The following is a 72,089-nucleotide window of genomic DNA, read 5'->3' on the forward strand; positions in this document are numbered from 1 at the left end:
ATTCGCCAATATTAAAGAATATTCTCCAATATTGAATATTAATATTGGAGAATATTCTCCAATATTGAAGAATATTCTTCAATATTGAAGAATAATATTGAAGAATATTCTTCAATATTGAAGAATATTCTTCAATATTGAAGAATAATATTGAAGAATATTCTCCAATATTGAAGAATAATATTGAAGAATAATATTGAAGAATATTCTTCAATATTGAAGAATATTCTTCAATATTAATCTTCAATATTGAAGAATATTCTTCAATATTGAAGAATATTCTTCAATATTGAAGAATAATATTCTTCAATATTGAAGAATAATATTCTTCAATATTATTATTATTGAAGAATAATATTGAAGAATATTCTTCAATATTATTCTTCAATATAATATTGAAGAATATTCTTCAATATTGAAGAATATTCTTCAATAGTATTCTTCAATATTGAAGAATATTCTTCAATATTATTCTTCAATATAATATTGAAGAATATTCTTCAATATTGAAGAATATTCTCCAATATTGAAGAATAATATTGAAGAATATTCTCAATATTGAAGAATAATATTGAAGAATAATATTGAAGAATATTCTTCAATATTGAAGAATATTCTTCAATATTAAAGAATATTCTTCAATATTGAAGAATAATATTGAAGAATAATATTGAAGAATATTCTTCAATATTGAAGAATAATATTTAAGAATATTCTTCAATATTATTCTTCAATAATAATATTGAAGAATATTATTCTTCAATATTGAAGAATATTATTCTTCAATATTGAAGAATATTCTTCAATATTCTTCAATATTGAAGAATATTCTTCAATATTGAAGAATATTCTTCAATATTGAAGAATATTCTTCAATATTGAAGAATAATATTGAAGAATATTCTCCAATATTGAAGAATAATATTTAAGAATATTCTCCAATATTGAAGAATATTCTTCAATATTAAAGAATATTCTTCAATATTGAATAATATTGAAGAATAATATTGAAGAATATTCTTCAATATTGAAGATTAATATTTAAGAATATTCTTCAATATTATTATTATTGAAGAATAATATTGAAGAATATTCTTCAATATTGAAGAATATTATTCTTCAATATTGAAGAATATTCTTCAATATTGAAGAATATTCTTCAATATTGAAGAATATTCTTCTTCAATATTGAAGATTATTAATCTTCAATATTGAAGAATATTCTTCAATATTATTCTTCAATAATAATATTGAAGAATATTATTCTTCAATATTGAAGAATATTATTCTTCAATATTGAAGAATATTCTTCAATATTGAAGAATATTCTTCAATATTGAAGAATATTCTTCAATATTGAAGAATATTCTTCAATATTGGAGAATATTCTTCAATATTGAAGAATATTCGCCAATATTAAAGAATATTCTCCAATATTGAATATTAATATTGGAGAATATTCTCCAATATTGAAGAATATTCTTCAATATTGAAGAATAATATTGAAGAATATTCTTCAATATTGAAGAATATTCTTCAATATTGAAGAATAATATTGAAGAATATTCTTCAATATTGAAGAATAATATTGAAGAATATTCTCCAATATTGAAGAATAATATTGAAGAATATTCTCCAATATTGAAGAATAATATTGAAGAATATTCTCCAATATTGAAGAATAATATTGAAGAATATTCTTCAATATTGAAGAATATTCTTCAATATTAAAGAATATTCTTCAATATTGAAGAATAATATTGAAGAATAATATTGAAGAATAATATTGAAGAATATTCTTCAATATTGAAGAATATTATTCTTCAATATTGAAGAATATTCTTCAATATTATTCTTCAATATTGAAGAATATTCTTCAATATTGAAGAATAATATTTAAGAATATTCTCCAATATTGAAGAATAATATTGAAGAATATTCTCCAATATTGAAGAATATTCTTCAATATTAAAGAATATTCTTCAATATTGAAGAATATTATTCTTCAATATTGAAGAATATTCTTCAATATTGAAGAATATTCTTCAATATTGAAGAATATTCTTCAATATTGAAGAATATTCTTCAATATTGAAGAATATTCTTCAATATTGAAGAATATTCTTCTTCAATATTGAAGATTATTAATCTTCAATATTGAAGAAGAATATTCTTCAATATTGAAGAATATTCTTCAATATTGAAGAATATTCTTCAATATTGAAGAATATTCTTCAATATTATTCTTCAATAATAATATTGAAGAATATTATTCTTCAATATTGAAGAATATTCTTCAATATTAAAGAATATTCTTCAATATTGAAGAATAATATTGAAGAATATTCTTCAATATTGGAGAATATTCTTCAATATTGAAGAATATTCTTCAATATTGAAGAATATTATTCTTCAATATTGAAGAATATTCTTCAATATTGAAGAATATTCTTCAATATTGAAGAATATTCTTCAATATTGAAGAATAATATTCTTCAATATTGAAGATTAATATTGAAGAATATTCTTCAATATTGAAGATTAATAATCTTCAATATTGAAGAAGAATATTCTTCAATATTGAAGAATATTCTTCAATATTGAAGAATATTCTTCAATATTGAAGAATATTCTTCAATATTGAAGAATATTCTTCAATATTGAAGAATATTCTTCAATATTTAAGAATATTCTTCAATATTGAAGAATAATATTGAAGAATATTCTTTAATATTGGAGAATATTCTTCAATATTGAAGAATATTCTTCAATATTGAAGAATATTCTTCAATATTGAAGAATATTCTTCAATATTGAAGAATATTCTTCAATATTGAAGAATATTCTTCAATATTGAAGAATATTCTTCAATATTGAAGAATAATATTCTTCAATATTGAAGAATAATATTCTTCAATATTGAAGAATATTCTTCAATATTGAAGAATATTCTTCAATATTGAAGAATATTCTTCAATATTGAAGAATATTCTTCAATATTGAAGAATAATATTCTTCAATATTGAAGAATATTCTTCAATATTGAAGAATATTCTTCAATATTGAAGAATATTCTTCAATATTGAAGAATATTCTTCTTCAATATTGAAGATTATTAATCTTCAATATTGAAGAATATTCTTCAATATTATTCTTCAATAATAATATTGAAGAATATTATTCTTCAATATTGAAGAATATTATTCTTCAATATTGAAGAATATTCTTCAATATTGAAGAATATTCTTCAATATTGAAGAATAATATTGAAGAATATTCTTCAATATTGGAGAATATTCTTCAATATTTAAGAATATTCGCCAATATTAAAGAATATTCTCCAATATTGAATATTAATATTGGAGAATATTCTCCAATATTGAAGAATATTCTTCAATATTGAAGAATAATATTGAAGAATATTCTTCAATATTGAAGAATATTCTTCAATATTGAAGAATAATATTGAAGAATATTCTCCAATATTGAAGAATAATATTGAAGACTAATATTGAAGAATATTCTTCAATATTGAAGAATATTCTTCAATATTAATCTTCAATATTGAAGAATATTCTTCAATATTGAAGAATATTCTTCAATATTGAAGATTAATATTTAAGAATATTCTTCAATATTATTATTATTGAAGAATAATATTGAAGAATATTCTTCAATATTGAAGAATATTATTCTTCAATATTGAAGAATATTCTTCAATATTGAAGAATATTCTTCAATATTGAAGAATATTCTTCTTCAATATTGAAGATTATTAATCTTCAATATTGAAGAATATTCTTCAATATTATTCTTCAATAATAATATTGAAGAATATTATTCTTCAATATTGAAGAATATTATTCTTCAATATTGAAGAATATTCTTCAATATTGAAGAATATTCTTCAATATTGAAGAATATTCTTCAATATTGAAGAATATTCTTCAATATTGGAGAATATTCTTCAATATTGAAGAATATTCGCCAATATTAAAGAATATTCTCCAATATTGAATATTAATATTGGAGAATATTCTCCAATATTGAAGAATATTCTTCAATATTGAAGAATAATATTGAAGAATATTCTTCAATATTGAAGAATATTCTTCAATATTGAAGAATAATATTGAAGAATATTCTTCAATATTGAAGAATAATATTGAAGAATATTCTCCAATATTGAAGAATAATATTGAAGAATATTCTCCAATATTGAAGAATAATATTGAAGAATATTCTCCAATATTGAAGAATAATATTGAAGAATATTCTTCAATATTGAAGAATATTCTTCAATATTAAAGAATATTCTTCAATATTGAAGAATAATATTGAAGAATAATATTGAAGAATAATATTGAAGAATATTCTTCAATATTGAAGAATATTATTCTTCAATATTGAAGAATATTCTTCAATATTATTCTTCAATATTGAAGAATATTCTTCAATATTGAAGAATAATATTTAAGAATATTCTCCAATATTGAAGAATAATATTGAAGAATATTCTCCAATATTGAAGAATATTCTTCAATATTAAAGAATATTCTTCAATATTGAAGAATATTATTCTTCAATATTGAAGAATATTCTTCAATATTGAAGAATATTCTTCAATATTGAAGAATATTCTTCAATATTGAAGAATATTCTTCAATATTGAAGAATATTCTTCAATATTGAAGAATATTCTTCTTCAATATTGAAGATTATTAATCTTCAATATTGAAGAAGAATATTCTTCAATATTGAAGAATATTCTTCAATATTGAAGAATATTCTTCAATATTGAAGAATATTCTTCAATATTATTCTTCAATAATAATATTGAAGAATATTATTCTTCAATATTGAAGAATATTCTTCAATATTAAAGAATATTCTTCAATATTGAAGAATAATATTGAAGAATATTCTTCAATATTGGAGAATATTCTTCAATATTGAAGAATATTCTTCAATATTGAAGAATATTATTCTTCAATATTGAAGAATATTCTTCAATATTGAAGAATATTCTTCAATATTGAAGAATATTCTTCAATATTGAAGAATAATATTCTTCAATATTGAAGATTAATATTGAAGAATATTCTTCAATATTGAAGATTAATAATCTTCAATATTGAAGAAGAATATTCTTCAATATTGAAGAATATTCTTCAATATTGAAGAATATTCTTCAATATTGAAGAATATTCTTCAATATTGAAGAATATTCTTCAATATTGAAGAATATTCTTCAATATTTAAGAATATTCTTCAATATTGAAGAATAATATTGAAGAATATTCTTTAATATTGGAGAATATTCTTCAATATTGAAGAATATTCTTCAATATTGAAGAATATTCTTCAATATTGAAGAATATTCTTCAATATTGAAGAATATTCTTCAATATTGAAGAATATTCTTCAATATTGAAGAATATTCTTCAATATTGAAGAATAATATTCTTCAATATTGAAGAATAATATTCTTCAATATTGAAGAATATTCTTCAATATTGAAGAATATTCTTCAATATTGAAGAATATTCTTCAATATTGAAGAATATTCTTCAATATTGAAGAATAATATTCTTCAATATTGAAGAATATTCTTCAATATTGAAGAATATTCTTCAATATTGAAGAATATTCTTCAATATTGAAGAATATTCTTCTTCAATATTGAAGATTATTAATCTTCAATATTGAAGAATATTCTTCAATATTATTCTTCAATAATAATATTGAAGAATATTATTCTTCAATATTGAAGAATATTATTCTTCAATATTGAAGAATATTCTTCAATATTGAAGAATATTCTTCAATATTGAAGAATAATATTGAAGAATATTCTTCAATATTGGAGAATATTCTTCAATATTTAAGAATATTCGCCAATATTAAAGAATATTCTCCAATATTGAATATTAATATTGGAGAATATTCTCCAATATTGAAGAATATTCTTCAATATTGAAGAATAATATTGAAGAATATTCTTCAATATTGAAGAATATTCTTCAATATTGAAGAATAATATTGAAGAATATTCTCCAATATTGAAGAATAATATTGAAGACTAATATTGAAGAATATTCTTCAATATTGAAGAATATTCTTCAATATTAATCTTCAATATTGAAGAATATTCTTCAATATTGAAGAATATTCTTCAATATTGAAGAATATTCTTCAATATTGAAGAATATTCTTCAATATTGAAGAATAATATTCTTCAATATTATTATTATTGAAGAATAATATTGAAGAATATTCTTCAATATTATTCTTCAATATAATATTGAAGAATATTCTTCAATATTGAAGAATATTCTTCAATAGTATTCTTCAATATTGAAGAATATTCTTCAATATTATTCTTCAATATAATATTGAAGAATATTCTTCAATATTGAAGAATAATATTGAAGAATATTCTCCAATATTGAAGAATAATATTGAAGAATATTCTCCAATATTGAAGAATAATATTGAAGAATAATATTGAAGAATATTCTTCAATATTGAAGAATATTCTTCAATATTAAAGAATATTCTTCAATATTGAAGAATAATATTGAAGAATAATATTGAAGAATATTCTTCAATATTGAAGAATATTCTTCAATATTGAAGATTAATATTTAAGAATATTCTTCAATATTATTATTATTGAAGAATAATATTGAAGAATATTCTTCAATATTGAAGAATATTATTCTTCAATATTGAAGAATATTCTTCAATATTATTCTTCAATATTGAAGAATATTCTTCAATATTGAAGAATAATATTTAAGAATATTCTTCAATATTATTCTTCAATAATAATATTGAAGAATATTATTCTTCAATATTGAAGAATATTATTCTTCAATATTGAAGAATATTCTTCAATATTCTTCAATATTGAAGAATATTCTTCAATATTGAAGAATATTCTTCAATATTGAAGAATATTCTTCAATATTGAAGAATAATATTGAAGAATATTCTCCAATATTGAAGAATAATATTTAAGAATATTCTGCAATATTGAAGAATATTCTTCAATATTAAAGAATATTCTTCAATATTGAATAATATTGAAGAATAATATTGAAGAATATTCTTCAATATTGAAGATTAATATTTAAGAATATTCTTCAATATTATTATTATTGAAGAATAATATTGAAGAATATTCTTCAATATTGAAGAATATTATTCTTCAATATTGAAGAATATTCTTCAATATTGAAGAATATTCTTCAATATTGAAGAATATTCTTCTTCAATATTGAAGATTATTAATCTTCAATATTGAAGAATATTCTTCAATATTATTCTTCAATAATAATATTGAAGAATATTATTCTTCAATATTGAAGAATATTATTCTTCAATATTGAAGAATATTCTTCAATATTGAAGAATATTCTTCAATATTGAAGAATATTCTTCAATATTGAAGAATATTCTTCAATATTGGAGAATATTCTTCAATATTGAAGAATATTCGCCAATATTAAAGAATATTCTCCAATATTGAATATTAATATTGGAGAATATTCTCCAATATTGAAGAATATTCTTCAATATTGAAGAATAATATTGAAGAATATTCTTCAATATTGAAGAATATTCTTCAATATTGAAGAATAATATTGAAGAATATTCTTCAATATTGAAGAATAATATTGAAGAATATTCTCCAATATTGAAGAATAATATTGAAGAATATTCTCCAATATTGAAGAATAATATTGAAGAATATTCTCCAATATTGAAGAATAATATTGAAGAATATTCTTCAATATTGAAGAATATTCTTCAATATTAAAGAATATTCTTCAATATTGAAGAATAATATTGAAGAATAATATTGAAGAATAATATTGAAGAATATTCTTCAATATTGAAGAATATTATTCTTCAATATTGAAGAATATTCTTCAATATTATTCTTCAATATTGAAGAATATTCTTCAATATTGAAGAATAATATTTAAGAATATTCTCCAATATTGAAGAATAATATTGAAGAATATTCTCCAATATTGAAGAATATTCTTCAATATTAAAGAATATTCTTCAATATTGAAGAATATTATTCTTCAATATTGAAGAATATTCTTCAATATTGAAGAATATTCTTCAATATTGAAGAATATTCTTCTTCAATATTGAAGATTATTAATCTTCAATATTGAAGAAGAATATTCTTCAATATTGAAGAATATTCTTCAATATTGAAGAATATTCTTCAATATTGAAGAATATTCTTCAATATTATTCTTCAATAATAATATTGAAGAATATTATTCTTCAATATTGAAGAATATTCTTCAATATTAAAGAATATTCTTCAATATTGAAGAATATTCTTCAATATTGAAGAATAATATTGAAGAATATTCTTCAATATTGGAGAATATTCTTCAATATTGAAGAATATTCTTCAATATTGAAGAATATTATTCTTCAATATTGAAGAATATTCTTCAATATTGAAGAATATTCTTCAATATTGAAGAATATTCTTCAATATTGAAGAATAATATTCTTCAATATTGAAGAATAATATTGAAGAATATTCTTCAATATTGAAGATTAATAATCTTCAATATTGAAGAAGAATATTCTTCAATATTGAAGAATATTCTTCAATATTGAAGAATATTCTTCAATATTGAAGAATATTCTTCAATATTGAAGAATATTCTTCAATATTGAAGAATATTCTTCAATATTTAAGAATATTCTTCAATATTGAAGAATAATATTGAAGAATATTCTTTAATATTGGAGAATATTCTTCAATATTGAAGAATATTCTTCAATATTGAAGAATATTCTTCAATATTGAAGAATATTCTTCAATATTGAAGAATAATATTCTTCAATATTGAAGAATAATATTCTTCAATATTGAAGAATATTCTTCAATATTGAAGAATATTCTTCAATATTGAAGAATATTCTTCAATATTGAAGAATATTCTTCAATATTGAAGAATAATATTCTTCAATATTGAAGAATATTCTTCAATATTGAAGAATATTCTTCAATATTGAAGAATATTCTTCAATATTGAAGAATATTCTTCTTCAATATTGAAGATTATTAATCTTCAATATTGAAGAATATTCTTCAATATTATTCTTCAATAATAATATTGAAGAATATTATTCTTCAATATTGAAGAATATTATTCTTCAATATTGAAGAATATTCTTCAATATTGAAGAATATTCTTCAATATTGAAGAATAATATTGAAGAATATTCTTCAATATTGGAGAATATTCTTCAATATTTAAGAATATTCGCCAATATTAAAGAATATTCTCCAATATTGAATATTAATATTGGAGAATATTCTCCAATATTGAAGAATATTCTTCAATATTGAAGAATAATATTGAAGAATATTCTTCAATATTGAAGAATATTCTTCAATATTGAAGAATAATATTGAAGAATATTCTCCAATATTGAAGAATAATATTGAAGACTAATATTGAAGAATATTCTTCAATATTGAAGAATATTCTTCAATATTAATCTTCAATATTGAAGAATATTCTTCAATATTGAAGAATATTCTTCAATATTGAAGAATATTCTTCAATATTGAAGAATATTCTTCAATATTGAAGAATATTCTTCAATATTGAAGAATAATATTCTTCAATATTGAAGAATAATATTCTTCAATATTATTATTATTGAAGAATAATATTGAAGAATATTCTTCAATATTATTCTTCAATATAATATTGAAGAATATTCTTCAATATTGAAGAATATTCTTCAATAGTATTCTTCAATATTGAAGAATATTCTTCAATATTATTCTTCAATATAATATTGAAGAATATTCTTCAATATTGAAGAATAATATTGAAGAATATTCTCCAATATTGAAGAATAATATTGAAGAATATTCTCCAATATTGAAGAATAATATTGAAGAATAATATTGAAGAATATTCTTCAATATTGAAGAATATTCTTCAATATTAAAGAATATTCTTCAATATTGAAGAATAATATTGAAGAATAATATTGAAGAATATTCTTCAATATTGAAGAATATTCTTCAATATTGAAGATTAATATTTAAGAATATTCTTCAATATTATTATTATTGAAGAATAATATTGAAGAATATTCTTCAATATTGAAGAATATTATTCTTCAATATTGAAGAATATTCTTCAATATTATTCTTCAATATTGAAGAATATTCTTCAATATTGAAGAATAATATTTAAGAATATTCTTCAATATTATTCTTCAATAATAATATTGAAGAATATTATTCTTCAATATTGAAGAATATTCTTCAATATTGAAGAATATTCTTCAATATTGAAGAATAATATTGAAGAATATTCTCCAATATTGAAGAATAATATTTAAGAATATTCTCCAATATTGAAGAATATTCTTCAATATTAAAGAATATTCTTCAATATTGAATAATATTGAAGAATAATATTGAAGAATATTCTTCAATATTGAAGATTAATATTTAAGAATATTCTTCAATATTATTATTATTGAAGAATAATATTGAAGAATATTCTTCAATATTGAAGAATATTATTCTTCAATATTGAAGAATATTCTTCAATATTGAAGAATATTCTTCAATATTGAAGAATATTCTTCTTCAATATTGAAGATTATTAATCTTCAATATTGAAGAATATTCTTCAATATTATTCTTCAATAATAATATTGAAGAATATTATTCTTCAATATTGAAGAATATTATTCTTCAATATTGAAGAATATTCTTCAATATTGAAGAATATTCTTCAATATTGAAGAATATTCTTCAATATTGAAGAATATTCTTCAATATTGGAGAATATTCTTCAATATTGAAGAATATTCGCCAATATTAAAGAATATTCTCCAATATTGAATATTAATATTGGAGAATATTCTCCAATATTGAAGAATATTCTTCAATATTGAAGAATAATATTGAAGAATATTCTTCAATATTGAAGAATATTCTTCAATATTGAAGAATAATATTGAAGAATATTCTTCAATATTGAAGAATAATATTGAAGAATATTCTCCAATATTGAAGAATAATATTGAAGAATATTCTCCAATATTGAAGAATAATATTGAAGAATATTCTCCAATATTGAAGAATATTCTTCAATATTGAAGAATATTCTTCAATATTAAAGAATATTCTTCAATATTGAAGAATAATATTGAAGAATAATATTGAAGAATAATATTGAAGAATATTCTTCAATATTGAAGAATATTATTCTTCAATATTGAAGAATATTCTTCAATATTATTCTTCAATATTGAAGAATATTCTTCAATATTGAAGAATAATATTTAAGAATATTCTCCAATATTGAAGAATAATATTGAAGAATATTCTCCAATATTGAAGAATATTCTTCAATATTAAAGAATATTCTTCAATATTGAAGAATATTATTCTTCAATATTGAAGAATATTCTTCAATATTGAAGAATATTCTTCAATATTGAAGAATATTCTTCAATATTGAAGAATATTCTTCAATATTGAAGAATATTCTTCAATATTGAAGAATATTCTTCTTCAATATTGAAGATTATTAATCTTCAATATTGAAGAAGAATATTCTTCAATATTGAAGAATATTCTTCAATATTGAAGAATATTCTTCAATATTATTCTTCAATAATAATATTGAAGAATATTATTCTTCAATATTGAAGAATATTCTTCAATATTAAAGAATATTCTTCAATATTGAAGAATATTCTTCAATATTGAAGAATAATATTGAAGAATATTCTTCAATATTGGAGAATATTCTTCAATATTGAAGAATATTCTTCAATATTGAAGAATATTATTCTTCAATATTGAAGAATATTCTTCAATATTGAAGAATATTCTTCAATATTGAAGAATATTCTTCAATATTGAAGAATAATATTCTTCAATATTGAAGAATAATATTGAAGAATATTCTTCAATATTGAAGATTAATAATCTTCAATATTGAAGAAGAATATTCTTCAATATTGAAGAATATTCTTCAATATTGAAGAATATTCTTCAATATTGAAGAATATTCTTCAATATTGAAGAATAATATTGAAGAATATTCTTTAATATTGGAGAATATTCTTCAATATTGAAGAATATTCTTCAATATTGAAGAATATTCTTCAATATTGAAGAATATTCTTCAATATTGAAGAATATTCTTCAATATTGAAGAATATTCTTCAATATTGAAGAATATTCTTCAATATTGAAGAATAATATTCTTCAATATTGAAGAATAATATTCTTCAATATTGAAGAATATTCTTCAATATTGAAGAATATTCTTCAATATTGAAGAATAATATTCTTCAATATTGAAGAATAATATTCTTCAATATTATTATTGAAGAATAATATTGAAGAATATTCTTCAATATTGAAGATTAATAATCTTCAATATTGAAGAAGAATATTCTTCAATATTGAAGAATATTCTTCAATATTGAAGAATAATATTCTTCAATATTGAAGAATATTCTTCAATATTGAAGAATATTCTTCTTCAATATTGAAGATTATTAATCTTCAATATTGAAGAATATTCTTCAATATTATTCTTCAATAATAATATTGAAGAATATTATTCTTCAATATTGAAGAATATTATTCTTCAATATTGAAGAATATTCTTCAATATTGAAGAATATTCTTCAATATTGAAGAATAATATTGAAGAATATTCTTCAATATTGGAGAATATTCTTCAATATTTAAGAATATTCGCCAATATTAAAGAATATTCTCCAATATTGAATATTAATATTGGAGAATATTCTCCAATATTGAAGAATATTCTTCAATATTGAAGAATAATATTGAAGAATATTCTTCAATATTGAAGAATATTCTTCAATATTGAAGAATAATATTGAAGAATATTCTCCAATATTGAAGAATAATATTGAAGACTAATATTGAAGAATATTCTTCAATATTGAAGAATATTCTTCAATATTAATCTTCAATATTGAAGAATATTCTTCAATATTGAAGAATATTCTTCAATATTGAAGAATATTCTTCAATATTGAAGAATATTCTTCAATATTGAAGAATATTCTTCAATATTGAAGAATAATATTCTTCAATATTGAAGAATAATATTCTTCAATATTATTATTGAAGAATAATATTGAAGAATATTCTTCAATATTGAAGATTAATAATCTTCAATATTGAAGAAGAATATTCTTCAATATTGAAGAATATTCTTCAATATTGAAGAATATTCTTCAATATTGAAGAATATTCTTCAATATTGAAGAATATTATTCTTCAATATTGAAGAATATTCTTCAATATTGAAGAATATTCTTCAATATTGAAGAATATTCTTCAATATTGAAGAATATTCTTCAATATTGAAGAATATTATTCTTCAATATTGAAGAATATTATTCTTCAATATTGAAGAATATTCTTCAATAGTATTCTTCAATATTGAAGAATATTCTTCAATATTATTCTTCAATATAATATTGAAGAATATTCTTCAATATTGAAGAATAATATTGAAGAATATTCTCCAATATTGAAGAATAATATTGAAGAATATTCTCCAATATTGAAGAATAATATTGAAGAATAATATTGAAGAATATTCTTCAATATTGAAGAATATTCTTCAATATTAAAGAATATTCTTCAATATTGAAGAATAATATTGAAGAATAATATTGAAGAATATTCTTCAATATTGAAGAATATTCTTCAATATTGAAGATTAATATTTAAGAATATTCTTCAATATTATTATTATTGAAGAATAATATTGAAGAATATTCTTCAATATTGAAGAATATTATTCTTCAATATTGAAGAATATTCTTCAATATTATTCTTCAATATTGAAGAATATTCTTCAATATTGAAGAATAATATTTAAGAATATTCTTCAATATTATTCTTCAATAATAATATTGAAGAATATTATTCTTCAATATTGAAGAATATTATTCTTCAATATTGAAGAATATTCTTCAATATTCTTCAATATTGAAGAATATTCTTCAATATTGAAGAATATTCTTCAATATTGAAGAATATTCTTCAATATTGAAGAATAATATTGAAGAATATTCTTCAATATTGAAGAATAATATTCTTCAATATTGAAGAATAATATTGAAGAATATTCTCCAATATTGAAGAATAATATTTAAGAATATTCTCCAATATTGAAGAATATTCTTCAATATTAAAGAATATTCTTCAATATTGAATAATATTGAAGAATAATATTGAAGAATATTCTTCAATATTGAAGATTAATATTTAAGAATATTCTTCAATATTATTATTATTGAAGAATAATATTGAAGAATATTCTTCAATATTGAAGAATATTATTCTTCAATATTGAAGAATATTCTTCAATATTGAAGAATATTCTTCAATATTGAAGAATATTCTTCTTCAATATTGAAGATTATTAATCTTCAATATTGAAGAATATTCTTCAATATTATTCTTCAATAATAATATTGAAGAATATTATTCTTCAATATTGAAGAATATTATTCTTCAATATTGAAGAATATTCTTCAATATTGAAGAATATTCTTCAATATTGAAGAATATTCTTCAATATTGAAGAATATTCTTCAATATTGGAGAATATTCTTCAATATTGAAGAATATTCGCCAATATTAAAGAATATTCTCCAATATTGAATATTAATATTGGAGAATATTCTCCAATATTGAAGAATATTCTTCAATATTGAAGAATAATATTGAAGAATATTCTTCAATATTATTCTTCAATAATAATATTGAAGAATATTATTCTTCAATATTGAAGAATATTCTTCAATATTGAAGAATATTCTTCAATATTGAAGAATAATATTGAAGAATATTCTCCAATATTGAAGAATAATATTTAAGAATATTCTCCAATATTGAAGAATATTCTTCAATATTAAAGAATATTCTTCAATATTGAATAATATTGAAGAATAATATTGAAGAATATTCTTCAATATTGAAGATTAATATTTAAGAATATTTTTCAATATTATTATTATTGAAGAATAATATTGAAGAATATTCTTCAATATTGAAGAATATTATTCTTCAATATTGAAGAATATTCTTCAATATTGAAGAATATTCTTCAATATTGAAGAATATTCTTCTTCAATATTGAAGATTATTAATCTTCAATATTGAAGAATATTCTTCAATATTATTCTTCAATAATAATATTGAAGAATATTATTCTTCAATATTGAAGAATATTATTCTTCAATATTGAAGAATATTCTTCAATATTGAAGAATATTCTTCAATATTGAAGAATATTCTTCAATATTGAAGAATATTCTTCAATATTGGAGAATATTCTTCAATATTGAAGAATATTCGCCAATATTAAAGAATATTCTCCAATATTGAATATTAATATTGGAGAATATTCTCCAATATTGAAGAATATTCTTCAATATTGAAGAATAATATTGAAGAATATTCTTCAATATTGAAGAATATTCTTCAATATTGAAGAATAATATTGAAGAATATTCTTCAATATTGAAGAATAATATTGAAGAATATTCTCCAATATTGAAGAATAATATTGAAGAATATTCTCCAATATTGAAGAATAATATTGAAGAATATTCTCCAATATTGAAGAATATTCTTCAATATTGAAGAATATTCTTCAATATTAAAGAATATTCTTCAATATTGAAGAATAATATTGAAGAATAATATTGAAGAATAATATTGAAGAATATTCTTCAATATTGAAGAATATTATTCTTCAATATTGAAGAATATTCTTCAATATTATTCTTCAATATTGAAGAATATTCTTCAATATTGAAGAATAATATTTAAGAATATTCTCCAATATTGAAGAATAATATTGAAGAATATTCTCAAATATTGAAGAATATTCTTCAATATTAAAGAATATTCTTCAATATTGAAGAATATTATTCTTCAATATTGAAGAATATTCTTCAATATTGAAGAATATTCTTCAATATTGAAGAATATTCTTCAATATTGAAGAATATTCTTCAATATTGAAGAATATTCTTCAATATTGAAGAATATTCTTCTTCAATATTGAAGATTATTAATCTTCAATATTGAAGAAGAATATTCTTCAATATTGAAGAATATTCTTCAATATTATTCTTCAATAATAATATTGAAGAATATTATTCTTCAATATTGAAGAATATTCTTCAATATTAAAGAATATTCTTCAATATTGAAGAATATTCTTCAATATTGAAGAATAATATTGAAGAATATTCTTCAATATTGGAGAATATTCTTCAATATTGAAGAATATTCTTCAATATTGAAGAATATTATTCTTCAATATTGAAGAATATTCTTCAATATTGAAGAATATTCTTCAATATTGAAGAATATTCTTCAATATTGAAGAATAATATTCTTCAATATTGAAGAATAATATTGAAGAATATTCTTCAATATTGAAGATTAATAATCTTCAATATTGAAGAATATTCTTCAATATTGAAGAATATTCTTCAATATTTAAGAATATTCTTCAATATTGAAGAATAATATTGAAGAATATTCTTTAATATTGGAGAATATTCTTCAATATTGAAGAATATTCTTCAATATTGAAGAATATTCTTCAATATTGAAGAATATTCTTCAATATTGAAGAATATTCTTCAATATTGAAGAATATTCTTCAATATTGAAGAATAATATTCTTCAATATTGAAGAATATTCTTCAATATTGAAGAATATTCTTCAATATTGAAGAATATTCTTCAATATTGAAGAATATTCTTCTTCAATATTGAAGATTATTAATCTTCAATATTGAAGAATATTCTTCAATATTATTCTTCAATAATAATATTGAAGAATATTATTCTTCAATATTGAAGAATATTATTCTTCAATATTGAAGAATATTCTTCAATATTGAAGAATATTCTTCAATATTGAAGAATAATATTGAAGAATATTCTTCAATATTGGAGAATATTCTTCAATATTTAAGAATATTCGCCAATATTAAAGAATATTCTCCAATATTGAATATTAATATTGGAGAATATTCTCCAATATTGAAGAATATTCTTCAATATTGAAGAATAATATTGAAGAATATTCTTCAATATTGAAGAATATTCTTCAATATTGAAGAATAATATTGAAGAATATTCTCCAATATTGAAGAATAATATTGAAGACTAATATTGAAGAATATTCTTCAATATTGAAGAATATTCTTCAATATTAATCTTCAATATTGAAGAATATTCTTCAATATTGAAGAATATTCTTCAATATTGAAGAATATTCTTCAATATTAATCTTCAATATTGAAGAATATTCTTCAATATTGAAGAATAATATTCTTCAATATTGAAGAATAATATTCTTCAATATTATTATTGAAGAATAATATTGAAGAATATTCTTCAATATTGAAGATTAATAATCTTCAATATTGAAGAAGAATATTCTTCAATATTGAAGAATATTCTTCAATATTGAAGAATATTCTTCAATATTGAAGAATATTCTTCAATATTGAAGAATATTATTCTTCAATATTGAAGAATATTCTTCAATATTGAAGAATATTCTTCAATATTGAAGAATATTCTTCAATATTGAAGAATATTCTTCAATATTGAAGAATATTATTCTTCAATATTGAAGAATATTATTCTTCAATATTGAAGAATATTCTTCAATAGTATTCTTCAATATTGAAGAATATTCTTCAATATTATTCTTCAATATAATATTGAAGAATATTCTTCAATATTGAAGAATAATATTGAAGAATATTCTCCAATATTGAAGAATAATATTGAAGAATATTCTCCAATATTGAAGAATAATATTGAAGAATAATATTGAAGAATATTCTTCAATATTGAAGAATATTCTTCAATATTAAAGAATATTCTTCAATATTGAAGAATAATATTGAAGAATAATATTGAAGAATATTCTTCAATATTGAAGAATATTCTTCAATATTGAAGATTAATATTTAGAATATTCTTCAATATTATTATTATTGAAGAATAATATTGAAGAATATTCTTCAATATTGAAGAATATTATTCTTCAATATTGAAGAATATTCTTCAATATTATTCTTCAATATTGAAGAATATTCTTCAATATTGAAGAATAATATTTAAGAATATTCTTCAATATTATTCTTCAATAATAATATTGAAGAATATTATTCTTCAATATTGAAGAATATTATTCTTCAATATTGAAGAATATTCTTCAATATTGAAGAATATTCTTCAATATTGAAGAATATTCTTCAATATTGAAGAATATTCTTCAATATTGAAGAATATTCTTCAATATTGAAGAATAATATTGAAGAATATTCTTCAATATTGAAGAATAATATTCTTCAATATTGAAGAATAATATTGAAGAATATTCTCCAATATTGAAGAATAATATTTAAGAATATTCTCCAATATTGAAGAATATTCTTCAATATTAAAGAATATTCTTCAATATTGAATAATATTGAAGAATAATATTGAAGAATATTCTTCAATATTGAAGATTAATATTTAAGAATATTCTTCAATATTATTATTATTGAAGAATAATATTGAAGAATATTCTTCAATATTGAAGAATATTATTCTTCAATATTGAAGAATATTCTTCAATATTGAAGAATATTCTTCAATATTGAAGAATATTCTTCTTCAATATTGAAGATTATTAATCTTCAATATTGAAGAATATTCTTCAATATTATTCTTCAATAATAATATTGAAGAATATTATTCTTCAATATTGAAGAATATTATTCTTCAATATTGAAGAATATTCTTCAATATTGAAGAATATTCTTCAATATTGAAGAATATTCTTCAATATTGAAGAATATTCTTCAATATTGGAGAATATTCTTCAATATTGAAGAATATTCGCCAATATTAAAGAATATTCTCCAATATTGAATAATAATATTGGAGAATATTCTCCAATATTGAAGAATATTCTTCAATATTGAAGAATAATATTGAAGAATATTCTTCAATATTGAAGAATATTCTTCAATATTGAAGAATAATATTGAAGAATATTCTTCAATATTGAAGAATAATATTGAAGAATATTCTCCAATATTGAAGAATAATATTGAAGAATATTCTCCAATATTGAAGAATAATATTGAAGAATATTCTCCAATATTGAAGAATAATATTGAAGAATATTCTTCAATATTGAAGAATATTCTTCAATATTAAAGAATATTCTTCAATATTGAAGAATAATATTGAAGAATAATATTGAAGAATATTCTTCAATATTGAAGAATATTATTCTTCAATATTGAAGAATATTCTTCAATATTATTCTTCAATATTGAAGAATATTCTTCAATATTGAAGAATAATATTTAAGAATATTCTCCAATATTGAAGAATAATATTGAAGAATATTCTCCAATATTGAAGAATATTCTTCAATATTAAAGAATATTCTTCAATATTGAAGAATATTATTCTTCAATATTGAAGAATATTCTTCAATATTGAAGAATATTCTTCAATATTGAAGAATATTCTTCAATATTGAAGAATATTCTTCAATATTGAAGAATATTCTTCAATATTGAAGAATATTCTTCAATATTGAAGAATATTCTTCAATATTGAAGAATATTCTTCAATATTGAAGAATATTCTTCAATATTAAAGAATATTCTTCAATATTGAAGAATATTCTTTAATATTGAAGAATATTCTTCAATATTGAAGAATATTCTTCAATATTGAAGAATATTCTTCAATATTGAAGAATATTATTCTTCAATATTGAAGAATATTATTCTTCAATATTGAAGAATATTCTTCAATATTGAAGATTAATAATCTTCAATATTGAAGAAGAATATTCTTCAATATTGAAGAATATTCTTCAATATTGAAGAATATTCTTCAATATTGAAGAATATTCTTCAATATTGAAGAATATTCTTCAATATTTAAGAATATTCTTCAATATTGAAGAATAATATTGAAGAATATTCTTTAATATTGGAGAATATTCTTCAATATTGAAGAATATTCTTCAATATTGAAGAATATTCTTCAATATTGAAGAATATTCTTCAATATTGAAGAATATTCTTCAATATTGAAGAATATTATTCTTCAATATTGAAGAATATTCTTCAATATTGAAGAATATTCTTCAATATTGAAGAATATTCTTCAATATTGAAGAATATTCTTCAATATTGGAGAATATTCTTCAATATTGAAGAATATTCGCCAATATTAAAGAATATTCTCCAATATTAAAGAATATTCTTCAATATTATTCTTCAATATTGAAGAATATTCTTAAATATTGAAGAATATTCTTCAATATTGAAGAATATTCTTCAATATTGAAGAATATTCTTCAATATTGAAGAATAATATTGAAGAATATTCTTCAATATTGAAGAATAATATTGAAGAATATTCTCCAATATTGAAGAATAATATTGAAGAATATTCTCCAATATTGAAGAATAATATTGAAGAATATTCTCCAATATTGAAGAATATTCTTCAATATTGAAGAATATTCTTCAATATTAAAGAATATTCTTCAATATTGAAGAATAATATTGAAGAATAATATTGAAGAATAATATTGAAGAATATTCTTCAATATTGAAGAATATTATTCTTCAATATTGAAGAATATTCTTCAATATTATTCTTCAATATTGAAGAATATTCTTCAATATTGAAGAATAATATTTAAGAATATTCTCCAATATTGAAGAATAATATTGAAGAATATTCTCCAATATTGAAGAATATTCTTCAATATTAAAGAATATTCTTCAATATTGAAGAATATTATTCTTCAATATTGAAGAATATTCTTCAATATTGAAGAATATTCTTCAATATTGAAGAATATTCTTTAATATTGAAGAATATTCTTCAATATTTAAGAATATTCTTCAATATTGAAGAATAATATTGAAGAATATTCTTTAATATTGGAGAATATTCTTCAATATTGAAGAATATTCTTCAATATTGAAGAATATTCTTCAATATTGAAGAATATTCTTCAATATTGAAGAATATTCTTCAATATTGAAGAATATTCTTCAATATTGAAGAATATTCTTCAATATTGAAGAATAATATTCTTCAATATTGAAGAATAATATTCTTCAATATTGAAGAATAATATTCTTCAATATTGAAGAATATTCTTCAATATTGAAGAATATTCTTCATAACTCAATATACCTAAATATTCTTCATTATTATTCCTCCAAACTATATTTCTTATTACTATGAAGAATGAAATTAAGAGTATTATTCAATGTTTAATATTAAAATAGTGTTGAAAATGATTTTTTGTCTATCATATTTAATGTTTATTATTAGAGTTTACAAATGGAGGTATCTTTTTCGGAAAACAACCTCAGAAACGTCTTCAATGATAGTTTTGTGGAAAATGAAAACCATTCAATTTCCATCAAAGCACGTTTATATATAATACACTATATACATACGTACATATCACCGGTAACTAAGACAACACAACAGGTTGTTAACAAAAATATACACAAAACAACCTTCAATTCAATTGTATTTATTATTCTCTCAATAAACGTATCTCAAAGGAATACAGTAGTTTAGGGTATTTCTACTCCCCCTCTACTTGCACAACCTCAAGGGGGGTGGGGGTGGCGCCGCACACATTCAGTGACTACAAATACACAATACAACAATCCTGTTTAATATAGTAGGCACAGCATATAAATGTTAAACTCTTGCCCCACATTTCTTCTAGCTCCGAGGTACAGTGTATCATAATGATATCACACATCAAAACAATTTGAACTGGTACACTACTTATTGATAACTATACAAACTTACATATTGTTGGGTCAAGTTATTTATTAACCTTCATGTATGTTATTTCAGACAATTTCACTAAGTAATAGTCAACTACTCACTAGTACCTTAGGAAATTTCTACCCCTTCAAGCCGCACAATTTCACTCAGTACAAATACAACAATCCAATTTAACAATTCACGTTAATATACTCTTACATACTACTATATTAGTGTACATCAACCACACTCAATTTAAACACATTAACGCTTAAACATAATATTCTCCTCCAACCTACCCCTTAAGGGTACTGCTGAAATTAGTTTCTAAGAGGAGGGGGGGGGGGACATTTCCGGAAGCTAACTGGGCAAGTGTCATTAATGGATAAAGCAAGGCTGATACCCTGTGGGGAGAACTCTGACACGGAACACTGCCACAGGGCAAAGGAGTGACTAGAGGGGAAAGGAAGAGAAAACCATCTTCCAGGAAACTAGTCGCTAGCGAACTAAGGTAACTACCAACCAGACCACAACTTTACCGGGAAAAACACAAAAAAAAAAAAAATTTCAATAAAGGTTGGTGGGGGGGGGGGGAGGAACAGTTACCGTATCTGAGTCAAGCCCACAAGTTATTCCAGGGGGAAGGATCTAGCAAGCAATAATTCATTTCCAACTATTCAAATAAATTAATAATATAAAACAACCAAACAATGATTTTTATGACCACTATGTATATATTATCAAATAAATATACAAATCAAACAATATTTCAAATATAATAAACACGTCTTAACGCCCAACATGCTTGCGTCCGGATTGACAAATTATAAGGATGGTAACCGAGTCCGTTACAGTGATCTCCAGTGTATGTTGCCCTCCGAAACATGTTACAGCTCAATAGTAACCCTAACAAACTGCCTTAAGAGCCGTGAATCAGTTTAGTGTCAATGAGCATCTGCGAGCACCAGTAACACACCTTTAAGATCTCGGGATCTAAACTGAAATGGACACCAGGAACGCTACGGATCCGTATTTGTAACACGTATCCATAAAGCCGACGCCTGCAAGGCCGCATATTTATATGACCATTATCAATATAATACCTGAATAACATCGCCGGCTTAACTATCACACTAACAACGTTGGCTGCAGAGCACGCTTACAACAAACTACGTTTCATTTCCTTCACGCACCCTATGTATCCAAAACATTGACATCATACATCCTACCATACCATACCTTTCCTATCAATATACATCTTCTACACTACATCTTCCATATTTTTACTATATTTCCTTCTTTTTATGCTATTTCGGTATATATAGTTTTACTTTCACCTATGTATTTATGCTTTTATATATATCTATACCTATCATATATAAACACATTATCAAAGTTACTATATTTACACTACTATTAACATATAACCTACGTCCATATATTTCTCCTAAAATCATTCCTCCATATTAATCTCTTTCACTACCTGTCATAATTACATTTCAAAACTATAATACACATTTACATCAGTTCAATCTCATCATTGGCAATTTACACACACACCTTTAAAACATTAACTTTTCAACATCAATTTCCTATAATCAACTATCATTTCGGCCTTTCATTACAAATTATTTTAACATTCTATAAAATTCCTAATTTCACATTTATTTTACTTTATATACATTACCATACATTCCTCTTACATGATCATTTTCTATTCTACATATCCTCAATCTACATTTTCACACTATCAACTCAACCCCTGCTGCTTAAATACCAAACAAACGGCTCAAACACTTCATCCTGGACGTAATGTCAACAAAACTCACATGACATCAAACATACAAACTCAACATAATAAAATACAAACAACACAACTATACACTAATCAAACAACCTCCATAACAATAACCAACGTAAAAACAACAATTAACACCCACAACATCCATCTCGACTTTCACACTCACACATAATGCCTAAAAACAACCCCCCACATAGGCAATCTCCATACACAGCAAACACTGCTACTTTTTCTTCTCAGTACCTAAAACATTCCTCTCTTTACAACTTTCATAATTACGTCATTTAAACACTGTTCTTAATCACTTATTATTATTTTACTTTACATTCAATTATAACCATCAAACAATTCATTCATTTTATAATGTATACATTTACGTCATTTAATACACTAATTATTAACTCCCACAACATATTTACTATACACCTTCCATAACATTCTCTTCACACATTTTCAACAACTTCACCCAACATTTCTTTCAAAACAAACATTGTGCACACTCTTTCAACATATAATACTTAACTTCATTAAACAGTCTACTAAATATTATACCAAAATATCACTACATTATCATCTCTCCTTAACACTTTCCCCTTACACGTAACAAATGATATTTAAACAACAGTTTCGATTCCAATCCATCTTCATTACTCGAATATTTTTGGTCACCATCAAACATTCTCTATTGTCCCTTCTTCGTATCTTTGCAATTATATACGCCTTTCTCTTCATATGCGTCGCATCATCCTTGTCTTCAACAATATTATTTCTTGCACATCACACTCTCCTTCAGTTCGACGTCACACTCCGCTGGCCTGCGGTCCCTCTACCAATCAACCACCATTATTACCATCTTCTCGCAAATCTAGAACATAATATGGGTATACATTATTATTACACTTACCACTAACTTTCTATCTTACCATACTAACACCCCCCCCCCCCCAAACATTTAAATTAACTATTCCCATTTATTAATATACCATTCTTCAACCTATATACTATAATACATCACTTATCATTCATATCTATTCACTATACAATTCTTTATAACATTTAGAAATCATAACACTTTGTAGTATTTTAGTTTTAAAGAGAACATTCACGTAACATTCTCATTCAACATATATTTTATTATTTACCTATCGTTTCTATCACTTATATTCCCTACAATGCATATTTCATTTACTTATCACCACTACCTACAACTATGTATTCATTAATCATCTACTTCAACTACTTACTAATCATTCACCACACATCTACTGTCCTCTATGATCACACTAACGACCCGCCTTCTACGGCACTTCACCCACCCCTCAATTTCTGTCTAATACTTTTTTATATACTATTAACAATTACATTCCCACACAACATTCATTCTATATCAACGACTCTGCACTACAACAAACTCAATACATCATTCTTTGGTACCTTCTATGCAAGAAACTGCAACTTCTACATTCAACACTTGCACCTCTCTCCCTTAACTACCTACAAACCATGTTATCCACGTCTAAGCTACTCAAGCCTTTCACCTGCCGATTTTCATTATACCATTATTAACATTCATATACTACACATTTCCATTATCAACATTAGTAGTTCTAATACACAAACACTCTTCGAAAACTAGACGGTCCCCAACACCACTATCAACAATTTTCAACACGCCCAAACTCTCAGCCTATCGACAATTATTCACTACTCTGAACTTTCAAAAAACACACATTTTTGCCCTAAATGAAACCATACAACCCTAACGATTTTACGAAACTATCATTTCTGTACATTTTACACACCTTAATGACTCGCATTTTAACGCTACTTGCTTTTCATTAAAACCACTCGACATGACCAATAACACCACTGTAGTAGTGCTCCAACTGCCAATTTTATTTCACCACAATATCAACATAACACCATCCAACAACAAATCCGTTATTCCACAACCCACACAATTATTGCATGCCCCAAATCTACTCCATCATTCAACAATGTTTCACTTAACCTATTTCCAACTCAATCACGTCAAACACTGCCTATCGTCATAAAGTCAATTTCATTAACTACAACTCTACAGTGACTGCCGCTTCAATATACACGACTCCCTTAAGCCAGGTACACTTGCCTTTCTGGCTACGTTAGTAATCATAAACTACTTAATTTAACACCTATGTAACGTACGCTTCAACACTAACTCCTTCAACTATGAGCTTTTCGCGCTCTTAACATTACGACTCATCCCCTATTTTCACTTTCACAGTAACTTTATTAATCCCTACTTTGTCTTATTGCAACAATTTCTCACTCAAACATGACTCACTAAATGACATGTTCTATTATTAAACCATTTCCTAACTGTGTCAACGATCACGTTATATCAACAAAAATACAACACTAAAACACCATCTATTTCCACTTCACTAATACATTTCTCACAATATAAACTCATTTCCGGTCACATTTAACTTACCCTAACTACTCTCCGCCGCCTCAACGTGAAAATCAAACCCCAAACAACATATTTCACTCACATTTACTATGTAGTAAACGGCAAATACCTTAAACCTATCAACACAACAAGTCACCCAAACACCTCACACACTACCAAGTCTTGACGATAACTGAACTGCCAGCGTCTCCCTCTGGTCATCCACACAGCCCAGGGGTCATGACAATAGGCACGATATTACCTCAAACAAGGCAAAACTTTATGCTACAAATACCATTCATTCAATCATCCCTATACCATAACTTTAATGACAACGTGTACTTTGTTTCAGTAAACTATTTTATTGTAACTGCTCATTTCAATTCACATTTTTAAAATCTTACATCAAACCTGCATATGCAACGGCTTTTGGACCTCTTACACCATCAGAGGGGGGGAACCCACACCTAATATTTACTATGGTTCTCAACATTTCAGTTTACATGATTCAACATCTATTTACAACTTAACCAAGCTACCATTCAAATATTACCAGCCGTAACTACGTATTTAATAACTACTTGCCTTAACATTTTCTTCTATCATGTCAAACTCAAGTAGCACATCTACCTCAACCCGCACATCTCCCACCAGCGTCTGCTCGGCTCCCACCGGTCGGACTCAAATCAGTCCAACACTGGTCCCATCACAACGTTTCTCTCCTCCACATTCTACTCATTTCACGAAACCCCTCACCTTAAAACAATTGCCACATTCAATAATAACCATGCAATTTCTAAAAGACATTTCACTTCATATTTATATTTTAGTACTCATTATGGGTCACGACTAAAATATCGACCTTTATATATACCTTACCTTGAGGTCCTTCCGGCCCTTAGCGTTCCCCCGGCCCGCTCGTCCACCAAGCCTTCTGGTTGCCGGACTCGTCAACCACGCTCTTGGACGCGGCTCCTCGCAGCCTGACCTATCAGTCACAGCCTGCTTCATCAGGTATCCTTGCCACGTGCTTATCCAATTCTCTCTTCAACACAGTCAAGGCTCGTCCACTTATGCATCCAACAGGCTATATACGCCACCTGTAATATATTTTTTACCTTTAAAGTACCAAAGTGCCCATTCCATGATTGCCGGGAGGGGGGAAATTGCTGTTGGCTATCCAACCGCACTATCAACACATTTTAAAGACACGGCCCGCGCGATTTCTAAGTCCAAACACTATCGACACTTATTCACTAGACTTAAGCACTTTCAAGAACCAACTGCATCCTCAAGCAAAAATAATTTGTCTACATCAAAAAATGCTAAATGACACTTTAAGGCTATAGTGTTTTCAATTAAAACACTCGCGATGATACCCGATATGGGCTGTAGTAGTGGTAAAACTGCCAATGGGGTATTTAACCACCCGTCAACCTCACAATACCCGCCAACTCCGCTATTCAAAAACAACAAGACACTTATCTATTCCATGCCGCAAATCTACTCCCTTTGTCTTAAAAAGAAATGTAACATCTAATTGCGACTAAATACCCTACACCACGGCCTATCCTCATCACGTACATTTTCTTACATTGTACTTATACAGTGGGTCACGATTAAATATACACTACTGCCTTACTGTTGGCACTAGGGCAAGTATAGCGAAAGTCGTAAAGTAGTTAATAAACTATTATGTCAGGTACGATTCAACACTTAAAGCACGTTATGAGCCTTTAAAAGTCTTTATATGCCATCTTATATTGCCTACTCATCCTGTCTATTCAATTTACCGTTTACGAGTCTTATTACTCAATACTTTGTTATTGTACCCACTTCTCCCTGCAACATGGAACACTCGCTAAATATTTACAACTTAACCATTTTAACCTCATCGTTGACAAAGTTGATACAACTTTTCCTTTTTAAACAAACGGACGCTTTCAATTTATAATTCATTATCATTTCACAAACTCAACATTAACCCCTGCCAGACTACCTTCCTCTCAACTTCAACAGTATTCAATTTCACTATCATAACTACTCTCGGCCCCCTAATACGATATTCAAACCAGACATTAACACTCCTTTACTCTAGTAACGTTACCGAACTTACAACCTATCCCCACCCACCTATCTACGACAATTAGACCAAACACGATTCAGACACTTACTGCAAACTCTTCACTAACACTTAAGTTGACGCGTCTCGCTGTGCTCTTCCACAGCCAAGGGGTCCCACAAATCTATCCGGTATTACCTGCAACAAGCCAACAGTTATTGCATCCTACCAATAGAAATCATGCAATCATCCCTATACCATACCTTTCAAACTTCCTACCATAAACTATTTTCTCGGATGTACCTCATTTCAAATGCAACTCTTCAACCCATCTAACCTCAATAGTCAACTGGTGTGACAGCTCTTATCTGTGGGTTGCCGCCCCCCGCGCCAGATACTATTAACCACTTCAATCTCATTACATACAAAACTATGTGCTCCTCCAATAACTAAGTACGGTTTCGTAATAAAATATTACAATGCCTAACAAAATAACTAATAAACAACTACTTGCCTTACCACATATGATCCAGCTATCAGTAGCACATCTTCCTAACCAAACCATCTGCCACCAGCTTCTGCTCGGCTGCCAGAGGTCTCACGTAAATCATCGCTCCACCACTGCTCCCATCACAACGTTAGTCTCCAAGATTCATACATCACCACTAGGCCAATTTCATGCGAGGCATCATATTACCACCATTACCTCATTCACTAACAATACACCTGAAAATAATTTTCATTCAGTATGTAATTAACATTTAATATTTCAGGACTAAAATATCTGCGTATACTCCCTCAAGAGGGTATATACGGCAGATTTTAATGTTTTTGGACCCTATGTATTCGCGTTTTGACGGTGTACAAATTCGGTGTAAGCTAGGGGTGTGTCAGCCCTAGCGACCCCAAAAGGGTAACGGGGTACCAGCTCAGAGTAACAACACGCCCTAACACTAACTTGTACACCAGTACTTTGCGAATACCAGGGTCAAAATAACGTTCCGTTGCTCCTCGCCGCGCAGGTCGACTCAACAGCCAATCACGTTCCAATTTTTCACTTGACGTCACATTCTCGCACGCTGTACTCTCATTGGTCGGCTCCTCCTAATTGCATACTCCAGTAATTCATCCACATTATTTACTGACACTTAAATATGTATACCCATTGTATGAGAAACATACATATACCTAATGTATGTGAAACAATCTTTTACATTACATTCACAATTGATGACTTTCCATTAATTATTACTAAATAAGTACTATTATAATTATTAAATATTAACAATACTTATTCAAGCTGTAAGTACAGAACAACACAGTACATTATAGCACATTAAACTTAAGTAGCCTAATATACATTGCACTACTATACATTGTACTAGTCTCCAGTACACTACTATACATTACAGTACACTAACATACCATGCGCAACAGCAAAGGGCTCAGTACTCTACAGTACAATACACAACAGTACAGTACCGTATACTACACTACACTACAGTCAAGTGCAGTACAGTACACTACAAGCTACAGTACCATAAACTACACTAGAGTAAAGGGTACAGCACCTTACCGACCAATAACGTACAGTACACTCAAGAGTACAGTACATTCTTTTCTGGTACAGGGTACACTACACTTAAATATAATACACTACAGTACTGTACAGTACGATATACTACTGTACACGATACATTACAGTGCACTCAAGTCCAATACAGTTCACTACAATACACTACCCTACACTATAATACTGTACAGAACACCTCACTACAGGGTACACTACAGTACAATACAATATACTCAACTAACGTAAACTACACTACATTACAGTATAATTTTTTTACGTACACTACAGTGCACGGCACAGTACAGGCTACAGTCAAATACAGTACACTATACTACACTACTCTACTGAACAATCCAGTACACTACACTACATTATTGCATAGTATATATGTATTCTTCAATATTGAAGAATATTCTCCAATATTAAAGAATATTCTTCAATATTGAAGATTATTCTTCAATATTGGAGAATATTCTTCAATATTGGAGAATATTCTTTAATATTGGAGAATATTCTTCAATATTGAAGAATATTCTTTAATATTGGAGAATATTCTTCAATATTGAAGAATATTCTTCAATATTGGAGAATATTCTTCAATATTGGAGAATATTCTGCAATATTGGAGAATATTCTTCAATATTGGAGAATATTCTTTAATATTGGAGAATATTCTTCAATATTGAAGAATATTCTTTAATATTGAAGAATATTCTTTAATATTGAAGAATATTCTTCAATATTGAAGAATATTCTTCAATATTGAAGAATATTCTTCAATATTGAAGAATATTCTTCAATATTAAAGAATATTCTTCAATATTGAAGAATAATATTGAAGATTATTCTTCAATATTGAAGAATAATATTGAAGATTATTCTTCAATATTGAAGAATAATATTGAAGAATATTCTTAAATATTGATTAATATTCTTCAATATTGAAGAATAATATTTAAGAATATTCTTCAATATTATTCTTCAATAATAATAATATTGAAGAATATTATTCTTCAATATTGAAGAATATTATTCTTCAATATTGAAGAATATTCTTCAATATTATTCTTCAATATTGAAGAATATTCTTCAATATTGAAGAATATTCTTCAATATTGAAGAATATTCTTCAATATTGAAGATTAATATTGAAGAATATTCTTCAATATTGAAGAATATTCTTCAATATTGAAGAATATTCTTCAATATTATTCTTCAATATTATTCTTCAATATTGGAGAATATTCTTCAATATTATTCTTCAATATTGAAGAATATTCTTCAATATTGGAGAATATTCTTCAATATTGAAGAATATTCGCCAATATTAAAGAATATTCTTCAATATTGAAGATTATTCTTCAATATTGGAGAATATTCTTCAATATTGGAGAATATTCTTTAATATTGGAGAATATTCTTCAATATTGAAGAATATTCTTTAATATTGGAGAATATTCTTCAATATTGAAGAATATTCTTCAATATTGGAGAATATTCTTCAATATTGGAGAATATTCTGCAATATTGGAGAATATTCTTCAATATTGGAGAATATTCTTTAATATTGGAGAATATTCTTCAATATTGAAGAATATTCTTTAATATTGAAGAATATTCTTTAATATTGAAGAATATTCTTCAATATTGAAGAATATTCTTCAATATTGAAGAATATTCTTCAATATTGAAGAATATTCTTCAATATTAAAGAATATTCTTCAATATTGAAGAATAATATTGAAGATTATTCTTCAATATTGAAGAATAATATTGAAGAATATTCTTCAATATTGAATAATATTCTTCAATATTGAAGAATAATATTTAAGAATATTCTTCAATATTATTCTTCAATAATAATAATATTGAAGAATATTATTCTTCAATATTGAAGAATATTATTCTTCAATATTGAAGAATATTCTTCAATATTATTCTTCAATATTGAAGAATATTCTTCAATATTGAAGAATATTCTTCAATATTGAAGAATATTCTTCAATATTGAAGATTAATATTGAAGAATATTCTTCAATATTGAAGAATATTCTTCAATATTGAAGAATATTCTTCAATATTATTCTTCAATATTGGAGAATATTCTTCAATATTATTCTTCAATATTGAAGAATATTCTTCAATATTGGAGAATATTCTTCAATATTGAAGAATATTCGCCAATATTAAAGAATATTCTCCAATATTGAATAATAATATTGGAGAATATTCTCCAATATTGAAGAATATTCTTCAATATTGAAGAATATTCTTCAATATTGAAGATTATTCTTCAATATTGAAGAATATTATTCTTCAATATTGAAGAATAATATTCTTCAATATTATTATTATTGAAGAATAATATTGAAGAATATTCTTAAATATTATTCTTCAATATTGAAGAATATTCTTCAATATTGAAGAATATTCTTCAATATTATTCTCCAATATTGGAGAATATTCTTCAATATTGAAGAATATTCTCCAATATTGAATAATAATATTGGAGAATATTCTCCAATATTGAAGAATATTCTCCAATATTGAAGAATATTCTTCAATATTGAAGAATATTCTTCAATATTGAAGAATATTCTTCAATATTATTCTCCAATATTGGAGAATATTCTTCAATATTGAAGAATATTCTCCAATATTGAATAATAATATTGGAGAATATTCTCCAATATTGAAGAATATTCTTCAATATTGAAGATTATTCTTCAATATTGGAGAATATTCTTCAATATTGGAGAATATTCTTCAATATTGAAGAATATTCTTTAATATTGGAGAATATTCTTCAATATTGAAGAATATTCTTCAATATTGGAGAATATTCTTCAATATTGGAGAATATTCTGCAATATTGGAGAATATTCTCCAATATTGAAGAATATTCTTCAATATTTAAGAATATTCTTCAAGAAAGTTCTTCAATATTGAAGAATATTCTCCAATATTAAAGAATATTATTCAATATTGAAGAATATTCTTGAAGAAAGTTCTTTAATAATGGAGAATATTCTTCAATATTGAAGAATAATATTGAAGAATATTCTTCAATATTGAAGAATATTCTTCAATATTGAAGAATAATATTGAAGAATATTCTTCAATATTGAAGAATAATATTGAAGAATATTCTTCAATATTATTATTATTGAAGAATAATATTGAAGAATATTCTTCAATATTGAAGAATATTCTTCAATATTGAAGAATATTATTCTTCAATATTGAAGAACAATATTGAAGAATAATATTCTTCAATATTGAAGAATAATAATATTGAAGAATATTCTTCAATATTATTCTTCAATAATAATAATATTGAAGAATATTCTTCAATATTATTCTTCAATATTGAAGAATATTCTTCAATATTATTCTTCAATATTGAAGAATATTCTTCAATATTGAAGAATATTCTTCAATATTATTCTTCAATATTATTCTTCAATATTGGAGAATATTCTTCAATATTATTCTTCAATATTGAAGAATATTCTTCAATATTGGAGAATATTCTTCAATATTGAAGAATATTCTTTAATATTGGAGAATATTCTTCAATATTGAAGAATATTCTTCAATATTGGAGAATATTCTTCAATATTGGAGAATATTCTGCAATATTGGAGAATATTCTTCAATATTGGAGAATATTCTTTAATATTGGAGAATATTCTTCAATATTGAAGAATATTCTTTAATATTGAAGAATATTCTTTAATATTGAAGAATATTCTTCAATATTGAAGAATATTCTTCAGTATTGAAGAATATTCTATTGAAGAATATTCTTCAGTATTGAAGAATATTCTTCAGTATTGAAGAATATTCTATTGAAGAATATTCTTCAGTATTGAAGAATATTCTATTGAAGAATATTCTTCAGTATTGAAGAATATTCTATTGAAGAATATTCTTCAATATTGAAGAATATTCTTCAATATTATTCTTCAATATTGAAGAATATTCTTCAATATTATTCTTCAATATTGAAGAATATTCTTCAATATTGAAGAATATTCTTCAATATTGAAGAATATTCTTCAATATTAAAGAATATTCTTCAATACTGAAGAATATTCTTCAATACTGAAGAATATTCTTCTTCTTCAGTATTGAAGAATATTCTTCAGTATTGAAGAATATTCTTCAGTATTGAAGAATATTCTATTGAAGAATATTCTTCAGTATTGAAGAATATTCTTCAGTATTGAAGAATATTCTTCAGTATTGAAGATTATTCTATTGAAGAATATTCTTCAGTATTGAAGAATATCCTATTGAAGAATATTCTTCAGTATTGAAGAATATTCTATTGAAGAATATTCTTCAGTATTGAAGAATATTCTTCAGTACTGAAGAATATTCTTAAGTACTGAAGAATATTCTTCAGTATAGTGAAGAATATTCTTCAGTATTGAAGAATATTCTATTGAAGAATATTCTTCAGTATTGAAGAATATTCTATTGAAGAATAGTCTTCAGTATTGAAGAATATTCTTCAATATTGAAGAATATTCTTCAATATTATTCTTCAATATTGAAGAATATTCTTCAATATTATTCTTCAATATTGAAGAATAATATTGAAGAATATTCTTCAATATTGAAGAATATTCTTCAATATTGAAGAATATTCTTCAATATTATTATTCAATATTGAGGAATATTCTTCAATATTATTCTTCAATATTGAAGAATATTCTTCAATATTGAAGAATATTATTCTTCAATATTGTTCTTCAATATTGAAGAATAACAATATTGAAGAATAATATTCTTCAATATTGAAGAATAATATTGAAGAATATTCTTCAATATTGAAGAATATTCTTCAATATTATTCTTCAATATTGAAGAATATTCTTCAATATTGAAGAATATTCTTCAATATTGAAGAATATTCTTCAATATTAAAGAATATTCTTCAATACTGAAGAATATTCTTCACTATACTGAAGAATATTCTTCAGTACTTAAGAATATTCTTCAGTACTGAAGAATATTCTTCAATACTGAAGAATATTCTTCAATAGAATATTCTTCAATACTGAAGAATATTCTTCAATAGAATATTCTTCAATACTGAAGAATATTCTTCAATACTATAGAATATTCTTCAATACTGAAGAATATTCTTCAATACTGAAGAATATTCTTCAATACTGAAGAATATTCTTCAATACTGAAGAATATTCTTCAATACTGAAGAATATTCTTCAATACTGAAGAATATTCTTCAATACTGAAGAATATTCTTCAATACTGAAGAATATTCTTCAATACTGAAGAATATTCGTCAATACTGAAGAATATTCGTCAATACTGAAGAATATTCGTCAATACTGAAGAATATTCGTCAATACTGAAGAATATTCGTCAATACTGAAGAATATTCGTCAATACTGAAGAATATTCGTCAATACTGAAGAATATTCGTCAATATTGATGATTATTCGTCAATATTCTTTTTTATTAATATTTATTTTTTATTTCTATATTCATTTCATTATTATTAAAACATTGAATAGTAATGTTTTCCCAAACTATTTTGTAATATTAATGATTTTTCAATATTTTATTTATACTTTACAAATGGCTCTTTCTTTTTCGACATACACTCTCACTAACGTCTTCAGGGATGGCTTTTCTATTTTCACACAACGTCCTATTTCCTTCAAACAAGGGTTATATAGAATTTACATACGTCTCATACATGACTACAAACAAGACAGAAGAGGTTGTTAAAAACAAATACACACAAAACAACCTTCAATTCAAGTATGTTTATTCAGACAATAATAATTACATATCAAGATGATAGAGTCATTTAGGGTACTTCCACTCACCTATACTTGCGGAACCTCAAGGAGCCACACAAATTCACTGACTGCAAATACACATTACAAGATTCATTTGTAATATAGTAAGCAAAGCATATAAATTTTACACTCTTGGGCCAAAATTCTTGTAGCTGCGATGTATACTGTCTATCATAATGATATCACACATCCATACAATTTGATGTGGGTACACTACTTATTGATAACTATACAAACTTAAATACCTTGACACTCGAAAGAACATTATGTATTAAAATTCAAGTATGTTCTTTGACAACAGTTCAAACAATATTATTCACTAAAACTAACGAGTACCTCAGGCTATTTCTACCAATTACCCAACAAATTCAATCCGTAAAATTACAACATTCAATTTTCACGTTAATACAGTACTATCTATGAGTATATTATTGTACATCAACGGCACTACATTTCAATCAATTAACGCTCAAAGATAATATTCTCACTACTTTCTTCCATGATTAATAATAACACTATCTTTTCCATGTCACTCACACTCTGGGAGATAACAGATCTTCTCACACACAGTCACTATTGTGCAAGTGACGAGACAGCAAACAGGTTACAAACCTCAAAGGTATTATTCATATCTATTTTCCATTGTGTTTTACTTTAACATTTGTTTCAACATTTGTCACTACACAACGTTCAACGATAACACCACTTCAATTTTAATTTTCTCACCTTGGAACAAAACCTGCTCAGATTGCAGACTTATTTTTTGGATAATGCTAAATCATATTTTATTTGATTATATATTAATAACTAATTATTTTTTTATTATTTACTATATGTATTACCTATTTTATTCAGTAACAATATTTGCTCATTAACAGCAATGATAATGACTTATTCACTAGTGCATAACAAAGTATTATGCAATCATTAGTATGATTATTCATTATATTTATAAACTACATTTTAATTACAATTCATAACTACATCTATATGTAGTCAATTAAACTTGCATTAATTTATTTACACTAATTACAATTCATCCGATTATTTCTTAGCTATCTGCAGGCTTATCAATTTGGGGGTTCCGCCCGAGCACCGCAAACCACGCGCGGAAACCACAACCCAGAAGGGCGAACGCCTCGGCTGCCCGCTGGAACTAGGAATGTAGGTCGAACTCATGGGTCCAGTTGTTTGTCCTCGGGCTCCATCCCTTTCCATTCTTCATCAATGGTGTACCTCGTGCGCCTTCCGTAGTCGGTTCTGGAAGTATTAAGGCAGTAAGAGTGGGCAGAAACGGCCATGCACTATCAACGTCACAGCCAACGAACCTACCCCTTAAGGCTACTGCTGGAATTCGTTTCTAACAGGAGGGGGACATTTCCGAAACCGAACTGCCCAACTGTCATTAATGCATAAAGCCAGGCTGATACCCTCTGGAGAAGTCTGAAAAGGATCACTGCCACAGGGGAAAGGAAGAGAAAAAGATCTCCCACGAAACTAGTCTCTAGCTAAGTAAGGTAACTACCAACCCGAGCAGAACTTTACCGACAAAAATAGGTGGGGGGGGGGGGGGTCCACTTTCCGTATCGGCGTCAAGGCCACAAGTTAATCAACGGCCATCCATCTAGCAACCCATATTTATTTTTTAACTTTTAAATTTTAATATTATCAAACAACCAAACAATATATATTTATATGACCACTATGTATATATTATAAAATAATTCTATAAATATAACCTTATAACGAACACCTCTTAAGGCGCAACATGCTTCCGTCCACAGTGACAAATTATAACGAGGGTAACCGAGTCCGTTACACTGATCTCCACTCTATGTTGGCCTCCGAAACAATGTTACACCTCAATAGTTAACCTAAGAAACTGCCTTAACACGCGTCAGTGAGTTTAGTCTCAGTGTCAATGACCATCTGCGACCAGCAGTAATCCAACAACTTAAACATCTCCCCATCTGAGGCAAAGTGACATGGACACCAGGAAGGCTAGCGATCCCTATTTGTAAAACGTCTCCAGAAACCACCGGCCGGGAAGCCCGCATATTTATACGACAAATATAAACATAATACCTGAATAACATCGCCACCTTAACTCATCACACGAAGAACGTTGGCTGCAGACCAGACCATGAACGCACTCACCTAAGACGCCAGTGGCTATAACTTTCATGGCTACATTGCCCACACAAACGTCTGGATAAACCAGCGGCCTGGGAACCACCAGTATCTTCCCGCCTACACCCAGCAGACAACACGTCGGATAACCAGCGGCCTGGGACGCCACACATGTCTGCATAAACCGGGAGCCTGCAGATTCTTTCGCCCTACACCGGCCAGACAAAACGACTAGAAACGTTTACTGGTACTGCTAAACGAAAATGGTACTCTCGACCTGTCAGTAATAACGTCATCACAAAGTCAACAATCACCACCTATCTCTAAAGCGGTAAGTAACATGACTTCCACTGAAACAATGCATGAGTACCAATACATTCCGAAAGGAACTAATCATAATATGAGTCCAAGATAAAATTAAAGCCAGAGCCATGAGGCCAAAATACAGCGTCTAGGACATCCTACCTGACTTAGTTTAACTAACTTGTAGGTGAAGCATAACTAATGTCAAACCACCAAAGAAACGTGCACCGTCACACTGCATACAATTATTTTTTATTTTCACGACATTTATGGAACATCAAATTCTATGAAAACTTAAAACGTACGGCCCGGAGGCCTGTGACACAGCAGCTACCCTAACCTACCTAACTTTACCTATTAACTTACACGCGATAACCAATATTATCAACAAACATAACTGTAAACCAGTAATAACTAAATAAACCTCCAGCAAGACGCTGCATAATTTGCGGGAATACTTAGCTGATGTAACTAAACGTCAATGCAGGGCCAGTAAGCTTGAGGTAAAGGGGGGTGGGGGGGCCCTACTCCGCGCCTATCACACCCTACCTGAGTTAATTCATATTTGTAACTCGCCAACTACCACAACCTACGTTACTTCATCAATAACTAAATACAATAACCAACACTTTTAATAACTTAATAAAACATGCACGGGGGCAATGCATCAATTGTAATACATTCCAGAAAAACATATCCTACTTGCAAGCCCAAGGAAGGTAACAGCAATACACTTGGACCCGTGATGCGGGTCAAAGATAAATACATTACGGATACATATTTTGTCACCCATAACACATTGTAACAAACACAATATAACATTTCATATAGCCACCGTTTAGAGCAGGGTAAGTCAATTACAGTCAATGTTCTAACAATACATTCACGTCTCCTTTACAATTATATCTATTACCAATTTAGCTTAAGTTCTGTAACGTTCCCCATATATTAAAAACTTATTTGGTATTTCCTAGAATGCCAATCACATTTATATATACAAGAAGGTACATTGGCTTTGTTATAATACATAGCATGCTATTTACACTTCTAAGGCAATTAGTACGCGCAGCATTTCGGCCACATCCTTAATCTAAGATAATTTTAACTAGGTCAATTACACCGGATTTAATGCAATGATTGATACAAACAAAACGTGAGATTAGAAGGTACAGGTATATTAAACCACATTGGTATATTGAAGTTCCCATTCCATTGACACCTTCATTCGTCATTTATACTAACATTAATAGGCAACATACAGCAGTTTAAAACCCCATAACACAGCAATGATCACAATGGTCAATTTTTTCCATGGGGTACATTATTATAATATTGGGTAACTACATACAATGCTATTTTAAAGCAACAATGTAGAAAACAAGGAATATGCAATAACGTAACTTTTACTTTAAATATTTGGTACTTATCCTAAACCTATTCTTCCTAATTAGGTACCTATTCTTCCTATTTACGTACCTCTTGGTGTAATCTCCCAACACAAATATTAGGAAATTAGGTACTTCTAGTTTCAATATTTACTTATGATTCCCTACAACTATCTATTCATTTATGATTCAACAATTACCTATTATTATTTCTCTACATCAACTATATATTTCCCCTTCCTGGACCGGACCACATATTTACTGCCCTCTGTAAGGACACGCCTTCTAGGCGACTCCCTCCTATTTATCTATTATATACATTCAACATTAATAACTATTCAAAACCCCCTGGATATCTAATAACCATCAAATTACACGCTCGACGATTCTGCACTATAAACATTTACAACAAATTGTCATTCGGTCGTACCTTCTATGGAACAGAAACTTGATCATTCAACAGCTGGAGGTTGTGTCCATACAGTAACTACACACGATGGTATCCACGTCTAGGGTCCTCAAGCGTGTCACCTGCGAAACTATATTGTATTCAGGATTCTGAATATTCATATACGATAATCATTAATTTTCACCATTACTATCTCAAATACACGGCCATGCACTGTTCCAAAAACAACACAGCTTGGGAGGGAGGGGGGGGGGCCTCATGGTGCATGTCCCAAATCAAAATTGGGCCGAGTTATGAATCAAGCGCCAATCAACCTTCAAGACACTGTGGGGGGGGGGGGGTTTATCAACTAAGCTTCATCTCTTATCTGGAAGCTGCGAGTGTGGCCTGTTCTTTGTTTATTTCAACATCTATACATGAAAACCGCGTACCACTCATATATACACACACCGAAGCTTGCACACGTTATGGTCACCTCCAGCCATTTACTTTATTTTATAATAAAACTGTTCCGACTAGTAAGGCTCGGTCTCATGACGTCTAATGCTCAAAGTACACCACATGATTATTTCACGATTTATAATATATTTAGTACTACTTGCTATTTAACACTTTCGCGCTCTCGGCGCTCAAACAAAAACAATACCCCAGATGCTTTTGGCACTTCGCGCGCCTATGCGGTAAGACTGAAAAAGTGTACACTCTTTTTACTGTCCTGACAATAATTGAAGGCGCACGTATTTAAATTTGGTATCACTGTGTTCGCAATGAAATTGTCTATAAGAGCATACCTATAAAATGCCGGCCAAGCATAAGGGCTGTCAACACCAAATAAAAAACTATTCAGATCACTCGCCAAGAGCGCCAAACAGCAACAAAATGTTTCCACTCTCTTAATGGTTGCGAAGCCTACAGTTGTCCTACATCGCTAATTGTGGTATCATTGGAATCGCAATAAAATTCTCTACACGGACATATGCATATAAATATAGATTTAATGTCGTAGCACACCCAAAACAATGTGGGAAGTGGCCGAAGTGTTACCTGCGGCAGCATATCGGCGAAACTCGCATTGAAAAGTGTATATTCAATTCACTGTCCTGACATTATTTGTCGATGTATGTATTTCATTTTTGTACCAATGTGCTCGCAATAGAATGTTCTATAAGAACATAAGTATTAAAGGTCACATAAGGATGCGTTCGACCGGCAACATATATAAAAACTACGTCGATTACACTCGTCGTGTCAATAATACAATTGTTTTACCACGATGATTCACTGCCACACCGTTTTCTTTTATAAGCTGTTCGGCTATTAGAAAAAACGGAAATTTCATGGCAAACATTTGTATACTATTCCCAAGTTGATCGGATAATAAATGGATTTTATACAAATATTTTTTCGATGGACTACAGGCGTCGTCTGTTATGCGGTGACGCATAAAAAACGGTGACGACTCATGGATAATCCTAAGCGCGAAAGTGTTAAGTTTTATCGACTACGTAACTAAATTCTTGGAGGAAGATGTGTTGAAAATAAACATATCACACACCTGCAGGTCACAGCCTCTTCCATTACTCTGCAGTGTGGCGTTCCTTCCCCTCCACCAATGTTGCTTTCTTCACAAATAGATACATCACCATTGCTGTTTCGCCCAGCCCCCACCTCTCCACACGCTCATCTGCATGAAATATATTGAATAATATGCATCCATTTCACATTGACAACATTTCTTAAGGCCTACAACCATCTATGAATACTCTAGTCCAAACTCCTTACACAATTCTCTTCCCTGCGAAATCATTTCCTATAATATAATTCAACCTCTAACAATTTGTATATTACTTTCTGACATTTAACTCCCTTTAGATGAGGGAAAACTAGAATACATAGCCAAACATGTCTTGCACCTCGGACCAGTGCTAATTCTTTTCAATACCATCAAAGCGCAGCCATGACAATACCGTTCCCCACACTCAAAACACCATGTCGGGTATACCTACAATCAGAAGCTAAACAAGATATTTTCAATTATTCGGCCTCCGTGTTCCCGCATAATCATCCTCCCTTCCCCCAATAACCCTCTATGTTACACTTCTGGTTAGACAACCTTAACTGCCCAATAATAACCTACCAGTAGTAATTGGGGTACCTATATCACCACAGATTGCCTGATTATGTTCCAAGGAAAGGACACTATGTTCCTAGTACACAAATCTCCATTAACACTACAAAATCAAGTCCACACCAAATACTTCCTGCTACACAATGATAACCAACAGATCGTGGACCAATACCTCAAGCTCAACCATAACTTAAAAAAGTCACTTTACATGTATTTTCAATTTTGCCTCAACATACACTACTGGTGGAGCGCACGCTATCCCGCTCACTACACAATTACACCAATATCAACAACATAACCACCACCTACACACTCCCACTTGTACCGTCGCCACCCACCTACACTAAACAAGACAAATACTGTCACGAGGCTCACATCTGGAGTTGAAATTAATCACCCATTGCTAGCAAGTCAACCGGAACCTTCACATCCCATACACGAATAAATGATATTGTTGACCTGTATTTTTTTTTCACGAGCTCTTCCTCCTACGAAGGAGGTCGCGCTTATTGAATGCTGTTTATTTAACATTATAAACAAATTCACTTAATATTCTCGGTAACATTCAACATTTACTTATTGAAATGTTATCACCTATGTACGTCAAACCACTCTGGTAAATTTATGTCTACGGCCTTCGACGAGGACACGAACGCTACGTATTGTCAACGGTTCCCTCCCCTCACACCTAAAATTATGTACCCACGTAACCCGAACACTTTAAAGTGGGGGAGGGGGGGGGGCCACAACAGCACTAAATTTGGATCAAAGACTACACTACCCACAACGAGAGCGGCCAAACACTATCCACCGACTTATTCACTACTCTTAATCACCAGTTACCGCAAGCAACACCACCATCCTCCTTCAAGACTAGGAATTTAGACTTTGAGCAACGTTTTACACCACTTAATGTTAAGTGGTGTAACTCATAGATTTTCATATTTAAAACATAACTGATGGGGGTCCTGATATGGCTGTAGTAATGACTGCTCAAAGTTCAATGGCCAAAATTACGCTCCAAACTACGCTATTCCTAATACAATATTACTATGCCTAACTATTTCCAAAGTGCCGGATAGGCCCATCATACCTTGGTAACTCAAATACCACAACTGGAACATCTGCCACCAGCTTCTGCTCGGCAGGATATGACTGGAATCACCGCTCCTTCAAGACTGCTGTGGGAAAATTAAATACAATGTTAAAATACAGTACCTAAACATTTATAAATAGATCTCAGTACCGATTATGGGTCAGTACTAAAAATGTCCCTGAATATATCCACCCCCCAACAGGGGGTATATACGACAGCTAAAAATAATAGATTTTTGCCCCTATGTGCGTTTTGACGGTGTACAGAGTGACAGTGTAACCTAGGGGTCTGTCACCAAAGCGAACCCCAAAGGGTAACGGGCTACCAGCTAAGAGTAACATCACGCCCTAACACTAACTTGTACACCTCTACTCGGCTAATTCTAGGGGCAAAATAACGTTCCGTTGCGCCTGAATGAGCAGGTGGACTCAATAGCCAATCACGTTTCTCATTTTCAGTTGACGTCACATTGTCGCAACCTGTACGGTCATTCGTCGCCTCGACGTAATTGGATACCCGAGTAGTTAATGAGATTTATTTTTGGAAAATGAAATATATACAATAAAATGTATACACAAACTATAAGAAACATACATGTACCAAATGAATGAGATTTTATTCAGTTTTATATAATTTACCTATTTTAAATTATCTGTTAGATTACGCACCTGCCAGAAACGCTGCGCGTACTAGCGGCTTTACAAGAGTGTAATTACTGTATTATGCTATGTATTCCCACAAACACAATGTACCTTCTTGTATATAATTAAATAATTAATTACATACATTTAATGTTTTACATTACACTCACAAATGATGATTTTCCAATACTTATTATTATATATATTATTATACTTTTTAAATAATAACATTAATTATTCAAGCTGTATGTACAGTACAACACAGTACAGCATAGTACAGTATCGTACAGTACACTTCCGTACGCTACGATGCACTACAGTATACTGAAGAATATTCTTCAATACTGAAGAATATTCTTCAATAGAATATTCTTCAATACTGAAGAATATTCTTCAATACTGAAGAATATTCTTCAATACTGAAGAATATTCTTCAGTACTGAAGAATATTCTTCAGTACTGAAGAATATTCTTCAGTACTGAAGAATATTCTTCAGTACAGAAGAATATTCTTCAGTACTGAAGAATATTCTTCAGTACTGAAGAATATTCTTCAGTACTGAAGAATATTCTTCAGTACTGAAGAATATTCTTCAATACTGAAGAATATTCTTCAATACTGAAGAATATTCTTCAATATAATATTCTTCAATACTGAAGAATATTCTTCAATAGAATATTCTTCAATACTGAAGAATATTCTTCAATACTGAAGAATATTCTTCAATACTGAAGAATATTCTTCAATACTGAAGAATATTCTTCAATACTGAAGAATATTCTTCAATACTGAAGAATATTCTTCAATACTGAAGAATATTCTTCAGTACTGAAGAATATTCTTCAGTACTGAAGAATATTCTTCAATACTGAAGAATATTCTTCAATACTGAAGAATATTCTTCAGTACTGAAGAATATTCTTCAGTACTGAAGAATATTCTTCAGTACTGAAGAATATTCTTCAGTACTGAAGAATATTCTTCAGTACTGAAGAATATTCTTCAATACTGAAGAATATTCTTCAATAGAATATTCTTCAATAGAATATTCTTCAATACTGAAGAATATTCTTCAATACTGAAGAATATTCTTCAGTACTGAAGAATATTCTTCAGTACTGAAGAATATTCTTCAATACTGAAGAATATTCTTCAATACTGAAGAATATTCTTCAGTACTGAAGAATATTCTTCAGTACTGAAGAATATTCTTCAGTACTGAAGAATATTCTTCAGTACTGAAGAATATTCTTCAGTACTGAAGAATATTCTTCAATACTGAAGAATATTCTTCAATAGAATATTCTTCAATAGAATATTCTTCAATACTGAAGAATATTCTTCAATACTGAAGAATATTCTTCAATACTGAAGAATATTCTTCAATACTGAAGAATATTCTTCAGTACTGAAGAATATTCTTCAGTACTGAAGAATATTCTTCAGTACTGAAGAATATTCTTCAGTACTGAAGAATATTCTTCAGTACTGAAGAATATTCTTCAGTACTGAAGAATATTCTTCAGTACTGAAGAATATTCTTCAGTACTGAAGAATATTCTTCAGTACTGAAGAATATTCTTCAGTACTGAAGAATATTCTTCAGTATTGAAGAATATTCTTCAGTATTGAAGAATATTCTTCAGTACTGAAGAATATTCTTCAGTATTGAAGAATATTCTTCAGTACTGAAGAATATTCTTCAGTACTGAAGAATATTCTTCAGTATTGAAGAATATTCTTCAGTATTGAAGAATATTCTTCAGTATTGAAGAATATTCTTCAGTATTGAAGAATATTCTTCAGTATTGAAGAATATTCTTCAGTATTGAAGAATATTCTTCAGTATTGAAGAATATTCTTCAGTATTGAAGAATATTCTTCAGTATTGAAGAATATTCTTCAGTACTGAAGAATATTCTTCAGTACTGAAGAATATTCTTCAGTACTGAAGAATATTCTTCAGTACTGAAGAATATTCTTCAGTACTGAAGAATATTCTTCAGTACTGAAGAATATTCTTCAGTACTGAAGAATATTCTTCAGTACTGAAGAATATTCTTCAGTACTGAAGAATATTCTTCAATACTGAAGAATATTCTTCAATAGAATATTCTTCAATAGAATATTCTTCAATACTGAAGAATATTCTTCAATACTGAAGAATATTCTTCAATACTGAAGAATATTCTTCAATACTGAAGAATATTCTTCAATACTGAAGAATATTCTTCAATACTGAAGAATATTCTTCAGTACTGAAGAATATTCTTCAGTACTGAAGAATATTCTTCAGTACTGAAGAATATTCTTCAGTACTGAAGAATATTCTTCAGTACTGAAGAATATTCTTCAGTACTGAAGAATATTCTTCAGTACTGAAGAATATTCTTCAGTACTGAAGAATATTCTTCAGTACTGAAGAATATTCTTCAGTACTGAAGAATATTCTTCAGTACTGAAGAATATTCTTCAGTACTGAAGAATATTCTTCAGTACTGAAGAATATTCTTCAGTACTGAAGAATATTCTTCAGTACTGAAGAATATTCTTCAGTACTGAAGAATATTCTTCAGTATTGAAGAATATTCTTCAGTATTGAAGAATATTCTTCAGTATTGAAGAATATTCTTCAGTATTGAAGATTATTCTTCAGTATTGAAGAATATTCTTCAGTATTGAAGAATATTCTTCAGTATTGAAGAATATTCTTCAGTATTGAAGATTATTCTTCAGTATTGAAGAATATTCTTCAGTATTGAAGAATATTCTTCAGTATTGAAGAATATTCTTCAGTATTGAAGATTATTCTTCAGTATTGAAGATTATTCTTCAGTATTATTCTGCAATATTGAAGATTATTCAAAAATATTCTTTATTCATTATTATTCCTCTAAACTATATATTATTCCTTTTTTTTAATATTTATTATTATTATTATTATGTTTCAATATTCAGTTTAATTTTCAATAAATAATTTGTAATAATAATAAACGTTTTTCACAACTATTCTTTAATTTTTTTTTTTTAATATAATGCTTTCATTTTACTAATGTATTTTTCTTTTCCCTATTATTATATATATTATACATACGTACGTGTCACCTTTGATTCAAGACAAAACACAAGAGGTTGTTAAAAACAAATTTACAAAAAACAACCTTCAATTAAAGTATGTTTATTTACACAATAATAATCATTACATCTCAAACGGATACAGTAATTTAGGATATTTCTACTCACCTCTAACTGCACAACATAAAGGGGGCCGCACAAATTCAGTGATTACAAATACACAGTACAACAATACTCTTAAATATAGTAAGCACACCATTTCAATGTTACACTCGGGGCAAAATTCTTGTAGGTCCCAGGTATACTGTCTATCAATGATATCACACATCAAAACTATTTTACGTGCTACACTACTTATTGATAACTATACACACTTCAATCACTTTACAATCGAAAGCACATTATGTATTAAACTTCAACTATCTTAATACACAAGTTTAAAATATATTGTTAACAAACACTCACGAGTACCTTAGGGTATTTCTACCCCTTCCCGGCGCACATATTCAATTAGTACAATTACAACAATCCTATTTAACATTTCACGTTCATATATTCTTAGATAATACTATATTACTGTACATCAACCACACTAAATATTAACACATTAACCCTCAAAGTTAATATTCTCACTACTTCCTTCAATGATTCATAATCAAAATATCTTTGCCCTCTCCGTCACATTCCGTGAGATACGAGATTTTCTCAGACAAACACTCTCCCAACACAGTAACTATTGTGCAACTGACCAAAACTGTTACAAACATCAAACGTATTATTCATATCTATTTCCTATTGTACTTCTCTATACACTTTTACTTTAACATTTGTTTCGACATTTCTCACTACAGAACGTTCAACGCTAACAATACTACAAACTTACTTTTCTGAGGTTCAAACAAAACGGCCTCACATTGCCCACTTGTTTTTTTTATATTGCTAATATTGGACTTATTTATTAACTTTTATTATATATTTATATTAAATAGTATAATGACCTATTCTTTTTAATTACTAAATTACCGATTTACAATGATTTTTAACTATTTATTGACTGGTCCTTAACAATCAAGTATTAACCAATATTTATAATGATTATTCTTTATAAACTATAATACAATTAATAACAATCTCGAAATACTATATGAAACTTGCATTATTTTATTTACAATCATTACAATTCTTCGGAGTATTTCTTAGCTATCTGCAGCCTTATCAATTTGGGGGTTCCGCCGGAGCACCCAAGGCCCAACGCGGCGCCTGCCCGCTGTAACTACGAATGTCTGTCGACATCATGGCCGCAGTAGTCTTGCCCTCGGGCTCCATCCCTTTTCCTTGTTCATCAATGGTGTACCTCGTGCGCCTTCCGTAGTCGGTTCTGGAAGTATTAAGGCAGTAAGGGTGGCCACAAACGGCCATGCACTATGAACGAGACAGCCAACGAACCTAACCCTTAAGGGTACTGCTGAAATTATTTTCTAACAGGAGGGGGACATTTCCACAAGCCTCATTAATGGATAAAGCCAGGGTGATACCCTGTGCGAAATTCTGAAAAGGAACACTGGAACAGGGGAAAGCAGTGACTACACGGGAAAGGAAGAGAAACAAAAGTCTTCCAGGAAACTACTCGGTAGCGAAGTAACGTAACTAACAACCCAAGCAGAACTTTACCGGGAAAAACAACCACCACTAACAAACAATTATTTGGGGGGGGGGGGGAGATACAGTTACCGTATCTGGGTCAAGGGCACAAGTTAATCCAGGGGGAGGGATCTAGCAACCAATATTTCATTTCTAAATCTTCTAATATATTATTATCAAAAAACCAAACAATCAATATTTACATGACGAGTATATCATGTATATAATATCCTAATTTATCAATAAAACCATACATCTAATATAAAAAACGGCTCCTAAGGCGCAACTGCAACATCCTTCCGTCCACAGTGACACGAACACAATTTATAAGTTTGGTAACACTCCCCCTTACAGTCATCTCCATTGTATGTTGCCCTCCCAAACCATTTTACACCTCAATAGTTAGCCTAAAATACTCCATTAAGACGCGTAATTGTCTTTACTCTCAGTCTCCATCAGCAGTCTGCGACCACCAGTACCCCAAGAACTTAAATATCTGGGGATCTGAAGCAAACTTAAATGCACACAACGAAGGCTACGGATCCGTCAATGTCGATTATTTCTTCTCATTAATATAGTAAACTAACATAAATAACGACGAACATAGTAAACAAACTACCACTCATAATATTTTCATACCGACATGATGCGAATAATACAATGAATGACTAATATACATTATTCTAGCAACTATTCAATACACACACATTTACATATACACACACATTCACAAACAATAACTAGTAACTTACAAATATAACTCAGTTTGCACTAACATGTAAAACACACACAACCACTAGAGGGATAAGGAAAAGCACAAAATACTCCTTCCAAACTACTACGTCCCAGGACAAGTAGCCGGCTAACAGGCCGGCCACCGCCAGCTAAGGCCTCCACAGGGGTCCCGGCTAAGGCCGTAACGAACTGGCCCAGCTAATGGGCATAGTACGGGACACACCGAGGGCATGGCGGAAAATGCCACATAAAACGATAACAAGTCAAGCAAAGGCACCCGATAACTAACGCGACTAAAACCCGGACCTAATAATAAAGGACTTAAGTAATACTATCATACAGTAGGAACTCTATAAATACATCAATAACTATTTCTCCCACACTGGGGAGGAGGAAGTAAGCACGGAAACCCCTAACCTTAAACAAACAAACAATAACGTACCATCCAAAAAACGAACACTAGTGGTCAACAAGGGCAAAATAAGCCCTTAAACACTTGACAAATGTCAACTGTAGAATCCGCCATCTGAACATCAGCTGCAACACCTCCAGCTGGACCATCTTCCACCTCAACAGCACCAACCTGGGACAGCAACAGCTGTACCCACAGCAGCTACAACACCGACTGGCCGCAATCTCACCAGCCGCAACACCAACAGCAGCTGCACAACAAAATGGAGCAACAACGTACGAACAGTGGCGGCTCGGACACTAGGGCAGACGGCTGCACCAGATGCAACACACCAAACTGACCATCGCCAGCTAGAACAGTCACACGTCCCACGAAAAACATCGCCCGGACATCAACCCCTCAACGAAGGCAGCCAACACGTCGGTGCATGTGAAAACCTTCCGGCCTACACCGACCAGACAACACGTCGGATAACCAGCGGCCCGGGAGCCTGCAGATTATTTCCGCTTACACCCGGTACACAAACAGACTGGAAACGTTTACTGGTACTCAAAAACCAAACTAAGTACCGACAGTTATACATTACCAATGACAAAGTAAACAAAACAAGTATAAAGGTCAAACGATAAGTAAAATGACATGCACTTAAGCAATGCATAAATAGCAATAAATTCCTGAACGAACTAATCAGAATACGAGTCCAAGATAAACTTAAAGAGAGGCATGAGGCCCCAAGACAGCGTCTAGTACATCCTAGCTGACTTTCTTTAAATTATGCTTCAACTTTAAGTTAAAGTCAACATAATTGTAAACCAGTCAACATAATTGTAAACCAGTTAAGTAAAAACATCAAGCAACAGCAATGTCAAATGAAGGAATTTGCCACAGGAAACTATACGTAAATGCACGCCCAGAATAAACTTCAAGCAAGAGGCAAGGGCCCGATCCCTGCAACTATCACATCCTACCTGACTAAGTTATTATGTAAATCCAAACCACAAGTTCAACAAACGAATGTCAAAACACAAAAACATGCAGCTTGACACTGCATAACAATCATTAATAAATTAAGGTCACTTATGGAAATTACAACTCCATGAAAACTTAAAGCTAGGGGCCGGAGGCCTGTGTCACAGCACCTACCTCACTTAAGTTATTAGGTCAAGCGATAAGCAAAATAATCAACATGTGTGTCAACCAGTAATAAATACATACATGCAGCAAGACGCTGCATAATTTGCGGGAATAATTAGCTTTTGTAACTAAACGTAAATGAAGGCCCACTAATCTTAAAGCACGAGGCAAGGGGGGGGGGGGGCCCTACTCCGCGCCTATCACAACCTACCTCAGTTACTTGATAACTTAATGCCAAACAACAGTTAAACAATCACAATTGCAAAACCAGTAAGAGTAAATAACGTGCAGCTTGACCCGCATAAATTATATTCATAAATTTAGGTACATTCAAATTATATTGGTATTGCGTAACATTAAAGTCAAAAGCATCACGCTTGTACCTCACGAAATAGTTAAACCTAGGTTACGTTACTTAATACAAGACTTAATGAATTATTTATTCACTTAATAAAACATGCACGAGGCCAATGCATAAATTTTATTTAATTGCAGAGAAAATTCGTAGTTCAAACCCCAAGGAAGGTAACAGCAACAGACTTGGACCCGTGATGCTGGTCAAAGATAAATCAATTGTCACCCATAACAAATTGTAACTGAAAGACAATATTAGTTTTTTATATAGCCAGCATTTACAGTAGGGTAAGTCATTTACAGTCAATGATCTAACACTAGATTCACGTCTGCTTTACATTTATATCTATAACCAATTTCACTTCATTTCGGTAACGTTTCACATATTAAAAACTTATTACCTTGGCATTCTAGGGAATACAATAACATTTATATATACAAGGTACATTGCCTTTTTTTATAATACATAGCATGGTATTTACACTTGTAAGGCCATTAGTACGCGCAGCGTTTCGGCAAAGTCCTTATTGTAAGATAATTTTTACTACCTCAATTCTAGCGGATTTAATAACGTGATTCATACATTGCAACAAACTATACGTCAGATTAGTACGTACACGTATATTCAACCACATTGGTATATTAAACCTCCGAATGCATTGACAGCTTCATTGCTAATTTAAACTAAGATTAATAGGCACCATACAGCTAATTGAAACCACATAACCCAATGATCACAATGGTAAAGTTGTTTTTTGCATTGGGTACATCATTACGAGATTGGGGACCACTAGATACAATCAATTTTTAAACCAACTATGTACAACAATATGAATATGCAATTAGGTACTTTTTAGTTTAAATATTAGGTAATTGTAAACCTATTCTTCCTAATTACGTACTTTATATTAATGGATTACAGTCAGAAGATTATTAGCAATTTAGGTACCTCTATTTTAATTATTTACTTATGATTCCCTACAACTATCTATCCCTTTACGATTCAACAATTCCCCAACAATATTTATCTACATCAACTATATATTTCCCATTCATTGACAACACATTTAATGCCCTCTGTAAGGACAACCCCTTCTACGCGACTCCATCCTATTTCTCTATTATATATATTCAACTTTCAATATCAATCCACATTAATAACTATTCAAAACCCGCTGGATATCTAATAACCATCTAATTAGATGCTAGACGATTCTCCACTATCAACATTTACGACCTATTTTAATTCTTTCGTACCTTGTATCCAAGACAGAAACTGGATCCTTCAACAGCTGGAGGTTGTGTCCCTAGAGTAACTACACACGATGGTACCAACGTCATCCACCTCGAGGGTCCTCAACCGTGTCACCTGCGAAACTATATTCTATTCAGGATTCTGAACATTCATATACGATAAACATTCCTTATCACCATTACTATCTCAAATACACGCCAATGCACTGTTCAAACAACAAGACACCTTAGGAGGGAGGGGAGGGGAGGGGGTGCCTCAGGGGCCAATTTTGAAATGGGACATGCATCGAGTTATGAATCCAAGCGCCAGTCCACCTTCCAGACACTCTGGGGGGGGGGGGGGGGGGGGTTTATCAACTAAGCTTAATCTCTTCTCTGGGAGCTGCGAGTGTGTGACCTGTTCTTCATGTCTATTTCACCATCTATGGATGAATACCGCGTAGCATTCAGATACACACACACAACAAAGCTTCCACACGTTATGTTCACTTACAGCCATTTAGTTTTATTATGTAATAAAAGTGCTCCGTCTAGTAAGGCTGGGTCTCATGACGTCTAATGCTCAAAGTACACCACATGATTCATTCAGGAATGATAATATATTTAGTACTACTTGGGATTTCAGTTTTATGCACTACGTAACTAAATTCTTGGAGGAAGATGTATTGATATAACATATCACTCACCTGCAGGTCACAGCCTCTTCCATTACTCTCCAGTGTGGCGTTGGTTGGTCTCCACCAATGCTGCTTTCACCACAAATACATACTTCACCATTGCTGTTTCGCCCGGCCCGCACCTCTCCACACGCTGATCTGCATGAAATATAATGCATAATATCCATCCATTTAACCTTAATAACAATTGTTATTAAGGGCTACAAACATCGATTTATGAACACTCTAGTCCTAACTCCTTACACAATTATTTCTTCCATCCAAAATCTTTTCCTATCATATTCTATATTTCTAACTAACAATTTGTAGATTACTTTCTGATGTCTTCCATCATCTAAACGCTGTTACACGTTGCTAAACTATAATACATAGCAAAACATGTCTCGCAGCTCTGACGAGAGCTAATTTTTTTTTTCAATACCATCAAAGCGCAGCCATGACAATACTCAAAAACACTCAACCCCACACTCAAAACACCATGTCGGGTATACCTACAATCCGAAGCTAAACACGAAATTGAAATTTATTCGGGTTTCCTGATCGCGCATAATCATCCTCCCTTATCACAATCTCTTAGTTCTGGCTAGACAACATTAACTGCCAATTAATTACCTACCAGTAGTAATTAGGGTACCTATATCACAAAATTGCATTATTATGTTACACGGAAAGGACACTATGTTCCTAGTACACAATTCTCAATTAACACTACAAAATCAAGCCCACACCATATACTTCCTGCTACACAATGATAACCAACAACTCGTGGACCAATAGCTGAAGCTCAACCTTAACTTACAAAAGTGACTTACTCTTGACATGTTTTTTTTTCACTTTTGCCTCAAACTACGCTGTTAGAGCGCACGCTATCCCGCTCACTACACAATTACACCAATATCAACAACCACCACCACCTACACACTCCCACGTGTACCGTCGCCAGACACCTACAGTAAACATCACAAATACTGTCACGAGGCTCACATCTCCAGTTGAAATTAATCAACCATTGGTCGCAAGTCAACCATAAGGTTATCACCTACACGTATAAATGATAAAGCTCAATATTTTTTATGACATCTTTGTCCTACGAAGGAGGTCGCGCTTATTTCATGCTGTATATTCAACATTATAAACAAATTCACTTAATAATGGCAAGTAATATTTGAATAATGTTTTTTTATCAACTATGTACCGAAAACGACTCCGGTCAATTTATGTCTACGTCCTTCGACGAGGACAGGAAGGCTACGTATTGTCAACAGTTCCCCCCCCCCCTCATACGTCAAATTATGTACCCACGTAACCCGAACACTTTAAAGTGTGGGGGGGAGGGGGGGGGGGACAAAAGCACTTTAAAATTTGATAACTACACTCGACCCCGACCGAGAGCGCCCAAAGCCTATCCACAGACTTATTCACTACTCTCAATCAGCAAAGTTACCTGAAGCAACACCACCATCCTCCTTCCACACTAGATTTTTATACTATTTTAACATTAATTACCGTAAAAAGTTGTTAAGTGGTGTAACTCATACCTTTTCATATTTAAAACAACTGATGGGGGTCCTAATATGGCTGTAGTAATAACTGCTCAAACTTCCATTGCCCAAATTAGGCTCTAAATTACGCTATTCCTAATACAATATTACTATGCCTCTAACTATTTCCAGTGTGCCGGATAGGCCCATCATACCTTGGTAACTCAAGTACCACTACTGGAACATCTGCCACCACCTTCTGCTCGCCAGGGTATGACTCCAATCATCCCTCCTTCAAGACTACTGTGGAAAAAAATACCAATGTTACAAATCAATACAGTACGTAAACATTATTAAATATCTTTTAGTACTGATTATGGGTCAGGACTAACACATATCGCACTATATATACACCCCAACACGGGGTATATACGACAGCTAACAATAATAGAGATTTTTGCCCCTATGTGCGTTTTGACGGTGTACAGAGTGACAGTGTAACCTAGGGGTCTGTCACCAAAGCGAACCCCAAAGGGTAACGGGCTACCAGCTAAGAGTAACATCACGCCCTAACACTAACTTGTACACCTCTACTCGGCTAATTCTAGGGGCAAAATAACGTTCCGTTGCGCCTGAATGAGCAGGTGGACTCAATAGCCAATCACGTTTCTCATTTTCAGTTGACGTCACATACTCAATAGCCAATCACCTTTCTCATTTTCAGTTGACGTCACATTGTCGCAACCTGTACGGTCATTCGTCGCCTCGACGTAATTGGATACCCGAGTAGTTAATGAGATTTATTTTTGGAAAATGAAATATATACAATAAAATGTATACACAAACTATAAGAAACATACATGTACCAAATGAATGAGATTTTATTCAGTTTTATATAATTTACCTATTTTAAATTATCTGTTAGATTACGCACCTGCCAGAAACGCTGCGCGTACTAGCGGCTTTACAAGAGTGTAATTACTGTATTATGCTATGTATTCCCACAAACACAATGTACCTTCTTGTATATAATTAAATAATTAATTACATACATTTAATGTTTTACATTACACTCACAAATGATGATTTTCCAATACTTATTATTATATATATTATTATACTTTTTAAATAATAACATTAATTATTCAAGCTGTATGTACAGTACAACACAGTACAGCATAGTACAGTATCGTACAGTACACTTCCGTACGCTACGATGCACTACAGTATACTGTACTGTATACATTACAATACAGTACAGTACCGTACGATACACTACAGTCAAGGGCACATTACTGTACACTACAATATACAACAGTACACAACCGTACGGTACACTACACTACAATGTACAGTACCGTGCAGTTCAGGGGCCAGATTCACGAAAGCACTTACGAACGTGTACATCTTTCCTCAATCTTTGACGGCTTTGGTTACATTTATTAAACAGTTTACAAGCATGAAAACTTGCCAATCAACTGTTGTTATTGTTATAAACAGCCTCCTGCTGCTTCGGAGCTCATTAACTGTTTAACACTTGTAAACAAACACGCCAAAGATTGAGAAAACATGTACAGGTTCGTAAGTACTTGCGTAACTGCTTCGTGATTCTGACCCCAGGCCTCACCACTGGAGTGGGGGGGGGGGGTAGTCGTCGCCACGTCTCGTGTTCCCACTAGTTCTTGGGCGCTGCGACGGGGTGCTGGTGCGGCCGCTCACCGGCGTCTTAGCTCGCGGCATGGCGGCGGCTGGGAGTAGGCCGATTCGCCGTGTAGATACTGTGGGGCTTGCTTTCTCAGCTCCTGTGGATTGCCCTCTCGTATTACTCGCGTTACTGGACGTTTTGGATGTGAAGGTCGCCGATCTTTTAGGCCGGGAGAAACTTACGTATATGCGTGTGGCGGTGAAATTTGCAACGTCAGCCAGCTACCTCAACAAAACAGGGAATAGTGAAGCAAAAGATTTTCGAGAATTAGTTGACGATTGCTTTCTTACGCAACACATTAAGGAACCAACGCGGGAAAATAATATTTTAGATTTAGTGTTAACTAACAGGGAAACAAAAATTAATTACTTCGAAATAGGGAGTGAGCTAGGGAACAGTGATCACAAAGTAATCAGATTTAGCATAGAATGGAATACACCTATAGGAAAAAATTATTTAAGTGCCAGATTTCCGAAAAACTGCTTTTAATAGCCTAAGAAACTTTTTGGGTCAAATAAATTGGAAAGTCTTGGGTATAGGGTGTGGGCCGGTCTTAGAGCGACACTTGAACCCAGCGATAGCTGACGTAAAACGGGATTTCGATGTGGATTTAATATATAACTTATTTAACAATATTCTAAACAAAGCACAGGAACGTAGTATACCATACAAATTGAATAGATCGAATACTAATGACCCAAAGTGGATAACAAATACTTGAAAGAACCTTATAGGTAACAAGACACCTTGGTACAGAAGGATTAAGAATGGAGAAGTCAGTTTAGAACAGGAATTCATACAACTGGTTAGAAATGTTAAAAAAGAGATTAGGAAAGCAACAAGAAACTACGAAGTTCGCATAGCAGAGCAAGCAAAGTCAAATCATAAAGGCTTTTTCCAGTTATATCGAACTAAGACTACGGAAAGGATAGGTCCATTAAAATCTGAGACAGGTCAAATAACGGATAATAAGACGAGTCATATTTTTAACAAATATTTTATATGTATTTACTAAAAAACAACTTAACAATGTGCCTTCAGCCGAACAAGTCTATGTGGATGGGGATGAGGACAGGTTGACTAGTTAAGCAGTTACCAGGGAGGATGTAAGTAAACAATTAGACAAACTCAAACCAAACAAATCCCCAGGGCCGGATGAAGTGTTTGCCAGGGTGCTTAAAGAATGCAAAGAGGAGCTTTCCGAGCCACTGTCTAACATATTTAATAAATCAATAATCAGGCAGAGTGCCAGTCATGGAAGGTAGCTAATGTGGTACCAATTCTTAAAGGAGATTGATCACCCGCGTCAAACTATCGGCCAATCAGCCCAACGTCCATTGCTCCTGAACAAATAGCCTGGATGTGTCACAACGGAAAGGTTGATGTTATTCTGGAGAGATATAACAATTTTGCACCAAAATTGTAGTATTTTGTTGAATTATCTGCACGTGTCTTGCAAATTGTCTATACACTATACCTAGGTCATAAAAGTATTTGTGTGTACGTCTGATACCATACTACTTGTGAAGGAGGAAATGTATGTTTACCTCTCAGAATATTTGGTAATGTTTATTTGTGATGTGTGTCTATGTATATATTAACACGTACTGAATGGGGTGAGAATAGCTTCAGCTACCTCATCCCTTTGTGTGTATTTTACCTCAATAAACTTATTTCAATTTCAACGTCCATTCCTGGAAAGCTACCCGAATCGACAATTGCAAATACAAGTCGTCTTAGAGACAATTCTATAACCAATGTTCCAGCCATGTGTCAATATGTCATTCAAAAGGATCTGCTACCAGAAATTTTTGCCAAATATCCCGTTTGCTAACTGTAGGTAGTAACTAAGTGATTGTAACCGATCCTCCGCTGCCCACTGGATGGGGGACGGTGTGCAGGACAAACATATACATTTTGACACTAGCTCTCCACATATGTCACTTGCTTAATTTAGAACCTGTACTTGAGGTCCATCTCGAACCCATTGTTGATGTGACGACTTATATGGAATTTTCGAACTAGCTCATCAAGATTGTAACTTGCTTAGCTAAATGAATTGTGGGGTTCAGTCCCTAAGCCCATTATGTGCCTCTGTAACCCTTTCCCACTACCGCCCACAAGATGGGTATGGGGTGCATAATAAATGAACTAAACTAACTTCATCTTGAAGAACATAAATGAATAAATGACTCGCAACATGGTTCTGCAAATGGCCGTTCATATATAACACATTTGCTATCCCTTCATTCCAACACAGTCGAGGCATTTGACAGTGGTAAGGATTGCGATGCTGTGCACCACGACTCTAGCAAAGCTTTTGATAAAGTGCCACATGAAAGACTGATCAAACAAAAAATAGAGGCTCATGGTATTGGGGGTGCTATATAAAGTTCGACCAGGGCATGTCAACTCCAAAACAGAGCTAGCATAAATGGCCTTAAGTCAGAGTGGCATAATGTTGTCAGTGGAGCGCCTCAAGGCTCTGTCCTGGGACCTCTATTGTTTACAACATGCATAAATGATTTAGACTCAGGTTCGAGCACCAACATCCGCAAATTTGCAGATGACACACAAATCGGTTGGGAAATTGACTCTGAAGAAGACTCGCTATCACTGCAGGTTGATCCAAATAGTTTCGAAATGATCAAAAGATTGGCAGATGCAGCCTAACGCAGACAAATGCAAAGTTCTGAGGCTAGGTAATGATGATAAGACTTACAAGATACGAGCCAGGTGGTGCTGAGATTGCGAAGTCGGACCGCGAAAGGGATCGGGAGCCATGATTAGTAAGATTTTAAAACAAAAGGACCAATGCATGAATGTTCACAATAAGGCAAACAGGACGCTCGGTTTCATTAATCGAAGTCCAAGTAACAAGACACCTGGTGTAGTTCTTCACAACTTTACATTTATCAGCATTAAACTGCATTTGCCAGTCCTTTGACCATTTCAAAACCCTATCTAGATAAACTACAAGTGATAGCGAGTCCTCCTCAAAAATAATTTCCCTACCAATATTCGTATCATCGGCAAAATTGCAAATGTTGCTACTCAAACCTGATTCTAAATCATTTATATATATTAACAACAGAGGTCCCAGGACAGAGCCCTGAGGTACTCCACTAACAACATTATCCCACTCTGACTTAGCCATGCCCTAATCCAGCTTAATATAGCACCCCCAATACCATGAGACTATCTTTTTATTCACTCGTGTGACACTGTATCAAAAGCTTTGCTAAAGTCAACGTACACAACATCGCAATCCTTACCACTATCAACTGCCTCAACTATGCTAGAATAAAAAGATAACAAATTTGTTAAACATGAACGCCCATTGATAAAACCATGTTGCGACTTAATTATTCGTTTATGTTTTTCAACATGAAGACGATTTTTATTTGCCATTATAAATTTGAGTAACTTTCCCACAATAGACGTTAGGCTAATTGGTCGATAGTTAGACGCAAGTGATCTATCTCCTTTCTTAAACACTGGTATCACATTAGCAACTTTCCAAAACTCTGGCACTCTGCCTGACTCTATTGATTTATTAAATATGGTTGCCAGTGGGTCACAAAGCTCCTCTTTGCATTCTTTAAGCGCACTCGCAAACACTTCATTCGTCCCTGGGGATTTCTTTGGTTTCAGTTTTACTATTTGTTTAAGAACATCCTCCCTGGTAACTGCTAAACTCGTCAACCTGTCCTCGTCCCCACCCACATAGACTTGTTCGCCTGAATGCATATTGTTAACTTCCTCTTTAGTAAATACAGATACAAAATATTTATTATAATTACTACTCATCTCTTCATAACTATCTCTTATTTGACCTGTCTCAGTTTTTAATGCACCTATCCTTTCCCTAGTCTTAGTACGATATAACTGAAAACACCCTTTAGGATTTGTCTTTGCTTCCCCTGCTATGCGAACTTCATAGTTTCTTTTTGCTTTCCTTATCTCTTTTTTTTTAACATTTCTAACCAGTTGTACGAATTCCTGTTCTATAGGGACCTTCACATTTTTAATGCTTTTGTACCAAGCTCTCTTTTTACCTATAAGGTTCTTCAAATTCTTTGTTATCCACTTTGGGTCATTAGAATTCGATCTATTCAATTTGTATGGTATACTACGTTCCTGTGCTTTGTTTAGAATATTCTTAAATCAGTTCTATTTTGAATCCACATCGAAATCCCCATTTACGTCACCTATCGCTGGGTTCATGTCTCGCTCCAAGACCGACCCACACCCCATACCCAAGAGTTTCCAATCAATCGACACAAAACATTTCTTAGGCTATTAAAATCAGCTTTTCGAAAATCTGCCACTTGAACACATTTCTCCTACAGGTCTATTCCATTCTATGCTAAATCTGATAACTTTGTGATAACTGTTCCCTAGCTCACTCCCTATTTCGATGTCATTAATTTGTGTTTCCCTGTTAGTTAACACTAAATCTAAAATATTATTTTCCCGTGTTGGTTCCGTAATGTGTTGCGTAAGAAAGCAATCGTCAATTCTAGGAAATCTTCTGCTTCACTATTCCGTCTTGTTCAACCAGTTTATTCCACTAAAATCAAAATCACCCATGACGTAAATACTGTTAAATCTAGATGCCTTAGATATTTCATCCCATAGATGCTTTGCTTCCATTCTGTCTAAATTTGGTGCCCTATATATAAATCCTATTATACTATTATTTGCTTTTTCGTATATTTCTATCAAAATACTTTGTGTGTGGGGCTCAGTTTTGATTCCCTCTTTGAGACTACATTTCAATTTGTCCCTAACATATATGCCTACTCCCCCTCCTCGTCTAATATATCTATCTGTGTGAAATACTTTCAATCCATTTATTTGATATTCAGCTAATATTTCTCTATTTTCTACATTCATCCACGTTTCGGTAAGTGCAATAATATCTATTTTTTCTGTGCAGACAAGTGCATTTAATTCGTTATTTTTGTTTCTTAGACTTCTACTGTTAGTGTAATATACCCTAAGTGATTTTTTATTTTGAGGCCCTTCTCTTTCCATGATCATTTTCCCAATTACTTTCTCCCACAAACACATACTTTTATTATCGCCTTCCTCCAAATCAATTCCCATACCTATATCTACTAACAGTTTAAACCAAAACAAACACCTCCAACCACTTCTTCCAACGAGTTCGCAACAGAAAATGCCATACGGAAAATGAATATTCCATATGGCTTGCATGAGCACTTTATTATTTGTATATCAAAATGGTATCAAGATTACACAATAATGAATGTACAAGCCTTCTCCAGAGATCTCGTTGATACGATTACTACCTAGTACGACACATGGGTGTGTTGGGGAACAATTTTTTTTTTCTTTTTCCTTTTTTTTTTTTACATGCAAAGCATAGAACTTAAATACAATACAAAAACACACAATACAGAACACAACGAAAGAAAACAATACACCACCGGCCAGAAGGGCCGACAGCATTTCACAATAAACAACAAACATGATAAAGGCATAGAAAAATACAGCATAAAACAACCCACAATAGCAGCGAAATTTGCACGATTTTTGGACGCTAGGGGCGAAAATCGTGCGAATTTCGCTACTAGCAGCCAAAAATCGTGCGAATTTTGCCGCTAGCGACCAAAAATCGTGCGAATTTCGCCGCTACCGGCCATAATCGCGCGATTTTCGCCGCTACCGGCCAAAAACCGCGCAATTTTCGCCGCTAGCGGTAAAAATAGCCCGATTTTTGGCCGCTAGCGGCCAAAATTGCGCGATTTTCGCCGCTACCGGCCAAAAACCGTGCGATTTTCGCAGCTGGCGGACAAAAATCGCGCGATTTTCGCCGATAGCGGCCAAAAGCCGCGCGATTTTCGCCGCTAGCGGCCAAAAACCGCGCAATTTTCGCCGCTAGCGGCCAAAAATCGGGCTATTTTTGCCGCTAGCGGCCAAAAATCGACGATTTTCGCCCCTAGCGGCCAAAAATCGTGCGAATTTCGCTGCTAGCGGCAAAAAATCGTGCGAATTTCGCCGCTAGCGGCCAAAAATCGTGCGAATTTTGCCGCTACCGGCCAAAATCGCGCGATTTTCGCCGCTACCGGCCAAAAACCGCGCAATTTTTGCGCGGATTTTTGCCCGCCAGCTGCGAAAATCGCACGGTTTTTGGCCGGTAGCGGCGAAAATCGCGCGATTTTTACCCGCCAGCTGCGAAAATCGCACGGTTTTTGGCCGGTAGCGGCCAAAAATCGTGCGAATTTTGCCGCTACCGGCCAAAATCGCGCGATTTTTGCCGCTAGCGGCGAAATTCGCACGATTTTTGGCCGCTAGCGGCGAAATTCGCACGATTTTTGGCCGCTAGCGGCAAAAATAGCCCGCTAGCGGCGAAAATTGCGCGGTTTTTGGCCGGTAGCGGCGAAAATCGCGCGATTTTTGGCCGCTAGCGGCGAAAATCGCGCGATTTTGGCCGGTAGCGGCAAAATTCGCACGATTTTTGGCCGCTAGCGGCGAAAATCGTCGATTTTTTGCCGCTAGCGGCCAAAAATCGCGGGATTTTCGCCGCTACCGGCCAAAAACCGTACGATTTTCGCAGATGGCGTGCAAAAATCGCGCAATTTTCGCCGCTTGCCGCCAAAAATAGGGCTATTTTTGCCGCTAGCGGCAAAAAATCGACAATTTTCGCCGCTAGCGGCCAAAAATCGTGCGAATTTTGCCGCTACCGGCCAAAATCGCGCGATTTTCGCCGCTAGCGGCCAAAAATCGTCGATTTTTTGCCGCTAGCGGCAAAAATAGCCCTATTTTTGGCCGCTAGCGGCGAAAATTGCGCGATTTTTGCACGCCATCTGCGAAAATCGCACGGTTTTTGGCCGGTAGCGGCGAAAATCCCGCGATTTTGGCCGCTAGCGGCCAAAAATCGGGCTATTTTTACCGCTAGCGGCGAAAATTGCGCGGTTTTTGGCCGGTAGCGGCGAAAATCGCGCGATTTTGGCCGGTAGCGGCAAAATTCGCACGATTTTTGGCCGCTAGCGGCGAAATTCGCACGATTTTTTGCCGCTAGCGGCAAAAATAGCCCGATTTTTGGCCGCTAGCGGCGAAAATTGCGCGGTTTTTGGCCGCTAGCGGCGAAAATCGCGCGGTTTTTGGCCGCTAGCGGCAAAAATCGCGCGATTTTTGCCCGCCAGCTGCGAAAATCGCACGGTTTTTGGCCGGTAGCGGCGAAAATCGCGCGATTTTTGCCCGCCAGCTGCGAAAATCGCACGGTTTTTGGCCGGTAGCGGCGAAAATCGCGCGATTTTTGCCGCTAGCGGCCAAAAATCGGGCTATTTTTGCCGCTAGCGGCGAAAATTGCGCGGTTTTTGGCCGGTAGCGGCGAAATTCGCACGGATTTTGGCCGCTAGCGGCAAAAATAGCCCAATTTGTGGCCACTAGCGGCAAAAATTGCGCGGTTTTTGGCCGCTAGTGGCGAAAATCGCGCGGTTTTTGGCCGATAGCGGCGAAAATCGCGCGATTTTTGCCCGCCAGCTGCGAAAATCGCACGGTTTTTCGCCGGTAGCGGCGAAAATCGCGCGATTTTGGCCGCTGACGGCCAAAAATCGGGCTATTTTTGCCGCTAGCGGCGAAATTTGCGCGGTTTTTGGCCGGTAGCGGCCAAAATCGCGCGATTTTGGCCGCTAGCGGCGAAATTCGCACGATTTTTGGCCGCTAGCGGCGAAATTCGCACGATTTTTGGCCGCTAGCGGCAAAAATAGCCCGCTAGCGGCGAAAATTGCGCGGTTTTTGGCCGGTAGCGGCGAAAATCGCGCGATTTTTGGCCGCTAGCGGCGAAAATCGCGCGATTTTGGCCGGTAGCGGCAAAATTCGCACGATTTTTGGCCGCTAGCGGCGAAAATCGCCGAATTTTTTGCCGCTAGCGGCAAAAAATAGCCCGATTTTTGGCCGCTAGCGGCAAAAATTGCGCGATTTTTGCACGCCATCTGCGAAAATCGCACGGTTTTTGGCCGGTAGCGGCGAAAATCCCGCGATTTTGGCCGCTAGCGGCCAAAAATCGGGCTATTTTTACCGCTAGCGGCGAAAATTGCGCGGTTTTTGGCCGGTAGCGGCGAAAATCGCGCGATTTTGGCCGGTAGCGGCAAAATTCGCACGATTTTTGGCCGCTAGCGGCGAAATTCGCACGATTTTTTGCCGCTAGCAGCGAAATTCGCACGATTTTTGGCCGCTAGGGGCGAAAATCGTCGATTTTTGGCCGCTAGCGGCAAAAATAGCCCGATTTTTGGCCGCTAGCGGCGAAAATTGCGCGGTTTTTGGCCGCTAGCGGCGAAAATCGCGCGGCTTTTGGCCGCTATCGGCGAAAATCGTGCGATTTTTGTCCGCCAGCTGCGAAAATCGCACGGTTTTTGGCCGGTAGCGGCGAGAATCGCGCGATTTTTGGCCGCTAGCGGCGAAAATCGCGCGATTTTGGCCGGTAGCGGCAAAATTCGCACGATTTTTGGCAGCTAGCGGCGAAAATCGTCGATTTTTTTGCCGCTAGCGGCAAAAATAGCCCGATTTTTGGCCGCTAGCGGCGAAAATTGCGCGATTTTTGCACGCCATCTGCGAAAATCGCACGGTTTTTGGCCGGTAGCGGCGAAAATCCCCGCGATTTTGGCCGCTAGCGGCCAAAAATCGGGCTATTTTTACCGCTAGCGGCGAAAATTGCGCGGTTTTTGGCCGCTAGCGGCAAATTTGCAAATCGTGCGGAATTTCGCTACTAGCAGCCAAAAATCGTGCGAATTTTGCCGCTAGCGACCAAAAATCGTGCGAATTTCGCCGCTACCGGCCATAATCGCGCGATTTTCGCCGCTACCGGCCAAAAACCGCGCAATTTTCGCCGCTAGCGGTAAAAATAGCCCGATTTTTGGCCGCTAGCGGCCAAAATTGCGCGATATTCGCCGCTACCGGCCAAAAACCGTGCGATTTTCGCAGCTGGCGGACAAAAATCGCGCGATTTTCGCCGATAGCGGCCAAAAGCCGCGCGATTTTCGCCGCTAGCGGCAAAAAACCGCGCAATTTTCGCCGCTAGCGGCCAAAAATCGGGCTATTTTTGCCGCTAGCGGCCAAAAATCGACGATTTTCGCCCCTAGCGGCCAAAAATCGTGCGAATTTCGCTGCTAGCGGCAAAAAATCGTGCGAATTTCGCCGCTAGCGGCCAAAAATCGTGCGAATTTTGCCGCTACCGGCCAAAATCGCGCGATTTTCGCCGCTACCGGCCAAAAACCGCGCAATTTTCGCCGCTAGCGGTAAAAATAGCCCGATTTTTGGCCGCTAGCGGCCAAAATCGCGGGATTTTCGCCGCTACCGGCCAAAAACCGTGCGATTTTCGCAGATGGCGTGCAAAAATCGCGCAATTTTCGCCGCTAGCGGCCAAAAATCGGGCTATTTTTGCCGCTAGCGGCAAAAAATCGACGATTTTCGCCGCTATCGGCCAAAAATCGTGCGAATTTTGCCGCTACCGGCCAAAATCGCGCGATTTTCGCCGCTAGCGGCCAAAAATCGCGCGATTTTCGCCGCTACCGGCCAAAAACCGCGCAATTTTCGCCGCTAGCGGGCTATTTTTGCCGCTAGCGGCCAAAAATCGTGCGAATTTCGCCGCTAGCGGCCAAAAATCGTGCGAATTTCGCCGCTAGCGGCCAAAATCGCGCGATTTTGGCCGCTACCGGCCAAAAACCGCGCAAATTTCGCCGCTAGCGGCAGAAATAGCCCGATTTTTGGCCGTCAGCGGCCAAAATCGCGCGATTTTCGCCGCTACCGGCGAAAAACCGTGTGATTTTCGCAGCTGGCGGGCAAAAATCGCGCGATTTTCGCCGCTATCGGCCAAAAACCGCGCAATTTTTGCCGCTAGCGGCCACAAATCGGGCTATTTTTGCCGCTAGCGGCCAAAATCCGTGCGAATTTCGCCGCTACCGGCCAAAAACCGCGCAATATTCGCCGCTAGCGACAAAAGTAGCCCGATTTTTGGCCGCTAGCGGCAAAAATCGCGCGATTTTCGCCGCTACCGGCCAAAAACCGTGCGATTTTCGCAGCTGGCGGGCAAAAATCGCGCGATTTTCGCCGCTACCGGCCAAAAACCGTGCGATTTTCGCAGCTGGCGGGCAAAAATCGCGCGATTTTTGCCGCTAGCGTCCAAAAACCGAGCGATTTTCGCCGCTAGCGGCCAAAAACCGCGCAATTTTCGCCGCTAGCGGCCAAAAATCTGGCTATTTTTTCCGCCAGCTGCGAAAACTCCGCGGTTTTTGGCCGCTAGCGGCGAAATTCGCACGATTTTTGGCCGCCTGCGGCGAAATTCGCACGATTTTTGCCCGCTAGCGGCGAATATCGCCGAATTTTTGGCCGCTAGCGGCAAAAATAGCCCTATTTTTGGCCGCTAGCGGCGAAAATTGCGAGGTTTTTGGCCGCTAGCGGCGAAAATCGCGCGGTTTTTGGCCGCTAGCGGCGAAAATCGCCTTTTTTTGGCCGCTAACGGCAAAAATAGCCCGCTTTTTGGCCGCTAGCGGCGAAAATTGCGCGGTTTTTGGCCGGTAGCGGCGAAAACCGCGCGATTTTGGCCGCTAGCGGCCAAAAATCGGGCTATTTTTTCCGCCAGCTGCGAAAATCCCGCGGTTTTTGGCCGCTAGCGGCGAAAATCGCCGATTTCTGGCCGCTAGCGGCAAAAATAGCCCGCTTTTTGGCCGCTAGCGGCGAAAATTGCGCGGTTTTTGGCCGGTAGCAGCGAAAATCGCGCGATTTTTGGCCGGTAGCGGCGAAAATCGCGCGGTTTTGGCCGGTAGCGGAAGAATTCGCACGATTTTTGGCCGCTAGCGGCGAAATTCGCACGATTTTTTTTCCGCTAGCAGCGAAAATTGCGCGGTTTTTGACCGCTAGCGGCGAAAATCGCGTGGTTTTTGGCCGCTAGCGGCGAAAATCGGCGATTTTTGGCCGCTAGCGGCGAAAATTGCGCGGTTTTTGGCCGGTAGCGGCGAAAATCGCGCGATTTTTGGCCGGTAGCGGCGAAAATCGCGCGATTTTTGCCGGTAGCGGCGAAATTCGCACGATTTTTGGCCGCTAGCGGCGAAAATCGCCAAATTTATGGCCGCTAGCGGCAAAAATAGCCCGATTTTTGGCCGCTAGCAGCGAAAATTGCGCGGTTTTTGGCCGCTAGCGGCGAAAATCGCGCGATTTTTGCCCGCCAGCTGCGAAAATCGCACGGTTTTTGGCCGGTAGCGGCGAAAATCCTGTGATTTTGGCCGCTAGCGGCCAAAAATCGGGCTATTTTTGCCGCTAGCGACGAAAATTGCGCGGTTTTAGGCCGGTAGCGGCAAAATTCGCACGATTTTTGGCCGCTAGCGGCGAAATTCCACGATTTTTTGCCGCTAGTGGCGAAAATAGCCCGCTTTTTGGCCGCTAGCGGCGAAAATTGCGCGGTTTTGGCCGGTAGCAGCGAAAATCGCGCGATTTTTGGCCGGTAGCGGCGAAAATCCCGCGATTTTGGCTGCTAGCGGCCAAAAATCGGGCTATTTTTGCCGCTAGCGGCGAAAATTGCGCGGTTTTTGGCCGGTAGCGGCGAAATTCGCACGATTATTGCCCGCCTGCGGCGAAATTCGCACGATTTTTGCCCGCTAGCGGCGAAAATCGCCGAATTTTTGGCCGCTAGCGGCAAAAATAGCCCTATTTTTGGCCGCTAGCGGCGAAAATTGCGAGGTTTTTGGCCGCTAGCGGCGAAAATCGCGCGGTTTTTGGCCGCTAGCGGCGAAAATCGCCTTTTTTTGGCCGCTAACGGCAAAAATAGCCCGCTTTTTGGCCGCTAGCGGCGAAAATTGCGCGGTTTTTGGCCGGTAGCGGCGAAAACCGCGCGATTTTGGCCGCTAGCGGCCAAAAATCGGGCTATTTTTTCCGCCAGCTGCGAAAATCCCACGGTTTTTGGCCGCTAGCGGCGAAAATCGCCGATTTTTGGCCGCTAGCGGCAAAAATAGCCCGCTTTTTGGCCGCTAGCGGCGAAAATTGCGCGGTTTTTGGCCAGGTAGCAGCGAAAATCGCGCGATTTTTGGCCGGTAGCGGCGAAAATCGCGCGGTTTTGGCCGGTAGCGGAAGAATTCGCACGATTTTTGGCCGCTAGCGGCGAAATTCGCACGATTTTTGGCCGCTAGCAGTGAAAATTGTGCGGTTTTTGACCGCTAGCGGCGAAAATCGCGTGGTTTTTGGCCGCTAGCGGCGAAAATCGGCGATTTTTGGCCGCTAGCGGCGAAAATTGCGCGGTTTTTGGCCGGTAGCGGCGAAAATCGCGCGATTTTTGGCCGGTAGCGGCGAAAATCGCGCGATTTTTGCCGGTAGCGGCGAAATTCGCACGATTTTTGGCCGCTAGCGGCGAAAATCGCCAAATTTATGGCCGCTAGCGGCAAAAATAGCCCGATTTTTGGCCGCTAGCAGCGAAAATTGCGCGGTTTTTGGCCGCTAGCGGCGAAAATCGCGCGATTTTTGCCCGCCAGCTGCGAAAATCGCACGGTTTTTGGCCGGTAGCGGCGAAAATCCTGTGATTTTGGCCGCTAGCGGCCAAAAATCGGGCTATTTTTGCCGCTAGCGACGAAAATTGCGCGGTTTTAGGCCGGTAGCGGCAAAATTCGCACGATTTTTTGCCGCTAGCGGCGAAATTCCACGATTTTTTGCCGGTAGTGGCGAAAATAGCCCGCTTTTTGGCCGCTAGCGGCGAAAATTGCGCGGTTTTTGCCGGTAGCAGCGAAAATCGCGCGATTTTTGGCCGGTAGCGGCGAAAATCCCGCGATTTTGGCTGCTAGCGGCCAAAAATCGGGCTATTTTTGCCGCTAGCGGCGAAAATTGCGCGGTTTTTGGCCGGTAGCGGCGAAATTCGCACGATTTTTGGCCGCCTGCGGCGAAATTCGACCGATTTTTGCCCGCTAGCGGCGAAAATCGCCGAATTTTTGGCCGCTAGCGGCAAAAATGGCCCTATTTTTGGCCGCTAGCGGCGAAAATTGCGAGGTTTTTGGCCGCTAGCGGCGAAAATCGCGCGGTTTTTGGCCGCTAGCGGCGAAAATCGCCTTTGTTTGGCCGCTAACGGCAAAAATAGCCCGCTTTTTGGCCGCTAGCGGCGAAAATTGCGCGGTTTTTTGGCCGGTAGCGGCGAAAACCGCGCGATTTTGGCCGCTAGCGGCCAAAAATCGGGCTATTTTTTCCGCCAGCTGCGAAAATCCCGCGGTTTTTGGCCGCTAGCGGCGAAAATCGCCGATTTTTGGCCGCTAGCGGCAAAAATAGCCCGCTTTTTGGCCGCTAGCGGCGAAAATTGCGCGGTTTTTGGCCGGTAGCAGCGAAAATCGCGCGATTTTTTGCCGGTAGCGGCGAAAATCGCGCGGTTTTGGCCGGTAGCGGAAGAATTCGCACGATTTTTGGCCGCTAGCGGCGAAATTCGCACGATTTTTGGCCGCTAGCAGCGAAAATTGTGCGGTTTTTGACCACTAGCGGCGAAAATCGCGTGGTTTTTGGCCGCTAGCGGCGAAAATCGGCGATTTTTGGCCGCTAGCGGCGAAAATTGCGCGGTTTTTGGCCGGTAGCGGCGAAAATCGCGCGATTTTTGGCCGGTAGCGGCGAAAATCGCGCGATTTTTGCCGGTAGCGGCGAAATTCGCACGATTTTTGGCCGCTAGCGGCGAAAATCGCCAAATTTATGGCCGCTAGCGGCAAAAATAGCCCGATTTTTGGCCGCTAGCAGCGAAAATTGCGCGGTTTTTGGCCGCTAGCGGCGAAAATCGCGCGATTTTTGCCCGCCAGCTGCGAAAATCGCACGGTTTTTGGCCGGTAGCGGCGAAAATCCTGTGATTTTGGCCGCTAGCGGCCAAAAATCGGGCTATTTTTGCCGCTAGCGACGAAAATTGCGCGGTTTTAGGCCGGTAGCGGCAAAATTCGCACGATTTTTGGCCGCTAGCGGCGAAATTCCACGATTTTTTGCCGCTAGTGGCGAAAATAGCCCGCTTTTTGGCCGCTAGCGGCGAAAATTGCGCGGTTTTGGCCGGTAGCAGCGAAAATCGCGCGATTTTTGGCCGGTAGCGGCGAAAATCCCGCGATTTTGGCTGCTAGCGGCCAAAAATCGGGCTATTTTTGCCGCTAGCGGCGAAAATTGCGCGGTTTTTGGCCGGTAGCGGCGAAATTCGCACGATTTTTGGCCGCCTGCGGCGAAATTCGCACGATTTTTGCCCGCTAGCGGCGAAAATCGCCGAATTTTTGGCCGCTAGCGGCAAAAATAGCCCTATTTTTGGCCGCTAGCGGCGAAAATTGCGAGGTTTTTGGCCGCTAGCGGCGAAAATCGCGCGGTTTTTGGCCGCTAGCGGCGAAAATCGCCTTTTTTTTGGCCGCTAACGGCAAAAATAGCCCGCTTTTTGGCCGCTAGCGGCCAAAAATCGGGCTATTTTTTCCGCCAGCTGCGAAAATCCCGCGGTTTTTGGCCGCTAGCGGCGAAAATCGCCGATTTTTGGCCGCTAGCGGCAAAAATCGCGCGATTTTTGCCCGCCAGCTGCGAAAATCGCACGGTTTTTGGCCGGTAGCGGCGAAAATCGCGCGATTTTTGCCCGCCAGCTGCGAAAATCGCACGGTTTTTGGCCGGTAGCGGCGAAAATCGCGCGATTTTTGCCGCTAGCGGCCAAAAATCGGGCTATTTTTGCCGCTAGCTGCGAAAATTGCGCGGTTTTTGGCCGGTAGCGGCGAAATTCGCACGGATTTTGGCCGCTAGCGGCAAAAATAGCCCGATTTGTGGCCGCTAGCGGCAAAAATTGCGCGGTTTTTGGCCGCTAGTGGCGAAAATCGCGCGGTTTTTGGCCGATAGCGGCGAAAATCGCGCGATTTTTGCCCGCCAGCTGCGAAAATCGCACAGTTTTTCGCCGGTAGCGGCGAAAATCGCGCGGTTTTTGGCCGGTAGCGGCCAAAATCGCGCGATTTTGGCCGCTAGCGGCGAAATTCGCACGATTTTTGGCCGCTAGCGGCGAAATTCGCACGATTTTTGGCCGCTAGCGGCAAAAATAGCCCGCTAGCGGCGAAAATTGCGCGGTTTTTGGCCGGTAGCGGCGAAAATCGCGCGATTTTTGGCCGCTAGCGGCGAAAATCGCGCGATTTTGGCCGGTAGCGGCAAAATTCGCACGATTTTTGGCCGCTAGCGGCGAAAATCGTCGATTTTTGGCCGCTAGCGGCAAAAATAGCCCGATTTTTGGCCGCTAGCGGCAAAAATTGCGCGATTTTTTGCACGACATCTGCGAAAATCGCACGGTTTTTGGCCGGTAGCGGCGAAAATCCCGCGATTTTGGCCGCTAGCGGCCAAAAATCGGGCTATTTTTACCGCTAGCGGCGAAAATTGCGCGGTTTTTGGCCGGTAGCGGCGAAAATCGCGCGATTTTGGCCGGTAGCGGCAAAATTCGCACGATTTTTGGCCGCTAGCGGCGAAATTCGCACGATTTTTTGCCGCTAGCAGCGAAATTCGCACGATTTTTGGCCGCTAGGGGCGAAAATCGTCGATTTTTGGCCGCTAGCGGCAAAAATAGCCCGATTTTTGGCCGCTAGCGGCGAAAATTGCGCGGTTTTTGGCCGCTAGCGGCGAAAATCGCGCGGCTTTTTGGCCGCTATCGGCGAAAATCGCGCGATTTTTGGCCGCTAGCGGCAAAAATAGCCCGATTTTTGGCCGCTAGCGGCGAAAATTGCGCGGCTTTTGGCCGCTAGCGGCGAAAATCGCGCGGCTTTTGGCCGCTATCGGCGAAAATCGCGCGATTTTGGCCGGTAGCGGCAAAATTCGCACGATTTTTGGCCGCTAGCAGCGAAAATCGTCGATTTTTTGCCGCTAGCGGCAAAAATAGCCCGATTTTTGGCCGCTAGCGG

General features: G+C 33.1%; 3 long non-coding RNA genes across 11 annotated transcripts; all 3 read right to left on the minus strand.

Moving 5' to 3' along the window:
- Positions 1-21,685: 21,685 nt before the first annotated feature.
- LOC123749123 (uncharacterized) lies at positions 21,686-29,247 on the minus strand. 3 transcript variants are annotated; one of them, XR_011224864.1, is made up of 5 exons: positions 28,763-29,247; positions 28,356-28,441; positions 27,061-27,281; positions 26,767-26,937; positions 21,686-24,612 (listed from the first exon to the last, which is right to left on the minus strand). It is a non-coding gene; the product is annotated as an uncharacterized lncRNA (long non-coding RNA). The 3 variants fall into 3 exon arrangements; XR_011224863.1 differs by lacking the exon at positions 26,767-26,937 and having other exon boundaries at positions 28,758-29,245; XR_011224862.1 differs by lacking the exon at positions 26,767-26,937 and having other exon boundaries at positions 28,763-29,244.
- Positions 29,248-35,605: 6,358 nt separating this feature from the next.
- LOC123748957 (uncharacterized) lies at positions 35,606-55,895 on the minus strand. Of its 3 annotated transcripts, none has more exons than XR_011224870.1 (5): positions 55,871-55,895; positions 43,105-43,192; positions 41,439-41,567; positions 39,905-40,005; positions 35,606-36,916 (listed from the first exon to the last, which is right to left on the minus strand). It is a non-coding gene; the product is annotated as an uncharacterized lncRNA (long non-coding RNA). The 3 variants fall into 3 exon arrangements; XR_006771831.2 differs by lacking the exon at positions 55,871-55,895 and adding an exon at positions 43,466-43,561; XR_006771830.2 differs by lacking the exon at positions 55,871-55,895 and adding an exon at positions 43,466-43,561 and having other exon boundaries at positions 39,905-40,013.
- Positions 46,912-55,207, minus strand: LOC138357266 (uncharacterized). Of its 5 annotated transcripts, none has more exons than XR_011224869.1 (5): positions 55,093-55,207; positions 54,728-54,815; positions 53,041-53,169; positions 52,358-52,477; positions 46,912-48,202 (listed from the first exon to the last, which is right to left on the minus strand). It is a non-coding gene; the product is annotated as an uncharacterized lncRNA (long non-coding RNA). The 5 variants fall into 5 exon arrangements; XR_011224865.1 differs by having other exon boundaries at positions 52,358-52,469; positions 55,093-55,204; XR_011224866.1 differs by lacking the exon at positions 55,093-55,207 and adding an exon at positions 55,060-55,080 and having other exon boundaries at positions 52,358-52,469.
- Positions 55,896-72,089: the final 16,194 nt, after the last annotated feature.

The sequence above is a fragment of the Procambarus clarkii genome, chromosome 77 (genome assembly GCF_040958095.1).
Source record: "Procambarus clarkii isolate CNS0578487 chromosome 77, FALCON_Pclarkii_2.0, whole genome shotgun sequence".
In the NCBI taxonomy this organism is placed as follows: domain Eukaryota; kingdom Metazoa; phylum Arthropoda; class Malacostraca; order Decapoda; family Cambaridae; genus Procambarus; species Procambarus clarkii.